Raw genomic sequence first — 72,089 nt, forward strand, 5'->3', positions numbered from 1 at the left:
AACTTCTCCCACTCAGTAGGTTGTCTTTTCATGTTGTTGTTAGTTTCCTTTGGTGTGCAGAAGCTTTTTAGTTTGTTTATTTTTGCTTTTGTTTCCCTTGCCTGAGGAGACAGATCCAAAGAAAAATATTTGACATCTAAGACTGATGTTAAAGAGCTCACTGCCTGTGTTTCCTTCTAGGACAGGGTTCCCCAACCCCAGGGCCACGGACCAGTACTGTTGCACAGCCTGTTAGGAACCTGGCCGCGCAGCAGGAGGTGAGCGGCAGTCGAGCGAGTGAAGCTTCATGTGTCGCTCCCCATGGCTCGCATTACCGTCTGAACCATGTCCCCACTGCCCACACCCTGGTCTGTGGAAAACTTGTCTTCCACAAAACCGGTCCCTGGTACCAAAAAGGTTGGGGACCGCTGTTCTAGGAGTTTTATGGCTTCAGGTTCCACATTTAAGTCATTAATCCATTTTGAGTTTACTTTTTATGTGGTGTGAGAGATAGTCCAGTTTCATTCTTTTGCATGTAGCTATCCCGTTTTCCCTACACCATTTATGGAAGAGGGTATCTTTTCCCCATTGTATATTCTTGCATACTTTGTCATAGATTAATTGACCATATGGGTGTGGGTTCATTTCTGGGCTCTTTTTTTCTGTTTCACTGATCAATGTGTCCATTTTCATGCCAGTACCACACTGTTTAGATTACTGTGTCTTTATAGTATATAATTTTAAGTCAATGATCTCAAGTTAAAACACATTCTAACCACCCTACATTTTTACTGCCCACCCCCTCCCCTTTAATGTTTTTGACATCATATTTTACATGTTTATTTTTCTGTATCCCTTAACTACTTATTGTAGATATAGATGATTCTACTACTTTTTACTTTTAACCTTCCAACTAGCTTTATAAGTGGTTGATCCAGTACCTTTAGTACATATTTACCTTTAACAGTGAAATTTTCTTTTTATAATTTTCATATTTCTATTTGCGGCCTCTTCTTTTCCACTTAGAGAAATCCCTTTAACATTTCTTATAAGGCCGGTTTAATGGTGCTGAACTCTTTCAGCTTTTGCTTGTCTTGTAAATCTCTTTATTGCTCCTTAAAATGTGAATGCTAACCTTGCCTGGTGGAGTATTCTTGAACCCGTGTCCCCTGCATCGGCAGGCGGACTCTCAACCACTGCGTCAACAGGGAAGCCCTGTATTCTTCATTTTAAAGGAGATTTGTTAAAGGATTACTTTAGCTTTTGGACAAACATCTATTTAAAAATTACAGTAAATCCATGTTTATCTTTTGGATGAGATTGTACACCTCAAATAGTATAATACAGAGATTAAATTTTATTGAATTCTTTGCAATTGTTAAATGTATTTTAATTTCCCAACATCATACTTCATTCTACAAAGCAAATAAAGACTTCACTGACTATTAAGATAAAGAAAAGCTACTCAAAGGATGAACATTTGCTATTGGTATTGTTTCATTTCATGCTTAAAGTGCTATGTAGTAAAAGAAAGGAAAAGTTAACAGTGTTCCGTGATTCAATGATTTCCGAGTTAAAAATATTTTCAATTTACAATTATATGGATTCCTAAAGAGTGCTTTAGACCTTGAAGAGTGCTATGAGAAAGGTTTTATGACCACCAAGGACACTGCCTTCTTAGGGTGTGGGTTACCTGGCATGAAGCAGTCACTTAAGAAAGGTTGAGTGAAGTTACAAAATTTTAGTATTCCCATGTTTTAATGAAATTACATGCCAGAATATTAGACCATTCTATAAGCTCATCTGGCTTTCTTCTATCCTGTGTTTTCAATTAAGAAAAGTTATTATTGGGCTTCCCTGGTGGCACAGTGGTTGAGAGTTCGCCTGTCGATGCAGGTGACACAGATTTGTGCCCTGGTCCGGGAGGATCCCACATGCCGTGGAGCGGCTGGGCCCGTGAGCCATGGCCGCTGAGCCTGCGCGTCTGGAGCCTGTGCTCCGCGACGGGAGAGGCCACAACAGTGAGAGGCCCACGTACCGCAAAAAAAAAAAAAAAAAAAAAGAAAAGTTATTATCTTAAGAGAATCTTACTTTCACACTGATTCCAAAGCACTTAAACACAATACAATACATTCCCATTTTTAATATTCTCTTGCTATTATATTCTATTGGATTATATTATTGGCATGGCTGATCTTCAAATTCTGCTCATGGAAACTGGGTAGGCATCACATAAATTCTAGTTGACTGTTGTCATTATCATCCATATGAGTGACTGATAATACTTTTTCATATGTTACTTCAAATTCCTTACAATTCTAGAAGTTACTGCTACCCCATTCCCATAAATGAGAAAATGGAGGGGCTGAGGGTTAGTAAATTTTCCAAGGTCACACAGTTAAAATGATCTTGTGCTATGATGTGAACCCAGATCTGAAAGCATTACAAGCCAAGAGCATTTTCAATATGTCATCCTGCTAATTCTTCTGGTAATGAATTGACAGTAAGGAAAATTTCAACTTTCTCACACACATGGAGATTTGTCATTAACAACTCACCCCTATAGCTTTGAGTAATGATTTCACATAGAGGAAATGCAAAGCAATTTATCATTTTGGTAGATTTAGGGTTTGCCAGTAGCAGATGGCCCTTAGGAGGTGGAAATGTAGATTTTAGGAGGCAATTCAAAATGAGCCTCAACTCATCCAGTTAGGTAGCCTTCTTACTTGGAAATGCATAGAGATTTAATTTTTTTTTCTCTTCTAATTCTATAATTGTAAAGTCCTCTAGAATTCACTTATTTCATGTTGCTCTAAAATTTTTTCATTCAAACTCTGCCTACAATATAGTTTTGACTAAAATATTTTATTCTAAAATGTTGGGGCTTATTTAGATGATGTCAACAATTATACTTTAAGGTTAAAAGACTTTTTTTTTAGACTGGGCTTGCTTACAAAGTGATAATAATATGCTTTAATGAGCACTTACTATATATTTGTCCCCATGCTAATCACTCTCCATGTGTTGGATCACACAGTCTTCACTATCATCTTATGAGGTAGTTTGTATTTTCATTTATGAGGAAACTGAGGAGTAGAATATATTGACTGACTAAATCTGGGTACCAAAAGATTCTGAGAGATTTTAAGTAATAGTCTGATTTTAGCAAGATAAAATTTAATCTGGAAAAACACAAGGTCGTGTACTTGGGTCTAAAACCACTGTGCAAGTATAGAATGGGGGAAAATGTGGCTTATCAACAGATCATAAATATAAGAGATGTAGAGTTTTGTTCAAGAACAATCTCTGGACAGGCCAATGAAATATTGAGATTGCCAAAAAGAAAAAAAAAATAGTGTGAACTTAGTCTGCGTTAATGGAAACAAAAAAATCTTATAAGGGAGAGCAAGAGGCCAACTCTCTTTTTTCTAGATTTTTCCAGTTTTAGAGTGGTTCTGGTCCTAATGCCTTATTTTTAAAAAGTTGTAAACACAGTCAGTGTATTCAAAAGAAAACAACTATGCTGGTAAAGGTTCTAAAACCATGTTAGATGAAAAATGGTCAAAAGAGCTGGCAGTGTTTACCACTGAAGAAAAATAAATAAATAAAGCTTCGGGGATAACAAGATAGCTGTGCTTCAACATTTGAGAAACTGTCACAAACAAGAAGGCTTACTTTTGTTTAGTATGAATTCAAGTAGTAAAACTGGCAACAGTGAGGAGTAGAGGAAGCTACACGCAAAAAGAATTCAACTCTAACAGACGAGATTTTTCTAATAGTTGGAGCTGTACAAATATGAAGTGAATTGCCTTTGGAAAGAATAAATTTCTTGTTTCTGGATGTCCGTTCAGCAGGGATATTACAGGAGATTCAAGAATTAGACGGTTAGGCTAGATCTGTGAGGCACCTTCCAATCTTGTGCTTTCATTATTCTCGACTCTTTTTTGGGGGGGGGGGACAGGAAAGCACAGGCACCTAGCAGGTGGCTCTGCTGTCCGGCTCAAACAAGCAGCAGCCTGCTTAGGGACTTAGGAGAAAGCCTGCCTGAGTTACAGGATTTGGGCAGAAGTAACCAGACCTGAGGTACAAATAAGAAGGCTGAATCCTCCTTTCTCACTCACATGCCTGCATTTTCTCATAACTCTCCCATTGTACTAAAACCATCTTTCATTGTATCTTGGCCATAAATATAAGTTTCTGACCTCAGTTCTAAATGGATCACTCCTAATTGGTTCATCTAGAAGTTACACTCAAAATGACTTTGAGATTATTTTACTGAGGCAGGTGCAGACATAGCCTCTCAGCTTTCTTCAAGTTCAAAGGCTAATTCTTCCATTAAGCTTCCTGCCTCTAAAGAAAAACTAAGCTGGCTTGGGGGCACCCATTTATCCCAAACAAAAGGATCCCTGAGGTACAGACTCTCATAGACTTAGCAGGATTTTGTTTCCTTACTGTATGGGTGAAAGGTGTTAATGGATAAATCATTCTTTCTAATACAGCACAAGATGTGGTCTCTGCCACACCAAATAATCAGATATAAGAAACCTTTCATTGTTTCTAGAGAAGAAAATTTAATACTTTTATGTCTCAAGCCTTGAGAACACACACAGAATCCAAGCCTGTAATTATAGCATTGTATTTCAGAATCTGCACAGCATTGCAAAGACACAGTCACTGCTCTGAAGAATAGATATGAGGATTTTGCCAGTGTGCTGTCAAATTCCAAAATACCTTTCCACAATACTATAGTTTAGTTTGTCATGACTCCTAAAATTTTTTTAAAAAATATTTTTCCAACAAGAGTAATGTTTTAGGATACACTTCTTTCTGGATGGCAGAGATGCTCTTAGTTGCTACAGACACAGTGGAAACATGAAGACTGCCTTTCTGAATACAGATTGATTCTGTTCATCTCACTGGAAAGAGAGGAGGTAATAAGTTTCACTGAGCAGGAGACTACTCATTCATCCTGAATTAAAATCAGTCCTGTTGGAACTGTGTCACTGTGCTGCTTGTCTGATCCCTGGCACAAAAGCCTTAGCTATTCGTTTTCTAGTATGTAAATATCTATTATAGTTTGGGGAAAGTTTATAATATTCTCCACATATCATCTGCTTTTATCATTTATTTCAATAAAGAAATGTTATACACTTAACATTGGTTAAATGTCTTCTTAATGGCATATGTTTTACATTTTATGATAAAAGGAGAAAAATCATGTAATCCTAAAACCTGAGTTGCCTATGTTTCTAAGTGACACCGCTCTTAAACATACCTTATTATCAAAATTGACCTAATTTTACAGCCTCGCGTGCCCTCTCATTCCTGTATTCCAAAGTCGCTGTAATTGGCATTGCCATTTTATGATCTTGCTTAGATACTCCTTGCTACAATATAATATCATGCCCTGTCCTCGGAGTGGCCTTTATTTTGAAATTCTGCCAAGAACACCATCATTCTGAGTGCTAGAGTCTGATTAAACATAGCCTTAAAGAATGTCTTTCAAAGGATATATCTCACCGAGTATCCATTTATAAAACACAAAGTAGCATATGCTTTGAAATGACAATAAATCATCTTCAAACTTAGACATAAAAATAACAGATGGGGCTTCCCTGGTGGCGCAGTGGTTGAGAGTCCCCCTGCCGATGCAGGGGACACAGGTTTGTGTCCCAGTCCGGGAAGATCCCACATGCCGTGGAGCAGCTGGGCCCGTGAGCCATGGCCGCTGAGCCTGCGCGTCCGGAGCCTGTGCTCCGCAACGGGAGAGGCCACAACAGTGAGAGGCCCACGCACCACAAAATAAATAAATAAATTTTAAAAAATAACAGATGATTTGGTGTTAAACTCTGATTGGGAGAGAAATGCTTCATAGAAGGAACCTTGTGGTTCATCCATGTCCTAGACCTCTTGGGCACCTGGAAGCACGATGGTTGGGTGGGCGAGGACTCTAAATATCTGGCTAATAGACATAACTGATGCTCTTGACTTTCTCAACTATGCTGAATCTTCAGCCCTGAGGCCCTCCACCAAAGGCTCATTTCTGCCCAGTTTCTGAGACAATTAGAGAACATTATAGTAGCTCTCAGAGGACTAGCTGGTGGGATCTTACAATATCTGGTGTGTTCAAGGTGATGCCCAGACAATCCTGAGTCCAGAGAACCACAGCTTTTCCCCTGAAGTCCACTTGTTTGTCTAGTCTACATAGCTGGTTTCTGCCCAGTGTCCTGGCTTCTGCTGCAGAACTGCACTGATCCTGATACCCAGCCAAAATTTTTCTCTCAAGAAGCTGGAACTTTGTTTGGATATACTTCTAGCTGTTGCTGTGACAATCTAGTATTGTAATGCTCTTTACATAGAGCATAATGTTCCTTTGAAACTATTTCTATTATGTCTCAACAATTACAGCATGTGCTCTGGGTACTTATGATAGTCAGGATAAATTCAAGTTACCCATATTTCTATGTATACAGGGATTTGGACAGCTGATGGCTCCTCTCATCTGGAGCCAAAATTACAGTTGAATTAGCTTCCCAACTTTGGTCACTTGTTCCCTATTTCTTTTCCATTCCCCTGATCTGCTATGAAGCCCCCAGTGTGCTTTTTATCCCGGGGTCTATACGTATGCCATGCTGACTGATATGAATCAAAAGAAAAAGGACAAATGTAAGCCTGAGAGCTACATCTCCTCATGTCAACTATACATTTGTGCTGCTTTCTCTACCTGCATATTCAGTGAGATCCTAGGCAAACAACGAAGTGTTCAGGGAGAGGCTACGTGTTCAGACACAGAGGCCAAGAGGATGATTTAAGATGCTGTTTTGGCCCTGAATTTGAAGAGCGCTGAATATAGCCACTCCCTTAATACACACTTGAATTTTGGGTGGGTCAACTAATAAAGCTCTTAAAAACATTACTAAGATAACATTACATTGTTCTTCACTACATAATGGTCCCACCACACTGCAGGGCAAGGTTAAATTACTTTTTAAGTTATTTATCATTCTGTACTCACTGGTTCACTCATGTTTTCCATTACCTGGGTTAAATCAAGAGTTGATTTTATGTGGAAGGAATTACTAGAAGTAAAGAGGGTGAGGCTATAAATTATATCTTTAGAGAAACTTCTTTCCTCAAGATATTTAAAAGTAAAGAAATAATCTGTGTAGAAGTATTAATTAACTCTTATGTGAGTGGAATGAATGATAAGATTTCTGCAAAATATTTCTAGCAGCCTATGAAAAGATACAGTCTATATGGCAGCGATTAGGAATTATGGATTCATGCAATAATATTCTGACTTAGCCTATTTGTAAGCCAGGACCATAAGGGATGCTCCATCACTTTCGTATTTATAGATAAATGTGTCAACCTCCATTTTTTCATTGCAAGACAAGTCTTCTGAACAGTGACAAATTTTAAATCCTTTTGGGAGTGGAGGCTCAGTAGTGTGGCTCAGTGAGTCTAATTTGGATTCCATTTCCTTTGATTCCAGGGAATTGGGAAGGTGAGTGTAAAATGACTTTTGTTCCTGACACCAGTTGCATAGATTTATTTCAGTGATTGATTAAAAGATCACATGTTTTGCTAAGCACTGCAATGCTGCATCAATCTTCAAGAGAGCTAAAACCGCCATTAATTCTGCCCTGCTGTCTTAGGGAGAAAATTCTGAAAGATGCATCCAGTCATTAACAGGCATAAGCAGAGTTAAAAGTGACTTCAATTGATGTGAAAATTGAAGCTACGAAAAGAAGAAGGTCCAACTAAAGCATTTCATAGTATTCTTTTTTTTTTAAGGCTTCATCTATAATATTTGGTCAATTAACTTAAATTTAAATGAAGAAATACAAGCAATTACTGCAGCTAATAATTAAAGGAATGCTTACCTTGGAAACATGTAACCTTCAGGTCATTTGAGATTTATTTTACCCTGCTGTTTTATGTGTATGGGGGTGGGAGAATGTCAATTATTATTTTCTTTATGGTTTTTAATTACAGTAGAAATGTGTACTGCTGTAAAAAGTTCAACACAGCATAGACATTTATAAGGAAAATAGTGAAAATCTCCACCTGCTCCATAAAAACTCTTGGTGGGGGGAACGCTACTACAGTGAGAGTCTGGCATTTAAAGAAAGTGAGAGAACAAAGAGAATGATTCAGGTGATGATGGATACAAATTTCACTCTACAAACTGAAGTATATCAAAATGATAATTTTCTTTTCCTTCAACTACTTAACTTAGAATAGGAGTTTCCCTACTACTGAATAACTTCTTCCCCTCCATCACACCCCACCTCTTTCCTCAGAGTTGGGCCCACAGCTGTGAGTTTACAAAATGCCAAGCTTTGGGAAGAGCAATGGTAGCATCTTGTTCTCATCCTAATTTATCTTTCCACTGTGGCTTCTATTGAGATGATTCTTGTCTAATACAGTGCTGGGTGGTAGATTCATATAGGTCCCTCCCTGCAGAACCTCAGAAGGTCAGATGGCACGCACATTTAAAATCTTCCAACATTTTTACCAATTACTTATCTACCAAAAGAATGGGTATGCCCCACTATCCACACCCTTGATAGCACTGAATATTATAATTTTTTAAATGTTCACCAATTTTTAGGTGAAGAATATTAGCTATTATTTTAATTTTTATTCTAGTATGACAGGGCTTGTGTTTCTGGACACTTGTACACTTTTTCTCAAACCTACCACTTTATTTATTTATTTATTTTTAAAATTCTATTTGTTTGACTTTTGTTACTGATTTATAGATGCTCTTTGTTAGTGATATAAGTTTCTTGGAATCTTATATGTGTGGGAATATTTTCCCTAAGTCTATCAATTACTTATGTGTTTTGCCTCATATAAAACTTTTCTATTTCTGAAAGGTCATATTTATTTATTTATTTTCTATTTAAGTGCTGTATTTCCTGTGTTAGTTAAAAATCTTTCATTTTAAAATTATTTTATAATACTTGGTTCTTAAATTTAGATCTTTAATTTTTACAGATCTTTTTGGACATGGTGTGAAGTGAATGCTAACATGTTTTTCCCCAAGTTATCCCAATAGTTTTTCAAATCTTATACTATTTTCACAACTGATTTGAAATGATAATTAGCATATTCTTCCAAATGAAGATATTTGTCTATTTAAGAAAAATACCAAGCTGCTTAAATTACTGTAACTATTTCTTATACTCTGATATGGGTTAGAGCAAGTCAGAATTCATTACATTTTCTAAATATGCTTAACAATTCTGGAGTACAGTTGACCCTTGAATAACAAGGATTTGAACTTCACAGTTTCACTTATATGTGAATTTTTTTCTTTTTTTTTAATAAATTTATTTATTTTTGGCTGTGTTGGGTCTTTTTTGTTGTGCACGGGCTTTCTCTAGTTGCAGTGAGTGGGGGCTACTCCTCACTACATTGTGTGGGCTTCTCATTGCGGTGGCTTCTCTTGTTGCAGAGCATGGGCTCTAGGCACGCAGGCTTCAGTAGTTGTGGCACGTGGGCTCAGTAGGGGTGGCGCATGGGCTTAGTTGCTCCGTGGCATGTGGGATCTTCCCGGACCAAGGATCAAACCCGTGTCGCCTGCATTGGCAGGTGTATTCTTAACCACTGTGCCACCAGGGACGTCTGTGATTTTTTTAAAAATAAATACAGTACATGTATTTTTATTTTACAGATCTTTAAATTACTAAGTGCAGGGAAAAGTTTGTGTTTGATTAGAGATCACAGTATGTAGAATCTAAAGAACTAGCATTTGAATCCTGATTCTATCCAAACTGTTTCAGCTTCCTTCCCCTTAGGTTTTTTAATTCCTTTGTTTCTGAGGCAGAGAGAGCAGTAGGTGGATCTTCGACTATGCAGGGGGTGGGTGTCCCTAATCCCCCACATTGTCCAAGGATCAACTGTATTTCCTCTTAGATTTGAACTTCAGAATTAATTTTTCAGGGTTAAAGTCATAGAGTCAATTTTGAGAATGTCTATATTTTTTCCAGTGATTGAGGGAAGCATAAATAACATAATTAACTGCTCCTTGAAGACTGGGATAAAACAGCATACAACCACTGGTGTCAGGTGCCTTTGGAGATGGAGGATATCTATGTTTTGTCTATTTTCTTCTGTGTCCTCTATGGTTATTGATCTATTTGAGTCTTCTCACTTTTTTGAGTCAAATTTATCCTTTGTATTTTTGAAGAATTCTGTCCCTTTAAGTTCATAGTTTTAAAAACATTAGTAAAAGATTACAGATGCTTTTCTTTCATTATCTGTTAATTTTATGTCTATGATAATCTTATTTTTCTTTCTAATATCATTTGTATTTGCCCTCTTCTTTATTACTCAGGCATGCAAGAAGTTTGTCAGTTTTACCGGTGTCTTCAAAGAAGCAGGTCTTGTCCTCTGTATAAATTTTGTAGTTTCTGATTAATTCACTTCTGATTTTGTTTTATTCTTATACTTTCCTTTTGGCTTAAAAAATAGTTTCTCTAATTGAACACTTAGTAGAGTGTTTTCAGATTTTTTCTTTTTGTAGTAAGCATATTTACTAGACTAAAATGGAGATTAATATTTAATAACACATACAAGGTGAAAGAGAAACCACCACCTAGGAGAAGATGTTTTCAATCTGTACAACAAAAAATGAGAATCCATAGTAACTAACAATCTCATAAGAATAAGAAAAATAACATGATTTAAAATGATGAAAGTATATGAAGAGGAAACACAAAAAACAATATGCACAAGAAAATCGGTTCAACATATAGTAAACAGGGAAAATGCAAATAAGACAACAATGAGATAATTGTGTACCTATAAAATTGGCAAAAATAAAAATGTGTTAAAAACATTGACTTAAGGATTTGAGGAAATGGGAACACTATAGTATAAACTGTTGCAACTATTTTAGAGAGCAATTTCACAATATGTAGCAAAGTGGAAGAACGTGTACTCCACCATCCTGTAATTACACTGCAATTCACTTTTTAAGTATAATATATACGTAAATAATGCCAATTCTTAAGTATAAATCCACTTCTAGGTATAGAGAAATTCTTTCACAAGTAAACAAAGGAATCAGTACAATGATCATTTTCTCCATGTTGTCTCTAATCAAAAACAAGAAAAACTACCTATAAGACTAAGAGTAGAAAAATGGATTACATAAACTAAATGGGATATTGTAGAGCAGTTAAAATGAGTGAATGTGATCTCTATATGCATTTATCAGTTGGGTTGATCCTGAAAATATAATGTTAAGCATAAAAGCAAGCTGAATTTTGTTACCCACCATATATGTAATTAAAAGCAAAATTATACTATGGCTTCTTATGCTATAAATAATTATTATGAGTATAAAAATAAGTACTTTAAGCACATCCAATTTGTGATAGAGGATGATGGACCTTGGAGAAAACTGGGGGGAAATTCAACCTTATCTGAAGTTGTTTATTTATCACAAAAAGATCTATAGTAAATATCACAAAGCATCAACATTAGTCCAAATATCAGTATATTTTATCTTATATATTTAAATACATTTATTTTAATTTTAAAGTCCTCATGTGATACAATAAATTTTCTTCTAAATACCACCTTTTTGCATCCAGTATAATTTGCTTATATATTCCACACGTTGGGTTTTGTGATTTCGTCTTTAAGATTTAAGAAATTAATTTGTGCTTTTTCCAAGTGATTAGATAACTTTTCACTATACTATCTAGCTATTTTGCACTATCTCCCTACAGCACAGCTTTAATAGTATCTAGGTTTAGCAATTTATGGGAATTTAGTTTGACCCTAGCATATGAAAAACTTCTATAAGTACCATGAAGGCATTAGCAAATGATGTGAGGTCCCTACAGGGTTCAATGTTGTATGTGAGAATGTGTGTGTTCCTATGTGTCTGTGTGTGTGCATGACCATTTTTAAGCTAGGTTAAAGCTTCCTAGAATTATTGTTAGTTCAGTCTCTCATTGTACTTCTGTCAGTCTGTACTATATTTATGTTGATCTTATATTCAGTGCATATGATTTTACATGCAAGAACTACTTAATGGATTGGCTCTTAATCAATATAAACTATTCCTTTTTATTTAAAACTAAATTTTCCCTTAAGTTCCATTCTGTATAACTTTCATATTTCTATCCTTAATTTGTTTGTTGGCATTTGTCTATTATGTAGTTTTCCATTTTTCTCTTTTCAATAAATCTTTGCATTTTGCCATATTATTTTTTTAAACTTCCAAAGTTGGGTACACATAAAATTCCAAAAAGAGAGTGATGTTAATTTGCCAAAGTTGTTTCCCTCATACTCCCTCCATCCATTTCCTAATGAGTTTCATGAAACCTCACACCAATTAGTATTTATTTAATACCAAATCTAAATTAGCAGTATTTGTGCAACAAGAAGTAGCATAATATGGAGAGAGGCAGTAGAGGGGGTGAATCAAAAAAAGTATAAAATATGACCCTTGAATTTAAGGGGCTTATTTCCTAGAGAAACAGAAAAACAAGTAAATGCCAATAGAAATTTATAATATGTGTGACATTCAAAGAAGGAAGATAATGCTTACTGGAATAGTCAGAATGAACTATATGGACCCTTTTAGTTAATGAATGAAAGGAAGACCATTTTGTTTTTTTTTATGGGGAATAACATAAACGAAAACATTCATTCAACAATTCATTCAACTAACACTGACTGAGCGACTACTTTTTCCAAGAATTGAGATGTGTTGGAAATACAATAGTGTACAACAATGGCTCCATAAAATGAAGCTTAGAGTCTATCAGGAGATTATATCATCCAAGCAGGTATAAAATTAAGTTTTGTACCCAAAAAGTGAAGTGCTGGATCATCAGTAGGAGGGAAAATCTGGTTAGGCAGGCGGGAAAGGCTTTCCCAAAGTACAAATATTAAACTGAGGTCAAAATTAAGAGTGGTGGGAGGGTACTTATGAGGCAGAGGAACATTGTGGGCTCAGGTTCCAAGGCAGGGGGCACCCGGCCTGTCCTACCTCTCTTTGAAGCTTGAATGAAAAGAGAAAGGGGTCACATGTCATGGGAAGCAGTAAGAGGTATACTAGAGCAAGATAAGATAGGCATTTTAGGTCAGGTTAAGGATTTTGATCATTGCCTTTAAAAGGATAGGAGGGCTTCCCTGGTGGCACAGTGGTTGAGAGTCTGCCTGCCGATGCAGGGGATGCTGGTTTGTGCCCCAGTCCGGGAAGATCCCACATGCTGCGGAGCAGCTGGGCCCGTGAGCCATGGCCGCTGAGCCTGCGCGTCCAGAGCCTGTGCTCCGCAACGGGAGAGGCCACAACAGTGAGAGGCCCGCGTACCGCAAAAAAAAAAAAAAAAAAAAAAAAGGATAGGAAACACTACTGAAATATTTAAATAGAGTGAGGACTTGAGGGTAGAATGATGTTGATTGATTTGCTCAATATTTGCATTTTAGGAGTATCCCTCTAGCTGGAGGGATCTCCCTGGCTCTCCCTCTATGGATAATGGATTCAAGGCATAGAGAGAAGCCATAGGGGAAGGGGCTGCTGCAGAAGTGCAACTGAGAGATCATAGTAGTTTTGTCTAGCATGGTAGCATTGAAATGGAAAGAACAATTTGTAGTGGAACAATATTTAAGAGGCAAAATCAATAGGGCTTTAAGATGGATTGGATATGGGATGAAAAAGAGATGGATGTGTCAAGGAAGTACTCCAGGGTTTCTGGCCTCTTCAACAGGATGGGGAGGGTATGGAGCAGAAGTCAATCATGACTTTTGTTCATGACATAATTATAGTCATTGAGAATGGACTGTACATGCAGGTGATGACAATGATATCAACGTGGCAGCAGCTGAAAATGCCTAATGGAGACTGGTACCATAAAAAGGAAAATTAAATGGGTTGGGAAGAGGCAGAAAAAAAGTGACTGCAATTAAGGCAGTGATATTTAGAATCATGCACAACCAGGCTGTGTGTGACCACGTACTTGGTGATTTTTTAAGATACACAACTACTTCTCAGAGTCTTGGTTTTCTCATATTAACAGTATAAAGTTCTATCCACTCATAGGATCCTTATGAGGGTTAAATGGGATAATATGGGTGAAGTGTCTAGTTCAATAGTGCTTAATAACCTTTTTTTTTTTTTTAAGAGTAAAGGGAGAGAGAAACAAGGTCCCATTTTCAATCTGAGCTGCAACCTTATATATTGCTTATCACAGTCTCTATTTCAGATGTTTGGGAAAAGAAAGAAGGAGATTAGATGATTTGTCTCCAAAGACATTTATTAGTTAAGTATGTTCTCTGAGTACTAGCCCAGCAGGCAAGCTGGCATTCTCCTAGCACATGCTGCAATAACATAAATTTTGAGACTGAGATTAAAAAATTATTGACCTGTTTTATGAAAGTTGTCCAAACTGTCTCCACACAAAACACAGTTGTCATTTTGACAGTACATCCAAATATATGGCACTCAGTAGCAATGAAAGTTTTCAGGCTGTGGCAAATTGGTTTATGCCAAAGAAACAGCCAGTTGCCTGCCTATCCTGTGTCAAAATACCCAAGAAAGCAAGCATCAACCCAAAATAAGGCAATAAGGCCTGAACATACCAACTCTAAGGGGATCATTCTGGGTTCTGGCTTTTCATAGAAAATAGGAGATCTGACAACACCAGATCTGCTTTCAGCTCTCTAGTTCACATAGTTCCCACCAGTTCCTGCTTGATACCTTACACCTGGTCCTTTGTGTTCACCTGTACTACCTTCCTGGACCCTGCATTTTTCTAAGTGTGTCACCCAAACTTTTCTTTCACTAACACCTGGGTTCAAATCCTGACTCTGATGCTTCGTATCTGACCATAGGCAAGTTATTTAACCTTTCTAAACTATATCTTTTTCATCTGTAACATAGGGACCCTAATTACTTAATTTAAAAGTTGTCATGTGTAGGGTTTCCCTGGTGGCGCAGTGGTTGAGAGTCCGCTTGCCAATGCAGGGGACACGGTCCGTGCCCCGGTCCGGGAAGATCCCACGTGCCGCGGAGTGGCTGGGCCCGTGAGCCATGGCCGCTGAGCCTGCGCGTCCGGAGTCTGTGCTCCGCAACGGAAGAGGCCACAACAGTGAGAGGCCCGCGTACCGAAAAAAAAAAAAAAAAAAAAAAAAAAAATTTGTCATGTGGATTAAAAACAATATATATATATATATATATATATATATATATATATATATATATATATATATATATAAAGCCCATAGGACAGTATGTGACAACAGATTACTGCTCATGGCTGGGTAGTGAGGAAGTGAGTAATATTTTTCTTAGGTGTTCTTCTGAGAGTACATACAAATGGATGTTTTCAGAGGTACAACTGTTCTCAGAAAGCCACTCCCATTAAACACCACTCACTTTCTGGAGCTTCCCTTAACCACGGTTTATCAATACTCAGCTACACCTTATCAGCACATCTAGATTTTGGCACTTGCAACTCATGTTTTCTGTTTTTTCTTCCAGAGGATGACTCAAATCTGGGCTCTGTGAAAGCCTGGATAGAGCCCATTTTAGTGACTCCAGAAAAAGGGGCCAACACTTTGATGCAATTTCAGTATTTCTGAAAAGATATTGATAATTACCAGCCACCCTCCTATCTCATTCATCCCATGTAATGTGTTTTACTCCTATAGTTATGTTCCTTGAGACTAAACTTTGTTTCCTGTTTGTTAATCCTTATAAATTATCATCATATGAATAAGTCCACTGGAATTTTTAAAATTGTTTTTTAAGGAAGAACTGTATTAAGAAAAAAAATTCAAGCATCACCTATAACAAAGAGAAGAAAAAGGAAAATCTTTCTTCCTCACCCAATCCTTCATTCTGCTCTCCAATATAACCACTTTGTCAGTTTTAGGTTATGTTCTTCCCCCCAAAATATCAAGTTCACTCAACTATACACGTGTGTGTTTTTAATTACAAATGGAATTATACCACTTATCTCTTTCTGTAAAATTTTACATGTAAATGTTATATACATATCAACATTTTAATGGCTACACTATATTCTATTGAATGAGATATGCGTACGTGATTTATGTAACAAATTCTCTATTATTGGACATTAAAATAATGTTACAGTGTGTGTATATATATATATATTCATGCATCTTGGTATATTTTTCATTCAATACATGCAGGAGACCTGAACTAAGTTGTTGACAGTGGAGATGGCAAGATAGATGGAAATATACAGAGGGGCAATTTCCAGATTTCTTTCTTGGATAAATAATTATATGGGATGACACTCACTGAACTAAGGAATACCAGCATAGAAAGAGTTTTCACAGGGGAAAATAATGGCTTCAACTTTTTACAGGTTAAGTTTCAGTTAGTCTGTGGAACTTCCAAGTTGAGCTTTCCAGTAAGTAATTAGATATAATTGCCTGTAATTCAAGAAATAGGCTTGGCTGCCAAGTTTGTTCTGTAGCAGACTGTAAAAATGAACAGTGTCAGAAATTAGTAGCCTGGTCTAGGAATTACTTAAAGTAGGCTTCTAGATGAGTCAGAAAGGAAGAATATGGTTCTATTATGGTTTGAATAATAATACTTAAAAGGAGATTACTTCCAACTTGAAAAGATTTACTGCTATATAGTAGTCATGTATTTCACTTATTAAGCCTAAATTCGTATTTTTGTTACTTATATTCTTTTTTTTTTTTTTTAGGGGGCAGTGTGCGGGCCTCTCACTGTTGTGGTCTCTCCCGTTGCGGAGCACAGGCTCCGGACGCACAGGCTCAGTGGCCATGGCTCACGGGCCCAGCCGCTCCGCGGCATGTGAGATCTTCCCGGATCGGGGCACGAACCCGCGTCCCCTGCATCGGCAGGTGGACTCTCAACCACTGCGTCACCAGGGAAGCCCCACGTATATTCTTTTATGTTTAAATTATGGAAAGATTATACCCTAAATTCTTCAATTTGGTCACAAACCCACATGTTAATTTCAGGAAAATTAGCATACTCTTATGCCATATGTTTTGTCGTTTTGTCCACAGCACCAGTTGGAGGGAAACTTCTAAGCAGGCAAAAAAGAATCAAGTACTGAAACTGCAAACCCAAAGTTTTAAAATTCTCATAGAACCATGTCAGCCAGAGACGGAATCAGTATCTGCTATAGAAGATTTATAAGTGATGCTGGCTTTTTAAGAGGTTGTCACTTAGGTGCTTTCCAACTCTAACTCTGATTCTGACTGGTTGGAAGGAGAATCCAAGTTTTTATTTAGTCAGGAAGCCAGGGCTTATTCCAAAACCAGCCCTGAAGGCAAAGGAATCCTCCACTTACTCCCAGGAATCCCCCAAACATCTGGCTTCCAGCGCCTGTCAATCAAGAATGAGTCACCTGTGTCTGCACCTACCTAGTCACCTGGGGCCAGAATGCTCTAATTGCAGTAAGAAGGGAAACAGCAGTCATTCTGACACTGCCTGGGGACATTCCTTTCCATTTCTTGCATAGCAAATTTAAAGTGTAGAAAGTAAAAATTTCTCCCAAGCTCAGTTTTAGCTCAAAATAAAAACATACAGTATACTTGAATTATTGTAAAATACTGGTTGTGGTGGAGCACATCAGAACACATGATCTGCATCTGATATATAACTGTCACTTTCTCTATTTATACTGCATAACAGTTGGGCAAACTTCTCTTACTAAAAAAGGGACAGAGGCAGTTAACATAATCGTTGTCTCCAGCCTAGCATCATGAACTTGGGTGAAAGCAATAAGTATTATATGATAATGATAATGGTATTGATGGTATCAATGGTATTGATAAATTGGTACCCTCCTCCCAAGCTTGAGAAGAAAAGGGTTCTATACATTTAAAATTCTAATAGTTTAGCTAAGTGGGTCTTTGTGACAAAAGATGGTGTCACATATGGATTGGAAGAGGTTATTGAGGCCAAGCTAATGCCAATTCCAGTACTAGTTGAGAAAAGAATCCTATTTGTTTAGATGAAAATTTGGAAGAACAAAGAGCACAGAATTTGTAAATAAATGCTAATAATTTTAGGTCAAAATATATTTTATGAGGGTATAAATTAGATTATTTTTATAGTTTCAATTAAAGTATTGGTTTATTAACATTTATATAATTAAACAATGCCTTTTTGGTTGAATGAGGCTAAAAATATATAGCAACTGAGAAGAAAGCACACCACATCTCCCAGGGGTATCGATAAATATTGAAATATGATAATGAATTGTGTATAATAAACACTTTGTATTTACAGTCAAAATCTACAGAAAACATTTTCTGTGGGACACTAGACAGGTAGGTCTTATTTAAAATCTTGTATACATTTTCTTGCAGCCCTCACTGGAAATATGCTAAAGAAAACTCAAGGTCCTGAAGAAAGAAATCAAAGTGAAGAACATATTCAGACAAGTTTCCAGTAGAGCCCCATCAAAGTTTCTCCTAGTCAATTGTGACTGGCTACTGTTACATAAGAGGGACATTTCAGTGGCCTGTGTGCTACTATATTACAAGGTTAGCTTCATGCTAACAGAAAAAGCTTTAGAAGACTGACTGGATATGCATTCATCAGAATATAATAGACATCTACAATCAAATTCCATCCAGAGAATTTTCTAGGTACACTTGAAGTGTGGACCAAAAAAAAAAAAAAAAAAATTTAAACCATCTATGGGAAGCAGAACTTATCACCTAGTGCAACAGCTAAAGGACCATTGCTTAGAGAAGCAATCACAGTGACAAAATCAGTGTCTGAGTTCATGATTTTTCAGTCTCTTAGCAGTAAATTTTATCATGGATCATTTTGGTTCCATCACTTTTTTATTCAAACTGACATATTTATAATAAAAAAGTAAGTGAGCAAGAAGGAGGAAGAACATGAAAGAAAATAAAAGTGAACACCGTAATTTATGCTGTTTTGCTCTTTTAATGCATATGAGTTATGAGAAAAAAGAGAGAGAGACTTTAGCAGAAAATGAGAAACATATTTCACATTACCAACTAATCAAGTCCAAGTGGATTGCAAGACCTTCCAACAATTATTGCCTGAAAGATGTATTACCTAAAAGACTCATTCTAACCCCTGAAAGAATAAGCTTTGTTGTTAAGTAAAAGGCCCTGGTATTAGGGTATTAGTCAAACCCTATCCAAGAAAGTGGAAGCCACTCTAGGTCTTTAATTCAGAAACATTTATATAGAAACTTGTTTCACAGATGATAGAGTTGTTGAGGAGCAAACAGAGGCAAGTAAGCCAATAGCAGGAAGCCATTACTACCTCAAGAGCAGGAGGAACCATGGCAGGTAGTGTTATCCACCTGGTGGGAACCAGAGTCACAGTGGAAATGTCTTGATCAGAACTGTAACTTCAGAGTGAAGGGCTTCCTGGAGGGAACTGGAGTTATGGAGAAGCAGTCACTGATAGACATACCACAGGAAGCAGAAGGAAAGGGGCAGAAACAGATAGACTTCTCTCCTCCTTCTGTCCTCTAATCTTTGGGCAGTGCCTGCCTGTATAAGTCTGCTTGGGATACCTTAACAAAATACCATAGACTGGGTGGCTTAAAAAACAAATTTATTTTCTCACAATTCTGAAGGCTAGAAGTACAAGGTCAAGGTTTCTGGTAAGATAGCTCTTCCTGGCTTGTTAGACCGCCTTCTTGCTGTGTCCTCACAGGGCATGGACAGGGAGAGAGAAAGAGAACAAGCTCTCTGGTGCCTTCTGACTATAAGGACACATTCTATCAGACCAGGGCCCCACCCTTGTGACCTCACTTAATCGCAATTACTTCCTTAGACACCTCATCTCCAAATACAGCTGCATTAGGGGCTAGGGCTTCAAAATATGAATTTGGGGGAGACATTTAGTCCATAATACTGCCTCTGGCTGAATCTTCTGAGATGCCAGTGGGCAAGGGACCTTAGGAAATGTTCTGAGATACAGAAATAGGGGAGGGGAAGAATAGATCTGAGTGTGTTAACCCATAAAATTGCATTTGGAATTATTTTAATCTGATTTTTAATGGAACTTGTTGAAAAACAAATAGTAGCATTGAGTGGACATAATATAATTTGGTGAAATATGTGTTCCTTAATTACTATAAATGGCAGATCAGTATATACTCATAAATTTGACAGTTGTGATCAAAATCTTGGCTACAGAAAGTGGCTAATTTATCACTAAAAATAACTCCCCCAAACCTGAAATTTTATGATTACTGAAGCATTATAGAAATTTTCTTTCTATACAACAAAGATTTTTCTGCCTGATGAAAAAGATAAACTATTATAGGAATAAAATAAAAATAGGATTCCATTCTAATAAGCTGGAAAACACAGAAAAATAGGTTGATTTCAAGATTTCCTTATGAATCCCCCCACCCCACCCACTCATATAGTTGCAGATGCTATTGACAAATATAGAAAAGCAATATTTCTCACTTAAATAGGATCAAAACACAAGAAAATCTGTTATAATTGTTTGTACAAGGGGTCTTTTATCCCAATCAGTAAATCTGGTAAGTCACACAAAATCCAAATACAAATGCACAAACCTAACTTCCAGTTATGCTGGCTTTGCAAACCCTTAGTAGGAGAAGCTACAATTGCTCTGTAGATCAGTCAAGGCAGTTTTAGACTACACTCAGCAGATACTGTTTCAGGTAACAAAGGAGGCAATGCATATGGCTAATCAGAATCAACAACAATCAATCCATAAGAAAAGTACAGTGGCCCTTTAAGTGGGGTTTCCTAGAACATGGTGCCTTCTCATTTAACTTTGATCTCAATGAATGATCAAAGTTCCTACTTAGAAGTTCATATATTTTGATTCATTGATTTCATTTCTGGGAATCTAAGGAAATAAAAAGTCTGAAAAACTTTACACGTAAAAGTGCTCATTAAGTCATTATTCATAATATTACAAAATAGAAATAGTCTAACACTTTTGACAGTAAGAGAATGCTTAAAGAAGCCATGATACAGAGATACAACAGACGGTTATATAATCAATAAAAACTGTAATTATAAAGAGAATTTATAACATGGTGCTGCACAAGTACTACCAGAGCAATGTGATATGAAAAAACAGGGTGGAATGCAGCAAGTGTTAATATTTACGTTATAATGTTACAAATGTTAACAGTGGTTGTCTTTGAGTTTGGGGATTATGGATGTCTTTCTCCCCTTTCTCCTTTTATCTGGGGTGAATATTTTTCACATTGACCAACTAATACTTCTGGGGGAAAAAAGGTTATAAAAAATTAATCATTGCTAGTACCCCACGCCACTCATCTTTTTTCTCCAGTCTCCTTGACTTGGCACAGTAGTTTGGAAGCCCAAAGCTATGAGACCTCAGCTACCCATTTGGCCAGCTGCTCACTGCTTCTCAGTGCTATCCCAGCCTCTTCAATTAAATTCACAAATTTATTGAGAATCTGCTATCTGCTGAGCATCATGTTAACACAATAGGAAATCCAAAGAGTTATGCCATGTCTCTCATTTAAACTTACAATTTGGGGACACAAGTCATATATTTGGAATAAAACTTAGGGAGTACAACAGCATTTAATCAGACACTTTGGGCCATAGACTGGAGATACTATTGATAGCGAAGTTATTTTATGAAAAACAAAGTTATAACTTTTTTCATTAATTCATAGGAATTTTTCAAATTGCTTTAAAAGCATAAATATCAAAATCTGATAAGGACATTATTTCTACTTCTTTCAAATGTATTTTTTGATTTAGCCATATTAAAACTCTTCTCCCTGCAGAGCAAGAAGTTGTTAAAGTACATAGAATTTTTTAATTAACCTTTTTAATTTAAAAAAGAAAAACTTTGTTTTACTAAACTCTGACTTACTTCTGAGGTATTGCTAACTTTTTTTGCATATTTACAAAATATGTTTCACTCTATATTAAGAAACAAATTTATTATTAAAATATGAAGATTTGCTTAGAAATTGTGTGGAGTAATTAATGTTTATTTCAAAAATAATTAAAAATATATACAGAAAGAGGAAAAAAAGGAAAGTGTATATTATTCTATAAGAAAAATTATACAACAGTAAGAGTTGCCAAACCTAATTTGGTGTGGGAAATTAATTATCAAAGGTATTGTATATAATTGTCTGCTAAATTATACTTGACATTAAATCAAGGGGAAACAGAAACACCTTAAATCATCCCATTGCCACTTCATGTAAACTATGGAAGAATATAGTAGATGAGAACCTTATAAGACCACAATTTAATATTTTTTAAAAGAAGGTAGCAAAGTTGAACTGTGTTTCAAATTCTCTTCTTAACTTAATGAGGCTTTGTTTTGGGGGGGGGGCATTTCCTTTCCTCTTAGAATACACAGTGAGTCTTTTCACTCATTCCTTAAACAAATTTCTCTAATTATTTCAATATTCTCTTACAGTTAATAGCTGACCTGCCAGCTTGCATTACTAGATAATATACAGAGGAGAGTCTCTAAATGCTTCTGTGTGTGAGTGTTGTTTATGTTTAGCCTTAAGGAAAAAAAATAAAAGATACTGCTGAAAAATAGGCAGACCATTAAATCAAGTGGGATTTTATGAAACTGTCTGATAAACACATTCTATTTGATGTCCATTTAATATTTTTCAGAAGGAAAAATGAACCTGAGTAAGACCATTCTCTGTCTTATTTTTAATCATTACCTGTTATGATTCATCCTTGGATAAAATGAAACATTAAAATGAAACACTGCGCTCATTGCAATGCCTTTTTCACATACACACCCCTCCCATAAAACAAAACGGTGCTAAAACTTTCTGCGAGAAAATGTTGGTCCAGAGAAAAAACTGACAGCAAGATCAGCTAGACGGCAAGCAGCATGGGGCGGGGCTGGAGGGCAGGGGAGTGGGGAGGTGAGGGGAGGTGAGGGGGGGTGAGGGGGGTTGAGGAGGGGTGAGGGGGTGGGAAGCTCTGCCAAGCAGTGGTTAAACTGGAAACCCCCTGTGCGTTAATCTAAGCTACCCATCAACTTGTAAGGTCATTGACCTTGAAGAAATGAATTTATTTCCTGGTCAAATTTTCTGAATAGGTGCCCTCAGTTTAATCAGTTTTCGAGCGCTCACTCAGGTCCAGATTAATTCGTGTGGCTCAAAAGTTAATTAAACCCCTTCCTCCAACAAAACAGATTTGTTCCAAACCATTTGATGGTAGCTTACAGCCATTTCTCAAAAATGCTTCTGAAAGAAACACATCGATGGTAATAGAAACTGAGAATCCTGGGGACCCCTTGTGCTGTTGCTCACAGAGGCTTCAGAATGCTGTCCTGTGGCTTTTAGGTAGGAGTGCTAACAAATGTCAGTGACACGTAAGTGTACTATTGACCTCGGTCAGAATCTGCTCCAGCAGTCTCAAAAGCAAGGTTGTTGGTTTTATGGAAATTGAAAAATCACAGATAAATTCCTGTGAGTTTTCCTTTCGTTTCCAGTTACCTTTATATTTCCCAAACCAGAAGACTAAAAAAGAAACAAAAGAAATAATTAATTATTTAAAGATGTTATACAAGAAGAAAAAGTAGTTTGAAGTCTGAGTGTTCTGGAGGTTTAAAATGTTCTTGCATATTTTTAAAGCTTCCTAACAGCTATTCCAGCTGCAGTGCTTGAGGGGGAAATAAATGAAGTATGCAAATGCCATTCAATATAATGTGATTGTCTTCTGGCTGTATTTCCAACTGTCTTCAGCAATTGTTAAGAAAACAATAGTGTTATGCATGTAACTGGTTAGTTTTTCATAGCCATTGCAAGTGGAATATACTAGGTGTTTAAAGTAAGTGGGTGACCCCTTTAAAATATCTCCTTTAAGAAAGAACTGAAAAAGCAACTCTTCCCCATGACTTTGGCAGAAGCAGAAAACTGGAGAACAACCTACTCTAGTCCCATTGCTACTTGTCTATTCAGCAGAGCTCTCACCTAAAGCAAAAACCAAGGGGCTAGAAGCTCCAAGGCGGAAGGGAGGATGACTTGCACATACTGTGTCTTCTTTAATGGGACAAAACATGGCCTCGACAACCAAGGGACAAAACAACTGCCATTTTCTTTACCTTTCTGTACAATTGTAATTTGAATCAGTGCCGTTATCAGCACAGCCACCACTTACAGGCTCAGTTTGAGGACTGCCATTTACTAGTTGAAAGACTTGGACACACGACTCCCCCATGCTTATCTCTAACATGTTAAATCTCAAAGCCAAAATAATAGGGAGCTCAACAGAGAAAATCTGGAACAATGCCTGAGGCCTAAGAAAAGAAAGGGTAAAAGTAGGTTATTAACTTTAACTAGGCAATCCTAGGGTTGCCTAATTTAAGTTAATAACATCAATAAAAACTGTCCTAATAAAACAGAATGTTCCTAAGTATATCAAGACTTTTAAATATTGCTCCTCTTTATAAATGGTTTAACTTCTATATAAAAATATAAGAGTAACGGGTGAGAATTTGGATTAAAATAAGTATATTTCATTTATAAAATATTAAATGGTTGAGTAGGTCAATCAAAGGGTCTGATATCAAGATAATATAACTATCTTCAGGTGAGTTCTCTATACCCAGGGTCTAAGCAGTTTACTAACATATTCAAATATATGAAGCAAAGGTCATAGGAGGTCAATGGATACTTAAAGACTCAAGTGGTCTGTGACTCCCTAGAAATATAAACTAGATATAGTATCTATCTATGTATCTAGGTATCTACCTACCAACCTACCGATTTATCTTTCATCTATACGTTAGGGGAAAGAGGTTCCTAGTTTTCGTGAGAATCTCAAGAGAATACAATAACCCCAACACTCTGTGAATCACATACATAAAGAGTCAATTATTAATGCTATTTATTTCAATGTCTAATCATGATGCTTACAACAGCAGACAGTATCATAACCACTATCACTAAGAGACTATTTCCTTAAAGTAATAACTATAATTTTTTAGCACGCTTTCACCATAATATTTAAACATCATTTTCCCGTACAGAAAAACTCAGATTGAAATTGGCTATTCATTTTGAAAATCATGGCTCCAGTTTTTTCTTAGAAGTCATGTGCTCTAGGATTTAAAGTACGTAAATTTGTTTCTCAAACCTCAATAATCCATACTGCTGTCTCTCTATAGAATTACACATTTAATGGTCCAATCCAAAACTTGTCACTCAACATTGAGGCAAGTCTTCTCATACTGTGAAAACCTAATGATTCACACAATTCCAGTGATTGCAGCTCCCACTTGCAGTATAAATGCAAGCAAAAAAATTCCTATGAAATTCCTTGTAAACAGAACATATTCTTGTATCTATTAGTATTTCACTCTCTTTGTGAGGATACAATTTACATTTGTTGTGATGACTTTAAAAGTAATAAGTGATTGTTACCATTTTTATATTTGAAATCTGGGTAAAACCTTTTGAAAAAATACATAATTGTGAGGGGAGAGTGAGGTAATACATGTCAAAGCATTTGGATGAGGAAGGCAAATGTGTTTTATAAATTCAAGATATATTAGCAATAATATGGGGTAGAGAAATTTTAAACTTCAAAGTTTATTAAATATTTTATGATGTTAAAAGATTGCTGAGTTTCAAAAAGAAATAGGCAGTATATGAAATGAAGTCATTCCATGAAATAGAAGGCACACAAAAAAATCTAGTTTTCTTTAGATAAGTACCTGTAGCAGATAAATAAAGAAAACTAATATTTTTTTTTCCGTTCTTGAACTCTGAGATGAATTTTGCTCTGGGCTTTTAACTAATGCTGCTGTCTCCATTTTTGTAAGGTAGTTGATATTGTAAAATGGAATTGCCAAGATGATATAACTATCATCTACTAAATTAAGATAAAATTCACTATGTTTTCTTTTAAAGTTACTTTTCGATCACTTAACATATTTTATATAAAGAAATCATTTTTTGTCAAATTAACTCCAAACTTATACAAAATAAAAGTTCTATAGATTAATTATATTTGTTTTTGTAGACAAAACTCACATTAAAATCTCTCCAGTTCACTAAGGGTCCACAGTAAGTCATAGGAGTTATGTTTGTTATACCTGTATGATATACTAACAAATAAAGGAGGGGAATCAGGACATTCAAAAGAAATAGACATCTCTGACTTCTTAAAATGAACTTTAGGCCAACAAAGCTTTGCTTGCATATTTTTGAAATTTTCACAAAAAATATATAATAATGATTTAAACTCTTTTTCAGGCTAAAATCCTTGCAGTATAAAAAGAAAAACAACTTTTCCATTTACTCTTTTTTTTTAAACTTATTTATTTTTGGCTGCGCAGGGTCTTCGTTGCTGCGTGCAGCCTTTCTTTAGTTGCAGAGAGAGGGGAATACTCTTGTTGTAGTGCGCGGGCTTCTCATTGCCATGGCTTCTCTTGTTGAGGAGCACCGGCTCTAGGTGCGTGGGCTTCAGTAGTTGTGGCTTGTGGGCTTTAGAGCACAGGCTCAGTAGTTATGATGCACAGGCTTAGTTGCTCTGTGGCATGTGGGATCTTCCCAGACCAGGTCTTGAACCCGTGTCCCCTGCATTGGCAGGTGGATTCTTAACCACTGCGCCACCAGGGAAGTCCCTCCATTTACTCTTTTAATTGGTGATGAGTGGACTCCAGGAGGTATTTGATGACCATGGTGTTTTGTTCTTTTTTTTTAAACATTATCCTATTGATCATATGAGATAACTTATGTGGGCACTGTGTACAGCAGGGTAAGGATTACTAGAATCTAAAAAAAAATGTACCTAAACCACAGTAGCTGTGCTCATCAAGAAGAAGAAAATGTTTGATGACTGGAAAAGAATACTGTTTACTTCCATGGAACTTAGCTTCTTACAATACAGGCAATGTTCTCTCACAGTAAAGGAGATGCACATTACCTTTCTTATTTTATTTATTTTATTTTTATTATTATTATTTTTTTGCCGTATGCGGGCCTCTCGCTGTGGCCTCTCCCGTTGCGGAGCACAGGCTCCTGACGCGCAGGCTCAGCGGCCATGGATCACGGGCCCAGCCACTCCGCAGCATGTGGGATCCTCCTGGACCGGGCACAAACCCGTGTCCCCTGTATCGGCAGGGCGGACTCACAACCACTGCACCACGAGGGAAGCCCACCTTTCTTGTTTTAGAGTCAACTGACAAACTTCATTTGATCACCATCCATGCCTCATCAAACTTAGTTCTTCCCTTTTCTAAACATAGTTTTCTACTTCCCCAGACCCAATGAAGCTTTTTTTTTCCACTAGACTCAATTGTCAGCTGATTACCCAGACTACCATCTTCACTAGCCTTCCGGCTATACTGGAAAACTTTGCCTGTTCTTTGTCACTTTCCTACACTACTCAATTCCTTTTCATATTAATCATCTCTAATTCAATTTTTCATTCAACACTGGAATTTTATAAAGGAGTATTTTATAACAGAATTTTTCTTTAGCTCATCCTAGAAATATAGAGCTCTTGTTTACTTCACATTCACGCTGCCTGGTTTCAGTGAGGTCTCTTTGGCAAAAGTAATCCTTTTTTTTATTGGCATATTACCTTTTTTAACATCTTTATTGGATTATAATTGCTTTACAATGTTGTTCAGTTTCTGCTGTGCAACAAACTGAATCAGCTATATGTATACCTATATCGCCTCCCTCTTGAGCCTCCCTCCCCGCTTCCCCATTCCCCCGCTCTAGGTCATCACAAAGCACCGAACTGATCTCCCTGTGCTATTCAGCTGCTTCCCACTAGCTATCTATTTTACACATGGTAGTGTATATATGTCAATGCTACTCTCTTAATTCGTTCTAACCTCACCTTCCCCCACTGTGTCCATGAGTCCATTCTTTGCCTCTGCATCTCTATTCCTGCCCTGCCACTAGGATCCTTAGTACCATTTTTCTAGATTCCATATATATGCATTAATATATGGTATTTGTTTTTCTCTTTCTGACTTACTTCACTCTGTATGACAGTCTCTAGGCCCATCCACATCACTACAAATGACTCAATTTCGTTCCTTTTTATGGCTGAGTAATATCACATTGTATATATGTGCCACATCTTCTTTATCTATTCATCTGTCGATGGACATTTAGGTTGCTTCCATGTCCTGGCTATTGTAAATAGTGCTGCAATGAACATTGTAGTTCATGTAGTACATGACTCTTTTTGAATTATGGTTTTTCCAGGGTATATGCCCAGGAGTGGGATCGCTGGGTCATATGGTAATTCTATTTTTAGTTTTTTAAGGAAGCTCCATAGTGTTCTCCATAGTGCCTGTATCAATTTACATTCCCACCAACAGTGCAAGAAGGTTCCCTTTTCTCCACACCCTCTCCAGTATTTATTGTTTCTAGATTTTTTGATGATGGCCATTCTGACCAGTGTGAGGTGATACCTCATTGCACTTTTGATTTGCATTTCTCTAATGATTAGTGATGTTGAGCATCCTTTCATGTGTTTGTTGGCAATCTGTATAGCTTCTTTGGAGAAATGTCTATTTAGGTCTTCTGCCCATTTTAGGATTGGGTTGTTTGTTTTTTTGATATTGAGCTGCATGAGCTGCTTGTACATTTTGGAGAGTAATCTTTTGCCAGTTGCTTCATTTGCAAATATTTTCTCCCATTCTGAGGGTTATCTTTTCGTCTTGTTTATGGTTTCCTTTGCTGTGCAAAAGCTTTTAAGTTTCATTAGCTCCCATTTTTTAATTAATTTATTTATTTTTATTTCTCTAGCAGGTGGGTCAAAATAGATCTTGCTATGATTTATATCATAGAGTGTTCTGCCTATATTTTCCTCTAACAGTTTTATAGTATCTGACCTTACATTTAGATCATTGATCCATTTTGAGTTTATTTTTGTGTATGGTGTTAGGAAGTGTTCTAATTTCATTCTTTTACATGTAGCTGTCCAGTTTTCCCAGCACCACTTACTGAAGAAGCTGTCTTTTCTTCATTGTATATTCTTGCCTCCTTTATCAAAGATAAGGTGACCATATATGCGTGGGTTTATCTCATCTCTGGGCTTTCTATCCTGTTCCATTGACCTATATTTCTGTTTTTGTGGCAGTACCATACTATCTTGATTACTGTAGCTTTGTAGTATAGTCTGAAATCAGGGAACCTGATCCCTCCAGCTCCGTTTTTCTTTCTCAAGATTGCCTTGGCTATCTGGGGTCTTTTGTGTTTCCATACAAATTGTGAAATTTTTTGTTCTAGTTCTGTGAAAATGCCATTGGTAATTTCATAGGGACTGCACTGAATCTGTACATTGCTTTGGATAGCAGAGTCATTTTCACATTGTTGATTCTTCCAATCCAAGAATATGGTGTAGCTCTCCATCTGTTTGTATCATCTTTAATTTCTTTCATCAGTGTCTTATAGTTTTCTGCATACAGGTCTTTTGTCTCCTTAGGTAGGTTTATTCCTAGGTATTTTATTCTTTTTGTTGCAGTGGTAAGTGGGACTATTTACTTAATTTCTCTTTCAGATTTTTCATCATTAGTGTATAGGAATGCAAGAGATATCTGTGCATTAACTTTGTATCCTGCTACTTTACCAAATTCATTGATTAGCCCTAGTAGTTTTCTGGTAGCATCTTTAGGATTCTCTATTCATAGTATCATGTCATCTGCAAACAGTGACAGTTTACTTCTTCTTTTCTGATTTGGATTCCTTTTATTTCTTTTTCTTCTCTGATTGCTGTGGCTAAAACTTCCAAAATTACGTTGAATAATAGTGGTGAGAGTGGGCAACCTTGTCTTGTTCCTGATCTTAGAGGAAATGGTTTCAGTTTTTCACCATTGATAATGATGTTGGCTGTGGGTCTGTCATATATGGCCTTTATTATGTAGAGGTAGGTTTCCTCTATGCCTACTTTCTAGAGAGTTTTTATCATAAATTAGCGTTGAATTTTGTGGCAACGTTTTCTGCATCTATTGAGATTATCATATGGTTTCTATCCTTCAGTTTGTTAATATGGTGTATCACATTGATTAATTTGCATATATTGAAGAATTCTTGCATTCCTGGGATAAACCCCACTTGGTCATGGTGTATGATCCTTTTAATGTGCTGTTGGATTCTGTTTACTAGTATTTTGATGAGGATTTTATATCTATGTTCATCAGTGATATTGGCCTGTAGTTTTCTTTTTTTGTGACATCTTTATCTGGTTTTGGTATCAGGGTTATGGTGGCCTCATAGAATGAGTTTGGGAGTGTTCCTTCCTTACTATATTTTGGAAGAATTTGAGAAGGATAGGTGTTAACTCTTCTCTAATTGTTTGATAGAATTTGCCTGGGAAGCCATCTGGTTCTTGGGCTTTTGTCTGTTGGAAGATTTTTAATCACAGTCTCAATTCCAGTGCTTGTGATTGGTCTGTCTATATTTTCTATTTCTTCCTGGCTCAGTCTTGGAAGGTTTTACTTTTCCAAGAAGTTATTCATTTCTTCCAGGTTGTCCATTTTATTGGCATATAGTTGCTTGTAGTAAACTCTCATGATCCTTTGTATTTCTGCAGTGTCAGTTGTTACTTTCCCTTTTTCATTTCTAATTCTGTTGATTTGAGTCTTCTCCCTTTTTTTCTTGATGAGTCTGGCTAGTTGTTTACCAATTTATCTTCCCAAAGAACCGGGTTTTAGTTTTATTGATCTTGGCTATTGTTTCCTTCACTTGTCTTTCATTTATTTCTGATCTGATCTTTATGATTTCTTTCCATTTGCTAACTTTGAGTTTCCTTTGTTCTTCTTTCTCTAATTGCTTTAGGTGTAAGGTTAGGTTGCTTATTTGAGATTTTTCTTGTTTCTTGAGGTAGGATTGTATTGCTATAAACTTCCCTCTTAGAACTGTTTTGCTTCATCCCATAGGTTTTGGGTCATTGTGTTTCATTGTCATTTGTTTCTAGGAGTTTTTTTATTTCCTTTTTGATTTCTTCAGTGGTCTCTTTGTTATTTAGTAGTGTATTGTTTAGCCTCCATGTGTTTGTATTTTTCACAGTTTTTTTCCTGTAGTCGATATCTAGTCTCAGAGCGTTGATGTTGGAAAAGATACTTGATACGATTTCAATTTTCTTAAATTTACCAAGGCTTGATTTGTGACCCATGATATGGTCTATCCTGGAGAATGTTCCATGAGTACTTGAGAAGAAAGTGTATTCTGTTGGTTTTGGATGGAATATCCTATAAATATCAATTAACTCCATCTTGTTTAATGTGTCATTTAAAGCTTGTGTTTCCTTTTTTTTTTTTTTTTTTTTTTTTTTTTGCGGTACACGGGCCTCTCACTGTTGTGGCCTCTCCCGCTGCAGAGTACAGGCTCTGGACACGCAGGCTCAGCGGCCATGGCTCACGGGCCCAGCCGCTCTGCAGCATGTGGGATCTTCCCGGACCGGGGCACAAACCTGTGTCCCCTGCATCGGTAGGCGGACTCTCAACAACTGCGCCATCAGGGAAGCCCTTGTGTTTCCTTTTTTATTTACATTTTGGATGATCTATCCATTGGTGAAAGTGGGGTATTAAAGACCCCTACTATGACTGTGTTACTGTCAATTTCCCCTTTTATGGCTGTTAGCACTTGCCTTATGTATTGAGGTGCTCCTATGTTGGGTGCAGAAATATTTACAATTGTTATGTCTTCTTCTTGGATTGATTCCTCGATCATAATGTAGTTTCCTTCTTTGTCTTTTGTAATAGTCTTTACTTTAAAGTCTATTTTGTCTGATATGAGAATTGCTACTCCAGCTTCCTATTGATTTCCATTTGCATGGAATATCTTTTTCCATCCCCTCACTTTCAGTCTGTATGTGTCCCTAGGTCTGAAGTGGGTTTCTTGTAGACACCATATATATGGATCTTGGTTTTGTACCATTAAGCCAGTCTATGTCTTTAGGTTGGAGCATTTAATTTTCATTTACCTTTAAGGTAATTATCGATATGTATGCTTCTATTACCATTTTCTTAGTTGTTTTGGATTTGTTTTTGTAGGTCTTTTCCTTCTCTTGTGTTTCCTGCCTAGAGAAGTTCCTTTAGCATTTGTTGTAAAGCTGGTTTCGGTGGTGCTGAATTCTCTTACCTTTTGCTTGTCTGTAAAGGTTTTAATTTCTCCATCAAATCTGAATGAGATCCTTGCTGGGTAGAGTAATCTTGGTTGTAGGCTTTTCCCTTTCATCACTTTAAATATGTCCTGCCACTCCCTTCTGGCTTGCAGAGTTTCTGCCGAAAGTTCACCTGTTAACCTTGTGGGGATTCCCTTGTATGTTTTTTGTTGCTTTTTCCTTGCTGCTTTTAATATTTTTTCTTTGTATTTAATTTTTGAGAGTTTAACTAATATGTGTCCTGGTGTGTTTCTCTTTGGATTTATCCTATGTAAGACTCTATGCCCTTCCTGGACTTGACTGACTACTTTCCCATGTTCAGTAAGTTTTCAACTATAATCTCTTCAAATATTTTCTCAGACTCTTTCTTTTTGTCTTCTTCTTCTGGGACCCCTATAATTCGAATGTTGGTGCGTTTAATGTTGTCCGAAACATCTCTGAGACTGTCCTCAATTCTTTTCATTCTTTTTCCTTTATTCTGCTCTGCAGCAGTTATTTCCCCTTTTTTATCTTCCAGGTCACTTATTCGTTCTTCTGCCTCAGTTATTCTGCTACTGTTTCCTTCTGGAGAATTTTTAATTTCATTTATTGTGCTGTTCATCATTGTTTGTTTGGTCTTTAGTTCTTCTACATCCTTGTTAAGCATTTCTTGTATTTTCTCCGTTCTATTTTCAAGATTTGGGATCACCTTTACTACCATTACTCTGAATTCTTTTTCATGTAGACTGCCTATTTCCTCTTCATTTATTTGGTCTTGTGGGTTTTTACCTTGCTCTTTCATCTGTTGCATATTTCTCTGTCTTCTCATTTTGTTTAACTTACCTTGTTTGGGGTCTCCTTTTCACAGGCTGCTGGTTTGTAGTTCCTGTTGTTTTTGGTGTCTGCCCCCAGTGGGTGAGTTTGGATCAGTGTCCTGTGTAGGCTTCCTGGTGGAGGAGACTGGTGCCTGTGTTTTGGTGGGTGAGGCTGGTTCTTGTCTTCCTGGTGGGCAGGGCCACATCCAGTGTTGTGTTTTGAGGTGTCTGTGAACTTAGTATGATTTTAGGCAGCCTCTCTGCTAATGGGTGGGGCTGTGTTCCTGTCTTGCTCCTTGTTTGGCATGGGGAGTCTAGTTCTGGAGTCTGCTGGCTGTTGAGTGGAGCTCGGTCTTAGCACTGAGATGGAGATCTCTGGGGGAGCTCTCAGCTATTGATATTATGTGGGGCTGAGAGGTCTCTGGTGATCCAATGTCCTGAACTCGGCTCTCCCACCTCAGAGGCTCAAGCCTGACACCAGGCCAGAGCACCAAGACCCTGTCAGGCACACGGGTGGAAATATATTTGTTCTTGATTCTTGCACGTTCCTGGCCTGTAAACGTAAGAGACTTGTCTCCTGCAGCTGTTAAGACAAGTAGTTCTCTGCACCTGCCCGCCAGAATCTTACAAGTTTATATAGAGGCTTTAACTGTGTTTCAGTTGTATATTCAGTGCCGATGGTCTCAACACTGCCTTACTCTCTCAAAGGCTCAAGACACTTTTTATAATCATAAATTTGATACAATTGTCAGACATTATTAAGAATACTTAATATCCAATGTTTACATTATTCTGTTGCAAATGTCATATTTCATTTATAGTTTGAATCATGATCTGGATAGGGACTACACATTGCAAATGGCTGATATATTTCTTAAGGCTTTTTCAGTCTATAGACTACTCCCACTCTCTTTTTCCCCTTATAACTAATTTGTCAAAGTAATGGAACATTTTTCTCCTGAAAGTTATTTCCCACAACCTGAATTGTGCTGATTGCCTTTCCATGTGTGTTTTACATATTCCTCAGTCCCTTGTAGTGACCAAAGCATCTGATTCATGTTCAGATTGTGTGTATGTGTGTATTTATTTTTAACATACGTTTTCTTTCTTGCTTGAGAACACACATAACAGTGATAGTGATAGTCTTGTTGTCTATCTTTTTTGGTGATGTCACAGCCATTGATGATGAATATCTAGATCCATAACATATTGCTAAATGGTGATACTTTAATTCTATCATTTCTTCTTCATTTATTAGCTGCAATACTTCTATTAAACTTCCTCCCATCTACCTTTAAATTATCCAGTGTTACTGTTCACATAGGAAAAACAGAATAAGTGACTAATTCTTTTATTTATTTACTCATTTCAAAATGATAATTTGGTCTACAGGTATGCTCCCATGGTGACCAGTTATTTGTATAATTATAAACTCTTATTTAAATTTTTTTTGAAGTGTGTTTGTTCATTAGCATTATTATTCTTATTGATGCTCAAATAAAAATATGTTTTGAATGTGACTTTTATTATCTTTTGATGTGTCATTCAGGTATTTGGCAGCAACAAATATTAAACAACTATTAAACAAGGATTGTGTACAACTTGTATATCTAAGATGAGAATAGGTGCAACCTTCCTCCCCCCTCAAAATTCATGCTCCTTCTAGAACTGTGGAGAATGTTTTGCTTGTATCAAAGGACTGAAATACCTAAGCAAGCACACACTCTCAGTGAAGGAATACCTATAACCTTTCCTGAATTATAAAGGGTGTAGGCACAAAAAGAAAACTCTTTATAATTACTTTTTTAAAACACTCCCATGTTCATTGCAGCATTATTTACAATAGCCAATTATGGAAACAGCCTAAGTGTCCATTGATGGATGAACGGATAAAGAAATGTTGATATATACTGGGGGTTCCCTGGTGGCCTAGTGGTTAGGATTCCAGACTTTCACTGCCATGGCCCAGGTTCAATCCCTGTTTGGGAAACTGAGATCCTGCAAGCCACATGGCATGGTCAAAAAAAAAAAAAAGAAAAGAAAGAAAATTTTATATATCTACACACACAATGGAATATTATTCAGCCTTAAAAAAAGAATAAAATCTTCCCACTTGTGACAACATGGATGGACCTTCAGGACATTATGCTAAGTGAAACAAATCAGACAGAGAAAGACAAATACCATATGGTCTTTTTTATATGTGGAACCTAAAAAACAAACAAACCAAGTTCATAGATACAGAAAAGAGACTGGTGATTGCCAGAGGTGGAAGGTGCGAGGTGGGAGAAATGGGTGAAGGGGGTCAAAAAAAAAGATTTTAAAAATTTCAATTCCTGTCCTCACTGATGTGAGCTAACCTCAGTGATCCTTGGCTATTTATACAACTGGAAAAGGAACTGATAACTAACAGTGGGCTTGCAAATCACAGACTGTCAGTGGAACTGTGACACTGGCTGGAATGGAGTAAGCCAGTCCTGATTGAGAAGTCAGCAGTGACAAAGCCAAACCAGGAGAGGGTAAAGCTCTGGGGGCTCTGTTAGAAAAGTGGGAGTATAGTACAGTGTGGTGATTATTCTTTAGAGCCTTAGGAAATGTACAGTCCCCAAAGAGATCATTTTGTTCCAGGTTTCTCTGATGAAAAGGCATAGGGAAAGTAACAGTGCAATTGTGTAATTTTGTTAGAGAAAACACTTTCTCCCTGTAATGTGAAAATACTTAAGGCTAGGTTAAGCAGAATGAATCCTTTTCTTGTCAAATTCTAGGCCATACCAAATTCTTTGCCATACTACATTTTTGTGACTAAAGTTAATGCACTGTTTGACCATGACTAGGCTCTTGACAATTGAAATGTGGATTTCTGGGAGGACCAGAAGAGGTGGGGAAACCCCTAACATGTGGGCTGCTCAAAAACACTTCTCAGTACAACACTTTTCCCCCACCAAAATAAAAAACAATAAAAATATTAAAAGTTTTATTTAGTACACATTTTAATGTATATATCAATGACTTTAATAACTGTACAGTTGTGTAATAAGCACAACAAAATATAAAATATTGCCATTGCTCCAATAAGTTTTCCCCTACTCATTTACAATCAATCACTTGCCCACATTCCCAGTCTCTGGCAACCACTGATCTAATTTCTGTGCCTACAGTTTTGCCTTTTCCAAAAGGTCATATCAATAAAATACATAAATGGAAACACAGAATATTTTTGTTGCCTTTCATGTCTGGATCCTTTTATCTAGCATAATACTTTTTAGATTCATCCAGGATGTTGCATGTATCAGTAGGCTGTTATTTTCGTTGCTGAGTAAGCTTCCATTGCACGGCTGCTGAGTACTTTCTTTATTCAACTGGTGAGCATTTTACCTGATTCCAGTTTTTGGCAATTATGAATAAAGCTGCTGTAAACATTTGAATGTGAGTCTTTATGTGAGAATTCATTTTCATTTCTCTTAAGTACATATCTAGAAGTGAGATTAGTGGGTTATATAAATGTATATTTAATTTTATAGGTAACTATCAAACTATTTTCCAAAGTGCTTATACTATTTTGCATTTCCATCAGAAATATATGAGCGTTCTAGGCTTTGCCTCCTCAGCAGCACTTGGTACAGTCTTTTCAATTTTTGTGATTTTATTAGGTTCGTAGTGGTATCTCTTTGATGTGTTGAGTTATAAGAGATTTTTTCTATTTTTTTTTTTTCACAAGTTTTATAGTTAAGGATTTTTGTGTCTATGTTCAGGAACACGGCCTGTAATTTTTTTGTGGTGAAGTCTTTGTCTAGTTTTGGTATCAGGATAATGCTGGCCTAAAACAATGGGTTCAGAATGTAATAAGTTTTCAAAGGCTATGTCTACACACAATTAAATAAAGTTGTTTAAGTTCAGTAGGCAACTTTATACCTATAGAGAACCAGACCATATCATATGACCAAAACAAAAACTGGGTCTTCTATTTCTACTATGATGATATTTAGTGACATTATATAATATTTGAGAAAGCACTCATTCTGGCCCTTCATCCTTAGTAGATGCTTGATAAATCTTAGGTATTGATAATGATAATAATAAATAATTACAGTGAGCTAACTACCATATTTTGAACCTTAGGCTATGCAGAAAATGGCTTTATATAGAACGTCTCAGACACCAGACACAACATATTTATACTCAATTATGTGGCAATAATCATTTTGGCTTTAATGGAATTTTAAAGGTAAAAAATAACTTTAGTATAGCCCTTAGAATTCTAACATTAACAATTCTTTTTAAAACTTCCAAAATGCAACATTTTTCTCTATGGCCATCAGAGTGATAAGATAGCATAAAGGCCATAGTTTCCCCTCTCCCCCAACCTTAACATTAATCTTCATGAGGAGAAAAATGTAGAAGCTAAAAGCCTCAAGTCTGGTACATTTCCTACTCTGCATTCTTGATAACGTAGTGCGCCACAGTGGTGCTTGCAGAATCAGCAGCATCGGCATTATTTAGGAGCTGTTCCTGAAGCAAATCCACGTGCCCACCCTGCCTAAATCAAGGGGCAGAGGAGCGAGTCTGTGTTTTAACAGACTCTCCAGGTGTTTCTGATGTTCACTAGAGCTTAGGAGCACTGGCTGAGCAGACTGTTGGCAGGGTGTGAGGTGGCTGGAAACAGTAAGAGTTAAACATGGTACATTAAGAAGAGGGCTGGTTCCCCTCTATTGATTTAAAATACACTGTGTTGTCAGCTGCAGTCTGAACCATAGAGAAATATACAGGTTACTTACAACAGGTAACACGCTCAGGAACATCTTCCGGCTTCTTCTTTCCCCACTTATGCCATCTGCAGAAAGTGACCCTGAGGAAAAAAACAGACTTTATGGAGAGAATAGAGAAATTTGCTCCAAAACCAGGTATTCAGGAATCTGGGTGCTGTGCCTCTCCTGTAGTTTCCCGAACAGCCAGCATATTCAACTGTCAAATGCCGAAGAACATTCAAAAACTTGCCAGTATTTAATAGGCCTATTCTTTTCTTCCTTCTCCAATTCTCTTCAAATTACTAGTCTAGTAGAATTTACAAACATGTTAATAGTTCAAAACCTAACCTAGTAAGGAAAACATGAACCATGCAAAAATCTTTTAATACCAGCTTCTTGATTTTATCTCCCCCCTGCTCAAACCCCATCTTAATTTACCTTAACCTTTTCTAATTTTTTTATTACTCTGTATTGTCTTCTAAAGAACAGTGTGCTCATCTCATTGTGCACATTGCATCATTATGCTCATAAATTAAGTTAAGGGAGTTTAAAAATAAGAAGCCTCTAATTTAGGAAGATAATCTGAGAGCAAAAGAAAAAGAGGATGATTAATTCTTGCTGGTATTTGCAGTTTAAATTTCCTAAAAACAACGTCAGGTAACTTGTGACTCAGCTGATATGAGAATCTTCACTAGGCAAAAAATACATTTGAAATGATGTTAGAAAAAACATTTTTTTTTCAGAGCCAAATATTATATACTGTCTTTTCATAAATAAACAAAATAGAATCTGAAACTTAATCTCATTGGCTTTCGACAAATCAAATCAAAGATTCAAAGAAATCAAAGATTCTTTTTATTTATTATTATAATTATTAATCTGATAACATTAATTAGATTACACTGTAGTCTGCCTGCTCAGAATAGAAAATGGACTTACTTACTTACTTACCTGATTTATTTATCCTTACAGAAATTATTCTTTAGTATTACAAAAGAGATACAGCATTTGTGTGACTGCTCAGTTGGTTATATCAAGTTCTGTTACTGTGTATCAGAAAATAGATTACCTGTCTAAGCAAAATATTCTTTAGTGAAATATTACTCAGAGCAGAGTTTTTATACATCCATGATTTGCTAAATTGAAAAATATTTGAACACTGCCTTATGTTCTTGAAAAATTCAGCAGGTATACATAGAGTACTTGCTATTGTCAAGAACTGTGAGGGGCTGTAATTCTGCCCTGCCTGCAAGCTCACAAGTTAGCCTGCCACGCCAGACCACTGGGATTGCATCATTCAGCACAGCAGGAAGCATGAGCTTCTATCATTGGTTTGTTTCCATAGGTTATATTTTCATTGGATCAGTTCTGCCCCACCTCTCAGGTCCCATGTGGGTGTGGAAAGCAGCCCAAATGGATGAAGCACACACAGTGGGTTTGTGTCATAGTTGAGGACACTGAGCTTTGAAACCCCTCCCTTCATTCTTCTAAAGAGACTTGTTAGCCAAACCTGCCTTTGCTACACAGGGACACATGATCTTTATTATCCTGGACAGGAAACAAATCTTCTTCTGCCTCAGAAGGGAGACACTACGTGTATCTTCCAAGGTTGTTTGCTATACAAACGTCATTAGAAAGAGAGTCCAAGGATGTGCAGAAATGCCACGAAGAATTGTCTCTCAACATTATGTACTTATTACACCAGGTGCTGTAAGGGTATAAGAGAAGGGAGAAGATACCAATTATGTGACTTGGTCTTGAGGGGAGAAAACATAACGTATTGAAAAAAAGCTTATTTGGAGAATCACGCAGATGGAGGTTCCAATGCAATTTCTGCTATTTACAGCTGTGTGATTTTCGTCAGATTTCTTTATTCTCTGAGCCTCAGTTCTCTCATCTGTAAAGTGGACACAATATCTGTTTTCTGGGACTTCTTTGAGGATGAAATGAAATAAATATACAGTGAACTGTGGAGCATTTATCAGCTGACAATGGAAGTACTGAGATGCTAATGAGAGCTAGTATTCATTAAAAAGAGTAGTGCTTTCACAGAGAAGAAGATAAGACCCTATGCTGGATATAACTCAGTTTATCTTTGAAGGAAGGAAATCTCAGAGTCATGATGCAACACTGATGTCAGACAAGAATGAATCCATGTGTTCTTTTCTAGTGAGAGACGGTCTCTAGAATTGTGTGCACTAAAAATATTTGTTATTGGTTTAATTTAATTTTTTCTCTTTTGTCCACCAAGTTTTGAATGAATGAAGTGTTTTAAAAGAGTCGTTTGTCCTAAATAGTGGTTAGGAATCGTGTAAAATGTTGAACAGGGCCCTGGATAATGGAATGCCACACAGCATATCATACTCATGAATGGCAGACTCCTGGGCGATAGTAGTCTCCAATGACGAATTCTATATTGACAAAGCTAAACCAGGGAAACATGTGCCTTTTAGGGCAGCTGACAGTAGCTGATGAATGACAGCATCCCATGCAGCCCTTCTGTATGGGAGCACATTTATGATGACTCAATGACAACTTGAAATGGAAAAAGGACCGTTTGCTAGGAGGTTATAAGAAAACAGATATTCAATCACTGTAATTCCTATTGCATAAATTTACCCACTTTTTGTGAAATCAATTGTTATGAAAAGCAGATTGCATACTGTTGACACATGGAAGCTTGTCACAAGGAATTACAGCAGGTGACTTTAGACTGCCTTGTCCTGTGTTATATGACAGGCCACCACGCTGAAATGTTCTCTTTTAATAGCTACTATATAAAGTCAGGTTTTTCCTTTTAAGTAAATGGGACTTCAAACATTTGCTCAAAATTTTAAATAGTAAGGCTAGTATTTTAATATTTAGAATAACATAGTTTGATCATTTTAGAATAAGACTTAGAAGTTGATTTGCGAAAAACTTTTAATTAAGGTGGGTAATTTGCCTGCTAGATTTGTAAAATGAGATATTAGAAAAATGAAAGTGTTTGATTAATAAGGATGTTTTATTAGGGAAGTCTTAATTTGTAAATATCCCTGAAAGTTACCTAAAGCTATTGAGTCCCCAAATACCATCCACCAATGAGACTATGCTTATCTCTCGTGAAAGTATTTACATGTTGGAACAAACACCAGCCTCTCGAATCCTTTCTAAGCTAGCTTTATTACAGTAATTCCAGAAGCCACCACCGCTATTCTTGGAATATCTTATAAAGTCCTTCTGAGTGCCAAGTCCCTAGATGGGTTCTTTATATCTTGTCTATTTAACTTTTTAAATTTGTATTTTGGATAATGAATTCATTCACATGATTTATTACCAAAGTTTTCTGAAAAGTGTCCCTCTTGTTCTTTGCTCCTTTTCCCCAAATTCCCACAGAAGTAGTCACTGTAATTAGTTTCTTATTATCCATCAGAGATTTTTAAAAAATGCAATCAAATGTAGAAGGTGCATATTTCCACACAGCCGCACCAAATACAGTACCTTATTAAATGTAAAACAATTTACACATTAGTTTTTATTGCCATTTTATAGATAAAACTGTCACTCCATAAAGTTTCATAACTTACTCAATATCATATAAAATTGAAAGTGAGAGGATTTGAAATGAGGTCTGTTTGTCTAAAAGAAAAATCCGTGTCATTCCCCTACAAAATACTAACATCTTACTTTACCATGGATGAAACTGAGAAGGTCAAGACCTTTCCCAGGACATATAGGAAGATGGCACAGGTTCAGGATTAAGACTGAATCTTCTAAAAAAAAAAAAAAAAAGACAATCTTCTAATGTTTTCTCTAATGTTATTTCTATTACATGCAGTCTGTTTAGATATTTAATTTTCTGTTAGTATGTGTTAATTTCTGTATGTCCTGTTTTTCCATTAGATTGAAAATTCAAAATAAATCTTTTTAGAATTTTTTCCACCCCATGGGGTTTTAAAAAAGTGCTTTATCTAATTTTATTTCAACATAGTTTTAAATTTTTTTAATTTACAAAACAGTAAAACTCACACTTTGTGATGTACCATTCCACAGATTTTGACAAATACTTTGAGTACTGTATTTACATCATGATCATGATACAGAAGAGTTCCATCAACCCCTAAAATTTCTTCAGGCTTCCCCCTTGAGGTAAGCACTTCCCTCTACCCCAACCCCTGGCAGCCAGCAGTATTTTCCATCCATTATGTTCTATCTTTTCCAGAGTGTCATATAAATGAGGTATCACACTATGTATTTTGGTTGGGCTTCTTAGAATTAGCAAATGCATTGAAACTCACCCATATTGTTTCATGTATCAATATTTCATTCCTTTTTAATGGATGAGTAATATTCCATTGTATCACTGTTCCCCAGTTTGTTGATCCATTTGCCAGTTGTATCAGTTTTTAGTGATTATGCATAAAGCTGCTATAAACATTTCTGTATAGGTTTTTGTGAGAGCATTGTTTTTATTTCTCATGGGTAAATATCTAGGAGTGAGACTGCTGGGTCATAGACTAGGTATTTGTCTTCCTTGGTAAGAAGCTTCCAAACTGTTTGCCAAAGCAGCTGTACCATATTATATCTCTATTCGCAGTATGTAAGACCTACAGTTGCTCTGTATCCTCACTGGTGTGTGGTATTGTAAGTCCTTTTTTAATTTAAAATTTTACCCATTCTAACAGGTATGTAGTAGTATCTCACTGTGTTTTAAATTTACATGTCCCTAATCACTAATGAAGTTGAACATTTTGTTCATGTGTTTATTTATCGTCTGTATAACATCTTTTTTTTTAAACATCTTTATTGGAGTATAATTGCTTTACAACATATAATGTCTTCATTGAAATGTCCGCATTTTTTGACTTTTTATTTTGGGTTGTTTTCTAATTGTTGTGTTTTAGAGTTCTTTGTGTATTCTAGATACAAATCTCTAGTATCTAGTTTGTGATTTGTAAGGTTTTTTTACTAGTCTATGGCTTATTTTTTTAATTCTCTTAATAGTGTTTTTCACAGAACAAAAGTTTTGATTTGGGTAAAGTTCAATTTTTTTCTTCTATGGGTAACACTGATGAAATATAATATCTAAGTAAACTTTGCCTGATCCACTGTCATAATAATTACTCTGGTATGTTCTCTTATAGACATCTTACAGTTTTAGGCTTTCATTTAGAGCTACAATTTGAGTTAATTTTTGTATATGGAGTGAGAAAAGGATCAAATTTTCTTTTCTTTCTTATTATTTTGCATACAAATATCCAACTGTTCAACACTGTTTGTTGAAGAGACTATCTTTATCCACTCAATTGCCTTTTGTACTTTTGACACAAATTCATATGCCCATGTATTCTGGAATCTGTTTTGTTTCATTGACCCATTTGTTTATCTTTTTTGCCAGATTCTAATTCAATAATTTTATTTTATTATTTTCTTCCCCAGTTTTATTGAGGTATTATGGACATATAACATATGTAAGTTTAAGATATACAATGTGATGGTTAGATACATGTATATATTGTAAAATGATTAACACAATAAGAATAGTTAACACCTCCATCCCCTAAAGTAATTATCTTTTTTTTTGTGGTAGTATCATTTAAGACCCACTCTCTTTTTTTTTAACATCTTTATTGGGGTATAATTGCTTTACAATGGTGTGTTAGTTTCTGCTTTATAACAAAGTGAATCAGTTATACATATACATATGTTCCCATATCTCTTCCCTCTTGCGTCTCCCTCCCTCCCATCCTCCCTATCCCACCCCTCCAGGCGGTCACAAAGCACCGAGCCGATATCACTGTGCCACGCGGCTGCTTCCCACTCTCTTAACAGATTTTTCCTATGTTCTTTCCCAGACGGAAAGGGTTTTCACCAGTATGCTAAGGGCAACAGTATTTGTCCTCCCTCCCGCGCTTAGACTTTTGTTCCTTAGAGGTGATAAGGAAAATAAGGAAGAAGGATCTGAGTGAGGCTTCATTCTGTTCTCACAGTGGCTGATGTTCCCCTCTGCAAGACCTACACCACGAGGGATGCCCTCTTTGAAATCACCCAGTTTTTTCTTCTTTTTCTTCTCTTTTTTTATGAGGTCCATGGAGAAGAGCATACAAGTATTTGTGAAATTCTGTATCTCCAGTCCCCAGAGAGTCCACACTGTCTCCAGCACACACCTGACCTCTACCAATTTGTTAACAATTCTGACTAAATTCTTCTAACTGTCCTCTGGTAAGAAAGTACACATGTTCTGTATTTTATCTCCTTAGATTTTGGGCTACTTGGTTGCCTTGTGGCCTCGACTCTCTTATAAGTTCAAAAAAGTAAAAAAAGTGCAGCTTCTTTGGCTTTTGTCTTTCTTGCTGTTGTTGTAAGGGGAAGGGAGTGACACTCTTTATAGCTCTCTACATTCCAAGAAGAAACTAGAAATATACCTTAATTTCAGTTTATGTGTACATACAATAGAACAGTTGCAGTTTCAATCAGATTTAATCTCAGAGTCTCTTTCTGGGATGGCCACCTAATAGGATAATTAATAAACTGTGTGTTCCAAAACATCCAACCCAATAAAGAATTTATCCTTTACCCATTCAGCCATTATCTCTGAATTTTCTTCAAGAAACCAGCAGGAAGCTAGGGCTCTGAGTTGATAGCAATTGTTATTACTACACACAAATGGAAACTTATAAAATAGGTTTTGAAGAAAATGTTTTTGGTAATCTCCCTGAGCATTGAATATGCTCTGGTTCTTTGGCAGAAAATGGGAAACTTCCATTTGAAGTTCAGACCATTTTTCTTACTCACTTCATGGCAGATCTATAAGCCATTTCTGTGCTGTATATAGGGTATTATGATCCTCAATACAGAGAAACCAACCGGTGATTTAATCCATTATTTCTCAGCAGAGCAGCTGTCTCAAGGATTTTAGAACTGCCTTTTCTGTACTGTAGGTGATTTAAGCGCTGAGCCTAGTGAGTACCAATTTTCCAATTTTATACCCACTTTAGACTGTTTTGGTATTTTGACTCCTGTGATATCAAGTTACCCATTCATTTTACAGTGTACAGTCTAGTATCTACTTTAGGTATGATTCAGTTTAGGATTGGGAAAAATATACTAGAATAACTAGTTTGTGCAATATGATCATTTCTCAACTGAAACATTTTAGCTGATGTAGAAAGCTCTAGATAACAAATCTGTTTCAAAACGTATCATTGATACGGAAAAATTTCACCCTTTTCTGTTTGAAAGTGCTCTATGCTGAGTAATTGCTGAACCTGAGAGAAAAAAAATACAGAATGCCTCATTTCTTTTATATAGGAGTAAATATATTTAGTCTGGTATAATTGACAGGGGTTGCTCCAAAATTTATGTGTCCTGAATTATGGTCTGTCTTATAACACTAGCTTGTTGTGAAAACTTGGGGAAGTCACTTGTCCTTGATCCCCAGTTTTTGGATGAAAACACTACTTGCTCTTTTTGCTTTTGAAGATGAAAATATCAAGTTAGGACCTTGGCTGAGTATTAACAGAGCCTTAACCCAGTGCTAGCCAAGTAGCAGGTGCTAAATAAATATTGGTTGGCTAATTTATTAATAACTTTATTAGGAAATAGCATATAACATATCCCCAATATAACTTTTCTTGCAGTCAGATGCAGTTAGTACATATTATAGTAATTATTGTAATATACATTAATCATCTGTCTACAACTCTTTTTTTTCCTTCTAGATAGTTAGCTCCTTGAGGGCAGTTTAATTATTCTTGTATTCCTCAAATATAATGTAGAACCTAGAGCTGTTATTACTATAACAGTAAAACTGACCATTTATTGAGTACTATGTTTCAGCAATAAGCTCAGTGGTTTAGGTACATTATCTTATATAATGCTTTCAACTACTTTGGGAGACAGTTTAAACTCCTGGGACACAAAGTTTTAGGGAGACCCCACACACACACTTCTGCGGGTTCCACTGTCAGGAATTCATGGTGAAGATCTGAGAAATATCCCTTCATGGCTTTGACAAAGGGAGCTAGTGAGTAGTTATGCTACACATCTAGAGCAATCTTCACAACAAAATCTGCTCTTTAAGTTTTATTCCACCTCAGGAAAGAGAGTTTTTTTCAACGCCAGGCCTTTCCAGCTTTCCTCGTTTAGTTAAGGGAAAAAAATAGTCAACATGGGTTAGGGCTTCAAGGAAATGGATTGTGAACACTGCTGCCAGGGAAGGGGGTAGGGGCTGGCATTGGAGAAACCCATGTGAAATTCAAAGGCCAGAGATACAGGGCTGATTCAATACTGAGATTTAATCTGAAGATTACAGAATGCTCACTTCCCCCACACCTTACCATTATATCAACAAGGCCCTAGTGTAGAAAGAGCGGATTACAGCTGGAAGAGCTGTACGATGCAGACGTCAGTGAGCTTGAAGATAGCAGTAGAAATTTCCCAAACTTAAATGCAAAGAGAAGATAGAACAAAAACAAACAAAACAGAACATCTAAGAATTTAGGGACAGTATAAAAAGGTGTAATGTATGTGTAATTGGAAAACCAGAAATAGAAGAGAGAATGGAACAGAAGAAATATTTGAAGTAATAATAGTTGAGAGATTTCCAAAATTAATGACAGTCAACAAACCACAGATCCAAGAATCTCAGAGAACACCAAACAGGACAAACATCAAACTAAATCAAACATATGCACCTATCTCATATTCAAATGGCAGAAAACTAAAGAAAAAAGAAAAATCTTGAAAGAAGGCAGAAGGGGAAATATATCTTATCTATAGAGGTGCAAGGATAAGAATTAAAGCAGACCTCTAATCAGAAATCATGCCAGTAAAAAGACAGTGAAATATTTTAAGTGTTGAAAGAGAAAGATCACCAACCTAGCATTCAACATTCAGTGAAATTATTCTTTAGAAGTAAACAAGAAATAAGGACTTTCTCAGACAAGCAGAAACTGAGGGAACTCATCACCAACAGAACTTTCCTGCAAGAAATGTTAAAAGAAGTTCTTCAGGAATAAGGAAAATAATATAGGTCAGAAACATGAATCTACATTAAAAAAGTCTGCATCAGAGAAGTAATGAGTGAAGGTTAAATAAAATATATGTATATTTTTCATTCATAGGATAAAAGATAACTATTTAAAGCAATAATGATAATAGTGGATTGGTGATTATAGGATGTGGATAAAAGAAATCAATGTCAGCCATGTGATAAGAGATCAAAGGGAGGAATTGGGAATATCCTGTTATAAGGTACCTGAACTACACGGGAGGCAGTATAATGTTATTTGAAAGTGAACCAGACTAGTTTAAATATATATTGTAAACTCTAGGGCAATGACTATAATTTTGAAAAGAAGTATACTTGATAGACTAAGAAAAGAGATAAAATAGAATTATATATACTATTCGATTTAAAACAGAGAAGGAAAAAATGAGGGGGAAAAGAAAAAAATGACAAATAGAAAACAGTAACAACCATGATAGATATTAATACAACTGTATTAATAATCACTTTATAAGTGAATGGTCTAAATAAGCCAATAAAAAGACATTGTCAGTATGATTAAAAAAACAAGATGCAACCCTATGTTGCCTACAAATAAACCACTATAAATATAAAGACTCAGATAGGTTAGAAGCATAGGAATGAATAAAAATACACCATGACAACACTAATCAAAAGAAAGTTGGAGTAGTTATATTAATTTTATACAAAGCAGACTTCAGAACAGAATTCAAAGATAAAGAAGGTCCTGAAATAATGATAAAGGGGTAAATTCTACAAGAAGATAAAACAATCATGAATGTGTATGCCTCTAACATAACAGCATCAAGATACAGGAGGCAAAAACCGATAACACTGAGAAGAGAAACAGGCAAATCCAATGGTATAGCTGAAGACTGCAATAGCTCTCTGTCAGTAATTGATAGACCAAGCAGGTAACAAGTAAGCATATGGAGGACCTGAACTTCACTACTAATCAACTTGATCGAATTGACACTATAGAATATTCCACCTAACGGTAACAATACAAAATTTTCTCAGGCTCATATAGAACATTCACTAAGATACAACACAATCTGAACATAAAGTACACCATTTACACCGTAAAAATGTAGAAGAATAGAAATCATACAAAGATCTTAATAGAATTAAACTAGAAATCAATAATATTAAGAATGCTGGAAAATCCCCACATCTCTGGAAATCACACAAAACATTTAAGAACACATGGGTCAAAGAAGAATTTAAAAATATTGGAATTTAAAAATATTGTCAACTAAATTTAAGTGAATATGAAACTTATTAAAATTTGTGGCATAACATGAAAGCAGAGCTCAGAGTGAAATTTATAGTACTAAATAGATATGTTAGAAAAGAGACCTAAAATCCATAACCTAAGTTTTCACCTTAGGGAAATAGAGAAAGACCCAGGTAGATAGCAAAGCTAAGTCAGGAGTAGAAGTCATAAGCAGGTAAAGTGCAGTAAAATCAAGAGAATAGAGAAGATGCCTTTGGAGATACAAAGTATAATGAGGAAATAAGTGCGGAGGTGACAGTCTCCTGGGGTGGAGCAACATATAAAGAAGGGACAGATTAAAAAGAGTCTATTATGAAGCCAAAGAGTAAATGGTCAGAGAGATTGAGGGAAAACCAGGAATAGACGGAGGTTGTAGAAATCAAGAGAAGAGGGAATTTCAAGAACAAGGTGGTTGTCAATAATAGAAATTAAGGTTGGGGGGAAGGCTAGTAAGATTAGGAATGAAAAATGCCCATTGGATTTGGACATTATGACTTCGGTAATCTCAAAAAGGGCAGTTTCAAGTGAGGGTAATAAGAAAGTGATTTATGACCTTTGCCTTCAAGTACAGAAGGGAGCAGAACCTGAGTCTAGTTAAGGGAATGGGTATGAGATGAAGGAAATGAAGGTAATAAGTGAAGACAATTTTAAGAAGTCTGTCCATTATAGGAAGAAGAGAAAAGAGGAGCTTCACAGAGTCAAAGGATGGCTTTGTTTCTTAAAAGTTCAAGAGAATATGGGCAGTTTTACAAACTGAGGGAAAGTATCAGTTGACAGGGAGGGGCTGAAGATATAGAAAGGGAAGGGATAACTCATGTAGGAAGGTCTCAGAAGAGAAAGAGGAAGGGGGAGTAGTAAAGAATCTTGGGATCAGAGGTAGTTTCGAGCAGCAACATGGCTATTTCATCCACTGAAACTGGAGAATAATACAAGTACAAACAGAGGTCTGCTTTTTTTCTTAAGAAGGTGTATTTGGACAATTCAAACCTGATTACCCTGATTCATCTATGCTATCTTTGTGAAGTAGGAGATCATATCATTTGATGAGAAAGATACTTGAATAAACTGGTAAAGTTTTAGAAAAGACATCAAGGAAATGAGACTGAAATCTGCCAGATGAGGATAAAGAGATTTGAGTGGGCCACTAAAATTATAATTCTCAAATCTGTCATGGCATTGACTCAAGTGATTGTATGGTATTTGCTAAGACACCTAGGTAGATGAATATGAGCATGCAAATTACAGGACTGACCTCTGGCTGGGGATTTTTAGGGCCAATGAAGTAGAGGAGAGAGGGTAAGGAAGGAGAGATTGCTTTTTAGAGAATTTTTTAGAGAATCAGCCATAGTACTTGGAGTGGAGAGGAAGACCATTAGAGTTGATGACGTAAAGGAACAATACAGGCTTGAATGAATAGACCACATGGTTGCTGTAACTGCTTAGGGTGATGTCAGGAGTTGGCAAATAATTATGCTAACGTGGGTGAGAGCTGATATGGTTTAATTCCATTGCTAGTTTTTAATGGAATTAAAATTCCATTAAAATTCCATTAAATTCCATTAAAATTCCAACAAAGTTCTCAGATAGTCAGTATTGTAACATAGAACACTGAGCTTTAAGATACAGTACCTAGAGTTGCTGAAGGATGCAAAGCAAAAAGAAAACACAAAAGAAATAAAAGGAATCCAAATCAGACAAGAACAAGTAAAACAGTCACTGTTTGCAGATGACATGATACTATACATAGAGAATCCTAAAGATGCTACCAGAAAACTACTAGAGCTAATCAATGAATTTGGTAAAGTAGCAGGATACAAAATTAATGCACAGAAATCTCTTGCATTCCTATACACTAATGATGAAAAATCTGAAAGTGAAATTAAGGAAATAGTCCCATTTACCATTTCAACAAAAAGAATAAAATACCTAGGAATAAACCTACCTAAGGAGACAAAAGACCTGTATGCAGAAAACTATAAGACACTGATGAAAGAAGTTAAATATCATACAAACAGATGGAGAGGTATACCGTGTTCTTGGATGGAAGAATCAACATTGTGAAAATGACTCTACTACCCAAAGCAATCTACAGATTCAATGCAGTCCCTATGAAATTACCAATGGCATTTTCACAGAACTAGAACAAAAAATTTCACAATTTGTATGGAAACACAAAAGACCCTGAATAGCCACAGCAATCTTGAGAACGAAAAACAGAGCTGGAGGAATCAGGCTCCCTGACTTCAGACTATACTACAAAGCTACAGTAATCGAGATAGTATGGTATTGGCACAAACACAGAAATATACATCAATGGAACTGGACAGAAATCCCAGAGATAAAACCACGTACATATGGTCACCTTATCTTTGATAAAGGAGGCAAGAATATACAGTGGAGAAAAGACAGTCTCTTCAATAAGTGGTGCTGGGAAAACTGGACAGATACATGTAAAAGAATGAAATTAGAACACTTCCTAACACCATACAAAAATTAAACTCAAAATGGATTAAAGACCTAAATGTAAGGCCAGACACTATCAAACTCTTAGAGGAAAACATAGGCAGAACACTCTATGACATAAATCACAGCAAGATCCTTTTTGACCCCCCTCCTAGAAAAATGGAAATAAAAACAAAAATAAACAAATGGGACCTAATGAAACTTAAAAGCTTTTGCACAGCAAAGGAAACCCTAAACAAGATGAAAAGACAACTCTCAGAATGGAGGAAAATATTTGCAAACAAAGCCACTGACAAAGGATTAATTTCCAAAATATACAAGCACCTCATGCAGCTCAATATCATAAAAACAAAAACCCAATCCAAATATGGGCAGAAGACCTAAATAGACATTTCTCCAAAGAAGATATACAGATTGCCAACAAACACATGAAAGGATGCTCAACATCACTAATCATTAGAGAAATGCAAATCAAAACTACAGTGAGGTATCACCTCACACCGCTTAGAATGACCATCATCAAAAAATCTACAAACAGTAAATACTGGAGATGGTGTAGAGAAAAAGGAACCCTCTTGCACTGTTGGTGGGAATGTCAATTGATACAGACACTATGCAGAACACTATGGAGGTTCCTTAAAAAACTAAAAACAGAACTACCATATGACCCTCCAATCCCACCACTGGGCATATACTCTGAGAAAACCACAATTCAAAAAGAGTCATGTACCACAATGTTCATTGCAGCACTATTTAAAATAGCCAGGACATGGAAGCAACCTAAGTGTCCATCGACAGATGAATGGATAAAGAAGATGTGGCACATATATACAATGGAATATTACTCAGCCATAAAAAGAAACAAAACTGAGTTATTTGTAGTGAGGTGGATGGACCTAGAGTCTGTCATACAGAGTGAAGAAAGTCAGAAAGAGAAAAACAAATACTGTATGCTAACACATATATATGGAATCTTTAAAAAAAAAAAAAAGGTTCTGACGAACCTAGGGGCAGGAATATAGATGCAGATGTAAAGAATGGACTTAAGGACACGCGGAGGGCGAAGGGTAAGGTGGGATGAAGTGAGAGAGTAGCATTTACATATATACGCTACCAAATGTAAAATAGCTAGCTAGTGGGAAGTGGCTACATAGTCCAGGGAGATCAACTCGATGCTTTGTGATGACCTAGAGGGTGGGATAAGGAGGGTGAGAGGGAGATGAAAGAGGGAGGGAATATGGGGATATATATATGTATACCTGATTCACTTTATTATACAGCAGAAACTAACACAACAATAAAAAGAAGACACAAATTAAGCACATGCGTTGTAGATGGATACCTAGGTAAGGGTCATAAATTCTGAATTCTGGTTATTAAAATCCTGCCTGGTCTTGAGTAAGTGACACTGTAGGGGTGTAGTTATATGATTCATAATATGAGAGGATCAAAAATACATCTTAGAAGTGGAGGTGCTTCATGATGGCAGAAGAGTAAGACGTGGAGATCACCCTCCTCTCCACAAATACATCAGAAATACATCTACATGTGGAACAGCTCCTACAGAACACCTACTGAATGCTGGCAGAAGACCTCGGACCTCCCAAAAGGCAAGAAACTCCCCACGGGCAAGAAACTTACCCTACCTGGGTAGGGTAAAAGAAAAAAGAAAAGACAGACAAAGAATAGGGACGGGACCTGCACCAGTGGGAGGGAGCTGTGAAGGAGGAAAGGTTTCCACACACTAGAAGCCCCTTCGCGGGTGGCGGAGGGGGGAAGCTTCGTAGCCACGGAGGAGAGCACAGCAACAGGGGTGCGGGGGGCAAAGCAGACAGATTCCCCCACAGGATCAGGGCCGACCGGCACTCACCAGCCCGAGAGGCTTGTCTGCTCACCCGCTGGGGCGGGTGGGGGCTGGGAGGTGAGGCTCCGGCTTCTGAGGACGGATCCCACGGAGAGGACTGGGGTTGGCGGCGTGAACACAGCCTGAAGGGGGCTAGTGCGCCATGGCTAGCTGGGAGCGAGTCCGGGAAAACGTCTGGAGCTGCCGAAGAGGCAACAGACTTTTTCTTCCCTCTTTGTTTCCTGGTGCACCAGGAGAGGGGATTCAGAGCGCTGCTTAAAGGAGTTCCAGAGACGGGCGCAAGCTGCGGCTATCAGTGCGGACCCCAGAGACGGGCATGAGACGCTAACGCTGCTGCTGCCACCACCAAGAAGCCTGTGTGTGAGCACAGGTCACTATCCACACACCCCTTCCGGGGAGCCTGTGCAGCCCGCCACTGCCAGGGTCCCGGGATCCAGTGACAACTTCCACAGGAGAATGCACAGCGCGCCTCAGACTGGTGCAACATCACGCAGGCCTCTGTCGCTGCAGGCTCGCCCCACATCCATACCCCTCCCTCCCCACGGACTGAGTGAGCCAGAGCCCCCGAATCAGCTGCTCCTTTAACCCCGTCCTGCCTGAGCGAAGAACAGACGCCCTCAGGCGACCTACACGCAGAGGCGGGGCAAAATCCAAAGCTGAACCCTGGGAGCTGTGCGAACAAAGAAGAGAAACGGAAATTTCTCCCAGCAGCCTCAGGAGCAGCGGATTAAATCTCCACAATCAATTTGCTGTACCCTGCATCTGTGGAATACCTGAAGAGACAATGAATCATCGCAAAATGAGGAGGTGGACTTTGGCAGCAATGATATATATTTTTATTTCCCTTTTTCTCTTTTTATGAGTGTGTATGAATATGCTTCTGTGTGTAATTTTGTCTGTATAGCTTTGCTTTTACCATTTGTCCGAGGGTTCTGTCTGTTCTTTTTATTATTACTTTAAAAATATTTTTTCTTAATAATTATTTTTTATTTTAATAACTTTATTTTATTTTATCTTCTTCTTTCTTTCTTTCTTTTTTTTCTCCATTTTATTCTGAGCCATGTGGAGGAGAGGCTCTTGGTGCTCCAGCCAGGCATCAGGGCTGTGCCAATGAGGTGGGAGAGCCAAGTTCAGGACACTGGTCCACAAGAGACCTCCCAGCTCCACATAACATCAAACGGTGAAAATCTCCCAGAGATCTCCATCTCAATGCCAAGACACAGCTCCACTCAATGACCAGCAAGCTACAGTGCTGGACACCTTATGCCAAACAACTAGCAAGACAGGAACACAACCCCATTCATTAGCACAGAGGCCTAAAATCATAATAAGGCCACAGACACCCCAAAACACACCACCAGACGTGGCCCTGCTTACCAAAAGACAAGATCCAGCCTCATCCACCAGAACACAGGCACTAGTCCCCTCCACCAGGAAGCCTACACAACCCACTGAACCAACCTTAGACACTGGGGACAGACACCAAAAACAACAGGAACTATGAACCTGCAGCCTGTGAAAAGGAGACCCCCAAACACAGTAAGTTAAGCAAAATGAGAAGACAGAGACACAAACAGCAGATGAGGAAGCAAAGCAAAAACCATCCAGACCTAACAAATGAGGAGGAAATAGGCAGTCTACCTGAAAAATATTTCAGAATAATGATAGTAAAGATGATTGAAAATCTTGAAAATAGAATGGAGAAAATACAAGAAACATTTAACAAGGACCTAGAAGAACTAAAGAGCAAACAAACAATGATGAACGACACAATAAATGAAATTAAAAATTCTCTAGAAGGGATTAATAGCAGAATAACTGACGCAGAAGAACAGATAAGTGACCTGGAAGATAAAATAGGGGAAATAACTACTGCAGAGCAGAATAAAGAAAAAAGAATGAAAAGAATTGAGGACAGTCTCAGAGACCTTTGCGACATTAAATGCACCAACATTTGAATTATAAGGGTCCCAGAAAAAGAAGAGAAAAAGAAAGGGATTGAGAAAACATTTGAAGAGATTATAGTTGAAAACTTCCCTAACATGGGAAAGGAAATAGTCAATCAAGTCCAGGAAGCAAACACAGTCCCATATAGGATAAATCCAAGGAGAAACATGCCAAGACACATACTAATCAAACTATCAAAAATTAAATACTGGCTTCCCTGGTAGCACACTGGTTGAGAGTCCACCTGCCAATGCAGGGGAAGTGGGTTCGTGCCCCGTTCCGGGAGGATCCCACATGCTGCAGAGTGCCTGGGCCCATGAGCCATGGCCCCTGAGCCTGCGCATCTGGAGCCTGTGCTCCGCAATGGGAGAGGCCACATCAGTGAGAGGCCAGCGTACCGCAAAAAGCATACCGCAGCAAGGGAAAAACAACAAGTAATAAATACGGGAATCCCCATAAGGTTAACAGCTGATCTTTCAGCGGAAACTCTGCAAGCCAGAAGGGAGTGGCAGGACATATTTAAAGTGATGAAGGAGGAAAACCTACAACCAAGATTACTCTGCCCAGCAAGGATCTCATTCAGATTTGATGGAGAAATTAAAAGCTTTACAGACAAGCAAAAGCTACAGCTTTTACAGCACCACCAAACCAGCTTTTCAACAAATGCTGAAGGAACTTCTCTAGGCAAGAAACACAAGAGAAGGAAAAGACCTACAATAACAAACCCCAAACAATTCAGATCTAGGGACACATACAGACTGAAAGTGAGGGGATGGAAAAAGATATTTCATGCAAATGGAAACCAAAAGAAACCTGGAGTAGCAATTCTCATATCAGACAAAATAGACTTTAAAACAAAGACTATTACAAGAGGCAAAAAGGACACGACATAATGATTAAGGGATCAATCCAAGAAGAAGACATAACAATTGTAAATATTTATGCACCCAACATAGGAGCACCTCAATACATAAGGCAAATAATAACAGCCATAAAAAGGGAAATCAACAGTAACAAAATAATAGTAGGGGACTTTACCACCCCACTTTCACCCATGGACACATCATCCAAAATGAAAATAAATAAGCAAACACAAGCTTTAAATGATACATTAAACAATATGGAATTAATTGATATTTATAGGACATTCCATCCAAAAACAACAGAATACACATTCTTCTCAAGTGCTCATGGAACATTCTCCAGGATAGATCATATCTTGAGTCACAAATCAAGCCTTGGTAAATTTAAGAAAATTGAAATCGTATCAAGTATCTTTTCCGACCCCAATGCTATGAGACTAGATATCAATTACAGGAAAAAATCCGTAAGAAATACAAACACATGGAGGCCAAACACACTACTTAATAACCAAGAGATCACTGAAGAAATCAAAGAGGAAATCAAAAAATACCTAGAGACAAATGACAATGAAAACACAACGACCCAAAACCTATGGGATGTAGCAAAAGCATTTCTAAGAGGGAAGTTTATAGCTATACAAGCCTACATTAAGAAACAAGAAACATCTCAAATAAACAACCTAACCTTACAGCTAAAGCAATTAGAGAAAGAAGAACACAAAAAACCCAAAGTTAGCAGAAAGGAAGAAATCATAATGGTCATATCAGAAATAAATGAAAAAGAAATGAAGGAAACGATAGCCAAGATCAATAAAACTAAAAGCTGGTTCTTTGAGAAGATAAACAAAACTAATAAACCATTAGCCAGGCTTATCAAGAAAATAAGGGAGAAAACTCAAATCAATGGAATTAGAAATGAAAAAGGAGAAGTAAGAACTGACACTGCAGAAATACAAAGGATCATGAGAGTTTACTACAAGCAACTATATGCCAATAAAATGGACAACCTGGAAGAAGTGGACAATTTCTTAGAAATGCACAATCTTCCAAGTCTGAAACTGTAAAAAATAGAAAATAATAAGAGACCAATCACAAGCACTGAGATTAAAACTGTGATTAAAAATCTTCCAACAAAGAAAAGCCCAGGACCAGATGGCTTCACAGGCGAATTCTATCAAACATTTAGAGAAGAGCTAACACCTGTCCTTCTCAAACTCTTCCAAAATACAGCAGAGAGAGGAACACTCCCAAATTCATTCTACGAGGCCACAATCACTCTGATACCAAAACCAGACAAAGATGTCACAAAAAAAGAAAACTATAGGCCAATATCACTGATGAACATAGATGCAAAAATTCTCAACAAAATACTAGCAAACAGAATCCAACAGCACATTAAAAGGATCATAGACTATGACCAAGTGGGGTTTATCCCAGGAATGCAAGGATTCTTCAATATACACAAATCAATCAACGTGATACACCATATTAACAAATTGGAGGAGAAAAACCACATGATCATCTCAATAGATGCAGAAAAATCTTTTGACAAAACCCAATGATGATAAAAACCCTCCAGAGAGTAGGAATAGAGGGGACTCTCCTCAACATAATAAAGGCCATGTATGACAAACCCACAGCCAATATCATCCTCAATGGTGAAAAACTGAAACCATTTCCTCTAAGGTCAGGAACAAGACAAGGTTGCCCACTCTCACCACTATTATTCAACATAGTTTTGGAAGTTTTAGCCACAGCAATCAGAGAAGAAAAAGAAATAAAAGGAATCCAAATCAGAAAAGAACAAGTAAAGCTGTCACTGTTTGTAGATGACATGATACTACACATAGAGAATCCTAAAGATACTACCAGAAAACTACTAGAGCTAATCAATGAATTTGGTAAAGTAGCAGGATACAAAATTAATGCACAGAAATCTCTTGCATTCCTATACACTAATGATGAAAACTCTGAAAGAGAAATTAAGAAAACACTCCCATTTACCACTGCAACCAAAAGAATAAAATATCTAGGAATAAACCTACCAAAGGAGACAAAAGACCTGTATTCAGAAAATTATAAGACATTGATGAAAGAAATTAAAGATGATACAAATAGATGGAGAGATATACCATGTTCTTGGATTAGAAGAATCAACATTGTGAAAATGACTCTATTACCCAAAACAATCTACAGATTCAATGCAATCTCTATCAAAATACCACTGCTGGGCTTCCCTGGTTGCGCAGTGGTTGGGAGTCCGCCTGCCGATGCAGGGGACGTGGGTTCGTGCCCCGGTCTGGGAAGATCCCGCATGCCGCAGAGCGGCCGGGCCCGTGAGCTATGGCCGCTGGGCCTGCACGTCCGGAGCCTGTGCTCCGCAGTGGGAGAGGCCACAACAGTGAGAGGCCCACGTACTGCAAAAAAAAAAAAGTAAATAATAATACCACTTGCATTTTTCACAGAACTAGAACAAAAAATTTCACAATTTGTATGGAAACAAAAAAGACCCCAAATAGCCAAAGCAATCTTGAGAACGAAAAATGGAGCTGGTGGAATCAGGCTCCCTGACTTCAGTCTATACTACACAGCTACAGTAATCAAGACAGTATGGTAATGGAACAAAAACAGAAAGACAGATCAATGGAACAGGATAGAAAGCCCAGAGATAAATCCACGCACTTATGGTCACCTTATCTTTGATAAAGGAGGCAAGAATACATAGTGGAGAAAAGACAGCCTCTTCAATAAGTGGTGCTGGGAAAACTGGACAGCTACATGTAAAAGAATGAAATTAGAACACTCCCTAACACCATACACAAAAATAAACTCAAAATGGATTAAAGACCTAAATGTAAGGCCAGACACCATCAAACTCTTAGAGGAAAACATAGGCAGAACACTCTATGACATAAACCACAGCAAGATCCTTTTGACTCATCTCCTAGAGAAATGGAAATAAAAACTAAAATAAACAAATGGGATCCAATGAAACTAAAAAGCTTTTGCACAGCAAAGAAAACCCTAAGCAAGATGAAAAGACAATTCTCAGAATGGGAGAAAATACTTGCAAATGAAGCAACTGACAAAAGATTAATCTCCACAACATACAAGCAACTCATGCAGCTCAATATGAAAAAAACAAACAACCCAATCCAAAGATGGGCAGAAGACCTAAACTGACATTTCTCCAAAGAAGATATACAGATTGCCAACAAACACATGAAAGAATGCTCAACATCACTAATCATTAGAGAAATGCAAATCAAAACTACAATGAGATATCATCTCACACTAGTCAGAATGGCCATCATCAAAAAATCTACAAACAATAAATGCTGGAGAGGGTGTGGAGAAAAGGGAACCATCTTGTACTGTTGGTGGGAATGTAAATTGACACAGCCACTATGGAGAACAGTATGGAGGTTCCTTGAAAAACTAAAAATAGAACTACCATATGACCCAGCAATCCCACTACTGGGCATATACTCTGGGAAAACCACAATTCAAAAAGAGTCACGGACCAAAATATTCATTGCAGCTCTATTTACAATATCCAGGACATGGAAGTAACCTAAGTGTCCATCGACAGATGAATGGATAAAGAAGATGTGGCACATTTATACAATGGAATATTAGCCATAAAAAGGAAAGAAACTAAGTTATTTGTAGTGAGGTGGATGGACCTAGAGACTGTCATACAGAGTGAAGTAAGTCAGAAAGAGAAAAACAAATACTGTATGCTAACACACATATATGGAATCTAAAAAAAAGAAAATGAAAAAAACGAAAATGGTCAGAAGAACCTAGGGGCAAGACGGGAATAAAGACACAGACCTACTAGCGAATGGACTTGAGGATATGGGGAGGGGAAGAGTAGGCTGGGACAAAGTGAGAGAGTTGCATGGACATATATATATACACTACCAAATGTAAAATAGATAGCTAGTGGGAAGCAGCTGCATAGCACAGGGAGATCAGCTTGGTGCTTTGTGACCACCTAGAGGGGTGGGATAGGGAGGGTGGGAGGGAGGGAGACGCAAGAGGGAAGAGATATGGGGACATATGTATATGTATAACTGATTCACTTTGTTATAAAGCAGAAACTGACACACCATTGTAAAGCAATTATACTCTAATAAAGGTGTTAAAATATATATATATATATCTTAGATCTTTTCTAATTTTGAAATTCTATTACTCTCCTATGTCAAGGGCTTAGATTAGTTTTTTTTTTAAATATTGAAAATGCCTGCATTTAATTATTTTGGGTACCTCTATGAATGGAGATAATACCAGGATATCAACAAAGCACAATTACACTAATCTTTATTAGCTTTCAATTCCAACATATACTTGCACTTATTTTATTCCATCTCTAAAAGTTCTGTGTTTAGGTAGAAAAATTAAATTATTTGACCAGTGCTAGGAATTTCTGAGTAAGAGATGGTTAAGGATGTAGAAATGACTTGTAATTGATTATCTTGTATTCAAATCCAGATATTTGAGGCAGAAAACTACTTTGACCAACTTTGTTTTCAGTAAAATACAGGGAACCAGGGTCCAAAGGCTCTCTAATATAGTTAAAGAGTGTGAACTGACTTTTTTTTTTTTCATTCTACCCACTGCTTTCTCTGAGTGAGTCCACTCTACAAGGTTATGGTTCTTTCTGTTCATGCTTTTTGTACCAGATCTAGTTTTCAGGTGTGAGTGGTGCACGCACTTTAAAGCATAGCTTTCCTCCTTCTTCATCTTATTCTCCATGAAAGGGAACTTGAATTTGAGAGTTCTCCAGCTTTATATCAGAAATGTCATCACTCTCACACCTTTCTTCTTCAAGACTTTAATCTTTCAAGTAAATAAGCAAACTGGTTCTAATATTGAAGCTTGTGACATTTGGCTGGTCACTCATCTCCAGGCTAAACTTCTTCCTTACCCTCCCTTTACCTTAGCCAGGCTGCCTCCTATCATGCCAAAGAATCTTTTTCTTGAGTTCATATTTATTAACCTTCTGGGTAAATTCTTTATGTGGTGTTTAATCAGCAGCCTTTTGTAAAGTGCAAGTAAATTGCCGACCACTTATCTGGAGCAATCATCTACCATTTTTGAGGCAAAAACCAATTCTATTTCCTGAAAATGATCATTGGTTGAATGGGTCTGTACATGATACACTAAATTTTGTCACTCATTTTTAGTTGTTCCTTTTATTATAAGCATGAATAGTATTTCTAGACTGGTATGTATATTTTTCTTTCTTCTGATGACTTGATAGTAGTCTGAAAAGTATCCATTTAGTAGTGTTCAGTCAGGAAATAGTACCTCCAAATTTCTGTCTGCCCAGAAAGCACTTAAATTCCCTGGGAAGTCTTTTGATCTCTCCTCCATTTCACAAGTTGCCATGACATTTGACAGATGTCAAAACTATGGCAGTTTTATAGCATAGCAGAGGGAGAAGACAGTCTTAAATGGTAAGAGAGTGGAGAACACTTGCTAAAAACTCTTTTCTTAATGGAGTTTCATTGCTATATATTCATTCACTCAGCACTTTGGTACCGCGATGCCCACTAAAGTATGTTCCAGTTGTCGGATAATATTAGAAAGCTTTGGACTCTCTATTCTAAGAAATTTGATAGAGGCATTAAATATTTGGTCAAATGAATTCATATGTGGTTCCTCTCCAGAAGCCTGTGAGTACATGCTGGGCGGTTATGAGGAAGTGGGTGTCGGGAGGGATTGAATTAAGCAATAAATTATCAGGCCTGCTAATTTACTTCTATGTGCTGAAGATTAACGTAATTTTGGAATAGGGATGAATCAAGGTCTCTAGTGGAATTTGGGGAAGAGCTGATCTTATTATTACTCTTTTAAAAATTTCCTTGTAAGTAGATAAATAACCTTGGGTATGATTCTCTTTTTGGGTTAATCAATCTGACATAGTCAGAAATATAGAAGCATTATGACTTAGAGAACAATTTTACCTTTCAGGCCAACAGTGGTGAATATTTTCCTGCACTCTACACCATTCTTAAGCAGCTCCTCTTATGACAAAGATGTATCTTGCTGCTTTAAATCAGCTTCTGCCTGATGCTGACTTAATAATGGCACAAAGCCAGAATCTTATTAGCTGTGACACAGAGGAGCCCCAAATAATTCATCGTGATGTTATGACATTTCTTTTATGTTGCTCACAATGGCTGATAGAGGGCAGTCAGATACTCAGGACTGCAGTAAAGCGACCTCCTAGGATGATTACAATTCATGATTTAAATAGATACATACACATCTAGGAATATTTTCAAAATTAAGAAACTATATCCATCTTCCCCGTAGCAAGCTGACAGGCCACTTTCACATCCTCTTTATTTTCCTTTTCAACTTTCCCTTTTGATTCTAGATTTAGAAAGGAAGAAGACAGGCTTTCAGTCTTCAGGATTTGAATTTGGAGGGTTTTCCCATGTATACAGTACCATGAAATCTACAAGATAAGCTATAGACCTTATTAAATTATCTAAGGAGAGCCCCAGCTTTTAAAATCTTCTTTCCTGATTTCCTTTAGGCTCATCCAAATTTCTTTTAGATCTGGTCATGGAAACTTATGATGCTTTTCTTGATTGTCCTAACCTGTGGCCGGCAGGAGAGATTGATTAATGTTCCTCCACTGCTTTGCATGTTAGGCATTTTCCTTCTTCTCCAATCTCTTTCTTTGGTTTAAACTGCACTTTAGCTTTTTCACCTCTAGCTAATGGAGATACTCCCAGGAATGTAGGCCAATGATACTGAGGCTGGAACAATGCCAGCAGATGCATTAGGTTTCTTCTCCCACCCCAAACCAATTGTCTGACGTTTTTAAATGAGAATTTTGAAATTTGAACTCAGTTAAAAAAAATAGAGGCAAATTAGCTCTAGGGCACAGAGAGTTCACATCTTCCTTGGTTTATCACATCTCTCTTTTTCAGGGAAGAGTTTGCAGATGGTGAAGTGATGTGATAGTGCTGTTAGTATGGAATAGGGCTCTCATTTGGACATGATAAAGTCATGTTCTTTTAAGATTCTGCATTGCATTTGCATCTTATTCATGAGAGGAAAACAGAACAGCTTAACGGTTGAATTCATAGAAAGTTTTTTGTTTTTTTTTAAATAAACATCAGAGTAGACTCTTAGGATTCTAGCCTAAACATATACACTAAGAATAGCGTAGATACTTTTCAGTTGCGCAAATATGGTTCCTTTAAGCTATCTTGTGAAATAAATGACACAAACTCATCAATTATCAGCTATTACGTCTATTATTCTCCCTTTTCAGAATTTTTCTCTTGTTGAAGGAATCACAAAGAAGTAGCTCATAAGAAGGATTATTTAGAAATATAGACATAGCAAATTTTATTTCTGGCTCTTATTGTCCTGAACTTCAAAACAACGCATATTTTTCCTAGATGAGAAAGAAAGGACAATTTACCTCTTCTTTATGCAGAGGTCCCACTAGCAAGGGAATATTTAATTTAGGGTTAAATTAGATTGGTTTCAGCAGCTGTACTTGTGATTCTTAAGGACCTGACTCTCAGAAAAGATCTCCTTCCCTAGTTGCATATGTCCTGTTATTTTCTATGGTGCTGAGTGGTGGTTTTCAGCTGCTGGAAAAGGAAATGCCAAAACATGCACTGCCCCTTGTCAATACTCAGGAAGGATGTCAGAATAACATTAACCTTTAATTCCAACTTCAGCATCTGTTTTTTTTTTTTTTTAAGAATCAATTTCAAAGCAACACAAACACATGGTTTGATATGTTCAGGAATTAACAGATTGTAGTAAAATAATCTGTGGTAAAGACATAGGATGTGATACTTCATTCATAGCACAGAATGTGTGTTGCAAGGGCACAAACCTAAACCTTAAATTCAGAGCTGAACAAAGCAAGCTATTTTAAAACCACAGATTCTCTGTTTAAAAACATCAGAGGCTGCCTAGAGAGTGTATAATTGTCATTGGTCACATGATACCTCCTAGGTGAGAGTGTTTCATTTCTGTTACTTCCTGGGTAGAAACTCTAATAAAGTGAATTTGCTTGTTTTATATATAGAGCTCTTCTCTTAGGCCACATCCACCACAATGAAAGTCCCTATCATTTAAGGTTTCTTCATAATTCCAGAGAATCTTATTCTACTTGTTGTCTCATAAAAAAATTCATTCATCTCCACAGTGAGCTGTATATAGGAAAAACGGCAAAGCTCACAGCTTTCAGCTATCATGATAACTCATTCTGAGATGCTGGAGATAGTTCTGGGAGTAGTACATGAAAGGGTTCGTTGTAAGACCCTCAATACTTGGACTGTGTTTCTCCCACCTAACCCTCTTATCTGCCTCTCCCAGAGCAGATCATCTTTCTTGGTAGTACTGGCAGCTACTCTCTGCCCAGGAGGCTCACTCTGAACCAATGGCTTCTAGAGACTCTTCTTAACTCAAGTTCTTACCAGCTTACTGCCATAGGTCACAGTGGTCTCTCCTACTGGCTAGCATTGGTTATGTCTCTCCAAAGTAGCTGCGTCTAAAAACCTTTCCTTTATGACTCCCATGGGGTCACCTTTATCCCTTGACCTGCAGAACAGTTCTGAATAGTGTCCAGTCAGCACTAATCAGAGATTAGAAATTATGGCTCTCAGGGCACATCTGGCCTACAAATATATATTTGTTTGGCCCATAAAGGGCTTAACGGTTTAAAATTACTTTACAAGATTTAGAGTTAGAAGGTTTCACATAAAAATCTTGATTTCCATTTCTCCTTTTTTTTAAAAAACTGAAATCCATGCAAAATTAAAACATGGCATGGTTCTTACATGGCCACCATATTCTGGTGGTGAGTGGCAATTTCTTCTTCAGGCAGGTCTTTGTCTCTCTAGTTTATGATAGATCACACACCCCTTAGGATTACTTCTGAGCTAATGCTTCTTGTATCAATATTTTTGATTCCTGTAAGTACTCAAGTCTATGTAGGATTCTTACCAAAATTCTATCTCTAAAGGGAGGTTCACAGGATCTCAAATGGGAGTCTGTGGACCCATTCAGTGCCTTTGTACTTATTCTCAGTGGCATATGAATTTATGATGGGAACTGTTTTAGTCTGTTCAGGCTGTGTATATGGTATAACAGAATACTATAAACTGGGTGGCTATAAAACAACAAAAATCTATTTCTCACAGTTCTGGGGTCTGGGATGTCCAAGATCAAGGCACCAATAGATTCAGTGTCTGGCCTGCTTTCTCACTGACAACCATGTCTCACTGTATCCTCACAAGGGGCAAGGGATCTTTCTTGGAAGCTTTTTATAAGGGCACTAAAACCATTCATAAGGCTTCTGCCCTCATTACCTAATCACCTCCCAAAGGTCCCACCTCCTAATATCATCACATTGGGGGTTAGGTTTCAACATATGAATTTTGGAGGATGCAAATATTCAACCTGTGGCAGGAGCTTAATATTTTTTTCTTTTAGTTCAATGATTATTTATCGATTGATCTATTGATCTGTGAAATTACCTGGATGATGCCTTTAATACCTACCTACTATTCCAAAACTACTTTAAATTCTATGAGTTAACATACAAAAATATACGCAGACTCAGAGGTAAATGATATATTTGTATGAAATGAAGGCCAAATGTCATATGGTGCTCTATGTAAAAGATTTTATAATAACTTAATCTGGAAGAGGGGATGATAGAATTGAATTGTCACATGGCATTAGGATTGTGGAAGATCCCAAGAAAATCTGCCTTGAAGCAGTCAGTGTTATATTCATACCAAAAGCAAAACATTTATTTTCAGCCAAACAATATTAAGTCACATTATATTAATTTTGTTAATCTGAATTGTATTTGTTTTGTAGTTTCTACTTAATTTGGCTTTATAGATGTTTAGGAATAGTTACAAAAAGGTATAAAAGAAGCACATACCTAATTTCATGTCTGTATTTTTAAAAAATTTTTATTTATTAATTTAATTTATTTATTTATTATTTTTGGCTGCATTGGGCCTTCGTTACTGTGCACAGGCTTTCTCTAGTTGTGGCAAGCGGGGGCTACTCTTTGTTGTGGTGCACAGGCTTCTCATTGTGGTGGCTTCTCTTGTTGTGGAGCACAGCTCTAGGCCCGCGGGCTTCAGTAGTTGCAGCTTGTGGGCTCAGTAGTTGTGATGCATGGGCTTAGTTGCTCCACGGCATGTGGGATCTTTCCGGACCAGGGCTCGAACCCGTGTCCCCTGCATTGGCAGGTGGATTCTTAACCACTGAGCCACAAGGGAAACCCTCATGTCTGTACTTTTTAAAGTCACATTCTATTTAAAAATACTTTAAGTTATGATTCAGGAAAATAAATATTTTCCTTTAATAAGCATCCATTTAATGCTCAAATTTGAAAAATTCTGCTTTGAAAATTTTTCTTCTTTTTATGTAGGATCAGGTTTTGGCTTGCTTGCCTTGAGAGGGGGTTTCATTCCATGGATTTGGGTCTCTACCCTGGAACACAGCCCAGGAGAAAGAGAGGAGCTAGCTGCAGAGTAAGCTCCAGGTGCATAAGGAGAGTATTGATGAATGCCAAATTGAGGCGGAAGGAACAGAAGTGATGATAAATCAGAGCTAAGTTCAGGATCTAGGTCAGGTGAAAGTCAGTCAGTGAGGGCAGGGCTGCAGCATCCTGAGCAACTGTTTTGAATACTAGGTGGTATCTGAGGTTCCACTTTTATGACATAAGAAGAGTGCTACGTGGCTGGAGCAGTCTGGTTAAAAAATATCTGAGCTGGGTAAATAGCAACAATGGTGCTAACAGGTCCATTAGGAGTAATTCTTCAAAGGGACTAATTTAAAGCTCCAGGAATTATATTATTAAGCATCCCAATGTATTACCTTAGTGTCATATACACAAGGGATTTTTCATCTGTCCTTAACATGGGTCTACTTGAGCCTCATTTTCATAATGTGCTCTCATGCTTCCTAAGGAGGCCTACCTGGGTTTTCAGAGAGCACAGCACACTGTCCTGAGGTTGGGCATTCCTCTTCACATCTAATTTTGAAAGGTCACTGGGATCCAGAATAATCCTATCTCATAGTTGCCCAGTCAAGGCATATAAAGCTAAAATTCATTATATGAAATAATGAAATCTGTGACTTTGATATTATTGTCTGATATCTATTTGAGAACGAATGATAGTGGTGCTTCAATGAAATGTGAGATTTTCAACTGGAATGTTAATTTGAGATATTTGACCAAGTTAGGAAAAGACACGTCTCTACACCACTAACCAAGTTCTTTCCCTTACTCAGTCTTACAGCCCCCAAATGTAACTTTGAATCAGAGAGATAGGGATCTTTAGAAGGAAGCTTAAGCTAATTAAACGAGTATGGGTCTCCAGGGATGGAAAACCTTATTTATTCACATGATTGTTTCAAAAGACCCAGTTTTTGAGATCTAGAATTTGGTTTTGAAAGCTGATTTTCAACTCCTGATGCAAGTAATCTGCAGTCCATATGTAGTAATCTGCACATGTAGCAAACTGGTTTTCCACAGAAACATTCCAACATGTGATATACTTTCTGGGCACCTTCTCTGTGTCAGACATGTTAGGTACTGAAAAGATCATGCTGAGTAACACAGCACTTCTATTCCCATGGGCTAACAGTCTAATGCCAGGCATTTAACTGAGTTCTCCCCAAATCAGCTCACTTAATTCCAGCATCAACCCCATGTCCTAGATGGTAGTTAGAGTTTTAGTAACTTTTCTTAAGATTCTGAACTAGCAAGTGATACAGCTGAGATCAAAACTAGGCAGTTTGACTTCAATGCCTAAACTCTCACCTACTATATGTAGTGTCTACCTCTTAGCCAGTTTCCTTTGCTTTGGTTCCAAATGCAATTTAAATTGCAGAGACACACAGTCATGATTGTTAAAAAGTGAACACATGCAAAAAACAAAGAGAAAGAGATTAGATTATATGAGGTAAAAATAACAGATTTAAATGGTACTAGGTAGAAATTTGGTAGGAAGTGCTGCTTCTTTGTCCTTTGCATAGAGTCGTCTTTATGGTTTTAATTAAATTGTCTCCAATATAATGCTTCTTACCCTATACTTCTTACTTACTGGAGTCCAAAGAATGGCCCACCATGATGGCTGGATTTGTCATCTGCTGATGTAATGCTATGAACTGAAGGTGATATTGATCATAGTTATTATAATTAACTATGATAATTAAAAAGTGTCTGCAGAGTCATGGTTGGTGCAGAAATATTTATATATTGCTCATGATCAAATTTGGGAATTAAAATGGCCTTGCTCATGAAGACGCAACATGGAGGATTATATTAAGCTACTGCTGGTTTTCAAGGATGGTCACAGGAGGGTGGGTTTTTCATTTAGTTGTCTCAACTGGAGAACAAACAAATGTCATGGCTGTTGGTCAAATATACTGTGTATGTGTGATTACATAAATTTTTCAGATTCTTAATTTTATATAACATTTGAAACTAAATTTCATCCTTTTTGTATTTCTAATTAGTTCCTGAAATAAATGTCAGAAATAGCATGAAGATTAGACTGTTTTCCTTTTTAGCTCAGTTTATTATTTATTGTTTACCATAGCAAGCATCTAGGAGGACTCCTTGGGGATGTTCAGCAGGAGTAGCTCTGGTAATTCTCATAAATGTTGTTAAGATAATTTATATCTTTCAAGCATGGCCTGCCTGCCATTATTTGATACCTGGCTCACTGGGTCTTTCACTGTAAGAACACCACACTGGGGGCAGAGACTATGAGACTGAAGCAGTGGTCAGCTAGAAATGGGTACCACCTTTCTTCTGTTCTTGCTGTTTTGTACCAGGACATTCTCTAGCCAACTCCATTTTGCTTCTAACAAGCAGAAGTGGGCAGAGTGAGTAACTGTAAAGGAGAAGGACATGTTTACAGTGGGGGAGTTCTGTAGAGAACTGCTGAAGAGGAGATGCCAGGGGGAGATGTGGTGATAAAATAAATCTGGGAACTCAGTACCTGACGTCAGTTGTAACTGCTCCATATACTGGCTTCTCTATAGCTTGGGGCTGGGAATCCAAATCCCTGTATTTGGTAGACTCCGCATTTGGAACCTTTCCTCTTCCTGTCAAAACCTCCTGGTCTTCTAGGTATGGATGCATTCTCTTTGCTCTCACCTCCTTGGTCTTTCATTTGCTACCAGAGGTTTGAATAATATTAAAGACCTCATGTCCTCTACTTCCAGTTACTCTCAGGATCTTATCCACTTCCACCTCTTGTTGCCTTCACGTCAATGGATTTTTAAGGTATACACTATGAAGACTGTCTCACAAATGTTGCCTACATTCCTTCTTTCCAAAGACTGTAGGTGTTACCAACACTGTGGTCAACCAGACTTGGCATGTTAGCATTCTTTTCTTTCTATCATTAATCATGTGGTAAATTACAAATTTCTAACTGCAAGTATGTTCTTTTATTAAATTATAAATGTAATATATGAAATACCTGATATAGATAAACAAGTCAAATAATAAGAAATTTAAAATCAAGTTCTAACTTCTGATACTCCTCCTAGCCCAGTTCCTCAAAAGTAATTACTGGTAAAAGTTTGGAGGGCATTTCTTCAGGCCTTTTTAATAGAGACACACACATTTAACTTAGGGATTTTTAAAATGTCATAAATGGCATCACAGTAAACTATTCCTTTACAACTTTCTCTTTGATTATAACAATATGTCTTGGAGATTACTTCACATCGCTCTCTCATGTCTCAACAGATATTGCTACATCCTTTTTTTTTTCAAAATCAAAACTTTTAATGAGTAAAAGTTTGATGGGAAACAGAGTACATATAGTCTCAAAGTACCTCCCCACAAGATATTTATTAATTGCAAAGGGAACAGTAATTACTTTAACAGTGGAGAAATCTGGCAGATAGTATCTTACCCAAAGTAAATAGAACAAAAGGATATCCTTTTGTCTTCTGGCTACATCATTCTTTTTAATGGAGAGAAAGTATTCCATGATAAGGCTATATCCTGATTTATTAATAAGTGTGTGTTTTCTAGTTTTTTGGCATTACAAATAGTATACTTTTATATACACGTGTCAGTGTTTCCAGGAAGTGAAACTTGAGGCTAAAATACAGACAAATATTTTTTATTGATCCTTCCCATTGAAATTGAAACACTGAAGTTGCCAAAGTGTCAATCATATTCCTACCGAGTGGCATGGACATATATACACTACCAAATGTAAAACAGATAGCTAGTGGGAAGCAGCCGCATAGCACTGGGAGATCAGCTCCGTGCTTTGTATCCACTTAGAAGGGTGGGACAGGGAGGGCAGGAGGGAGACACAAGAGGGAGGAGATACGGGGACATATGTATATGTATAGCTGATTCCCTTTGTCATACAGCAGAAACTAACACACCACTGTAAAGCAATTATACTCCAATAAAGATGTTAAAAAAAAAGTTTATGAGAGTACTTGTTTCCTTACATCATCACCAATATCTTTTCATATTTTTAGATGTCATTTGAATTTCATTTCCTGTTTATTATTTCTAGTGTTTGCCTGTTTCTGTATCAGTGTTTTTCTTACTGATTATAAATTAATTTTATATATTATTGATAAAATCTCTTTGTCTATTATATATTGTAATGTTTTTCTTTCCAGTCTATCACTTGTCTTTACACTTTGTATTGCATAGGAAAGCTTTATACTTTTAATTAGTTAAATTTATTAAAACTTATTCCTTTATATATATTTTTTGCTTTATATAGGAAAACTTTGCCCAGTAGAAAAATAAAATATATTCTTCTGTATTTTCTTTTAATAATTTTAATGTTACACTTAGGTCTTTAATCAGTCAAGAATTTAAGTTTCTTCGTAAAATAGCTAGTGGGAAGCAACCACATAGCACAGGGAGATCAGCTCAGTGCTTTGTGACCACCTAGAGGGGTGGGATAGGGAGGGTGGGAGGGAGACACAAGAAGGAAGAGATATGGGGACATGTGTATGTATAACTGATTCACTTTGTTATAAAGCAGAAACTAACACACCATTGTAAAGCAATTATACTCCAATAAAGATGTTAAAAAAATTAAAAAAGAATTAAAAAAAAAAGAATTTAAGTTTCTTTATGATGTGAGGTAGTGATCTAAATATGTTTTCTAAATGGAGAGCCAATTTTCCCCACACCATGTGCTGAATAGTCTCCCCTTTTCAAATTAATTTGAAATGTCACCTTTCATAAATGAAATGTCTACATATATATGACATTTCTTATTCTGTTTCGTGTTTTGTTAATACAGTCTGAAATTTCTAGAAGACATAGTACACATTTAATTTGTAGTTTCTGATGACCAGTTAAACTTGAGCACATAGTCTTATGTTTATTGGATATTTGAATATCCTCTCCTTTATCAGGTCTTTAGCCCCTTTTTAAGTTGGGTTCTTTTGGCTTTTTATTGTTGATTTTAGTTATTTATATATTCTAAATTCAGATCTTTTGTCATCTGTGTGTATTGAAATATATTCTCCCACTTTGTAGCTTGACTTCTAATGCACTTTTTAAAGTAAAAATTCCTTAATTTAATTCAAATTTTAAAATGATTATGCAATCCTTCATTAGATAGCTGACAAATCACTAAAACAGAACTGACTAGCTTCAAAGCAACACTGTTGTAATAAGTCAAACAGTAGAAGATGTACTTGTCTTTATACTATTAGTGGAATAAAATATAAATTCAAGTTGATAGTCATCCAAATTGTCAGTCATAAGTTTTAAGTCAAAAATCAACACTTTAGAGCCTTTATCTCTTTATTTGTATTTAAAAATTAAAAAAAAATTTGACCACATGATGGCCAATTTTATTTGCTAAACTTATATCCCTGTCTTTAGAATATTCTCCACCTAAGTCACTCTATGCCTTTTAGCTGATTAATTGTACAATGTTGGTCATCCCATTTATCTAGACCAATACTTGCAATAACTCCACTGATTAAAGATAAATACCTAGCTTTCTCTCTCTCTTTTCTGACATTGAATACATTTTAAAAAAACTTTTTGAACTTCTTCACCGTTTCTTCCACCCCCCAACCCCATCAATCTGCTCTTTGTATCTATGAGCTTTTTTTTTTTTTTTGGTTTTGCATAAAAGAAATATCATGTGGTATTTGTTTTTCTCGGTCAAACATTTCACTTAGCATAATGCCCTCAAAGTCCATCCAGCTGTTTCAAATGGCAAGACTTCATTCTTTTTATAACTGAATAATATTCCACTGTGTGTGTGCATGCACATGTGTGTGTATCACAATTTATTTATCCATTCATCCATCAATGGATACTTAGGTAGTTTCCATATCACACATTATGAATAGTTCTGCAGTGAACATGGTGGTGCATCCATTTCTTTTTTGTTAGTGTTTTCATTTTATTTGGATAAATGCCTAGAAGTGCAATTGCTGAATCATATGGTAGTTCTATTTTTATTTTTTCAGGAAACTTTGTACTGTTTTCCATAGTGGCTGCACAATTTATAGTCCCACTACAAATGCACAAGTGTTCCCTTTTTTCACATTCTCACCAACACTTGTTATCTCTTGTTGTTTTGATAATAGCCATCCTAACAGGTGTGAGGTGATATCTCACTGTAGTTTTGATTTGCGTTTCCCTGTTGATTAATGATTTTGAACATCATTTCATATACCTGTTGGCCATCTGTATGTCTTGTTTGGAAAACTGTCTATTCAAGTCTTTTGCCCATTTTTAAATCAGATTGTATGTTTTTTGCTATTGAATTGTATGTGTTCTTTGTGTATTTTGGGTATTAGCTCCTTACCAGATATATAATTTACAAATACTTTCTCCCATTCATTAGGTTGCCTTTTTATTTTGTTGATGTTTTCTTTTGCTGTGCAGAAGCTTTAAGTTTTATGTAGTCTCACTTGCTTGTATTTTCTTTTGTTGCTTTGACTTTTGGAATCAAATGCAAAATATCATTGCC

This window comes from Tursiops truncatus, chromosome 7 (assembly GCF_011762595.2).
Source record: "Tursiops truncatus isolate mTurTru1 chromosome 7, mTurTru1.mat.Y, whole genome shotgun sequence".
Taxonomy (NCBI): Eukaryota; Metazoa; Chordata; class Mammalia; order Artiodactyla; family Delphinidae; genus Tursiops; species Tursiops truncatus.